The sequence below is a fragment of the Apaloderma vittatum genome, unplaced genomic scaffold (genome assembly GCF_000703405.1).
Source record: "Apaloderma vittatum isolate BGI_N311 unplaced genomic scaffold, ASM70340v1 scaffold6063, whole genome shotgun sequence".
NCBI classification, from domain to species: domain Eukaryota; kingdom Metazoa; phylum Chordata; class Aves; order Trogoniformes; family Trogonidae; genus Apaloderma; species Apaloderma vittatum.
This window is the reverse complement of record NW_009706303.1, coordinates 330-63591: the sequence shown is the minus strand read 5'-3', so window position 1 is coordinate 63591 and position 63262 is coordinate 330. Positions and strand designations below refer to the sequence as shown.

At 39.2% G+C, this 63262-nt stretch overlaps 1 protein-coding gene across 1 annotated transcript; it reads right to left on the bottom strand.

Annotated features, from left to right (window-relative positions):
- Nucleotides 1-14401: 14401 nt before the first annotated feature.
- OCA2 (oculocutaneous albinism II) lies at nt 14402-54104 on the bottom strand (the record flags this gene model as incomplete). The annotated part of the gene is made up of 8 exons (XM_009865724.1): nt 53836-54104; nt 31197-31295; nt 30427-30615; nt 26948-27005; nt 26036-26108; nt 16990-17147; nt 14923-15005; nt 14402-14555 (listed from the first exon to the last, which is right to left on the bottom strand). Coding segments are annotated over exons 1-8 (1083 nt in total), but the record flags the coding sequence as incomplete, so codon positions are not given.
- Between the last annotated feature and the right edge of the window lie 9158 nt (nt 54105-63262).

The window sequence follows — 63262 nt, the reverse complement described above, 5'->3', positions numbered from 1 at the left end:
CAAATTCTCAGGAAGAAAATATAAAAGCAAGCATCCCCTGAAAATGTGCTTTTTCCTCCAAGTGCTCATTTGTAGTTATTTAATCCACCATGTCTGGGAGATCACAGATTGTGTAAAATGACTCAGTTAAAGTACGAATGCAATTAATGAAAATCACTCTACAAAGAAGACCAAATCTAATTAATGGCATTTACTATTTATGTGTTTAAATATTATTCAGACAGAAGTCAGAATTATTTTGGAGAAAGAAATAAGACAGTCTAGAAATATTTCATTTGCTCCTAATTTCATAAGTAATATTTTGGTGATAATAAACAGTAGGATGTGGACATCTCAAGGTTCTCCTACTTGCTTATAAAGGAAAAGAAAAAAGGAAGATATCAAATTCTCAGGAAGAAAATATAAAAGCAAGTATCCCCTGAAAATGTGGAAGGTGTGGCTTTGTTTTCTGTCCTTGAGCATAAGTCTTTAATAGTAATGGTAAACGAATAAGTAATTTACTAAATCACTAGAAAAATAAATATATAAATGACTAATTTAAGAGTCAAAAGAAATATCTGTCTCCTTCTCCTATGTTTTTCTTCAAAATGCACTGGAAAGTAACAAATTCATTATGATAAAGCAGCAGATTACATCAAGGTTTTTATGTCCTAATGGTCTAGAAGTATATAGCACAGATTACAGCTCCCACAGAAATGTGCGTCATAAGCCCCTGTTTCATCTTTGATTTCCATTTTCAGAGCATTGTCACGAACACACGCGTATGGTCCTTCTCATTCTGCAAAAGTGGGAAGCATTCGATAAGATTCGATAGTTCTTGTGGCTGCCAAGGTGGTGCAGCAATGAGACCTTACAGTTCCCTCTAATAACAGTCATGAAGCAGAGGCGTCAGTTAGGGCAGGAGATCACCTTCTTAGCCGGGCAAAGTGAGGTCAAGGGTGAACTAACTAGGAATCCTCAGCCATCCTTGGACTGGAAGCTCTCTCCTCACCTCATCACCCGCCACGTTAGAGAGCTCTTTTTGCAGTTCCTGGATATTGTGAGGTTTCTGAGATTTGGTTTGCTTTAGACGTTTTTTGCCTATTTCCACATAAACATTTATGCTGTCACCATAGTACACTTAATTGCATACATCAGGATGACTGCATTTTCAATTTCCAAGAGATTGCTGTCGCCTATGGGTGAAATTTGCTTTAATTTCTGCAGAAAGATGGGGAAAAGTTATATACAAATGGAGACATCTGTCAGTTCTTTCATCCTGGTGATATCTCAAGGATATACGAATGTATATCCTGAAAAATGAACAAGGACTACTCAGGTGCAAAGCTCTATTACAAAAACATTGTCAAATATACAACTCTAATTCCAGCAAACTATCAAGAAGAAGTTATATAGCAACATAAAGCCCAAAAGCGCAATTACATTCTCTCAAAAGTTGAGATCTGGGGAGGTTTAGGAAAGAATGGTCTACTTACTAATTTTCCTTTCCCATGAAGCAAATGCCAAAAAAAAAATAATACATTTGTAAAGGTATTTTTAAAATCTTGCAAATGGAGAAATTAAGAGATGCAGGTTATAAACTGTGACACTCTTTGAACCACAGCTCCATCTAGTTCCATCTAATAAACGTTTAGAAGGCATTATATTAGGTAAAATTCCATTAGTATACTTTTGGAAAATTGTACAGATATGATCCAAAACATTTTGAAGCCTGGCAGGAGGATGAGTATCATTTCAGGATGAATCTCAGAGCTCAGATATAGAACTGAAAGAGCTCAGAAATAAATTAACACAGATGTTTAGCCCCAGGGAAGCCGAGAGATTTGGTAGACTTCTGAATGTAAAGATATTTTGAAAGATTAAGTGAGAAATCATCTTTGTTCATCTGATCCTTCTCATGTTCGAGAAAATACATACCTTTGTGCATTTTCTAGTAAGCAAAGACAGTTACACTGAAAGAACCTTGATTTATAAAAAGTTTCTCTAGCAAATAGGAACTGCCTATAAGATCACAAATTTGGGTTGGCTGCATCAGCCTGACTGACATTTTACAAGCTAGGAACAGAAGCAGAAAACAATGGTGGCCCAGAAGTTACCTCAGTAGCAGGGCGACAGAGCTCAGGTACAAGATTTGGCATAACGTATCTTCATCAAAGACACTGAAATATCTCTTGTGGGTCTTATTACGGTACCTACATTTTCCCCGCTATTTCAAAATCCATTTCCAAGCACTGATAAACTCTTGTGAGGACCACTGTTCAGCTACACAGTACACATTCCTTTGACAAAATCCTTTCATCCTGCACATTTCATAGCAGCTCTTCTTCTGCCTTATCTTTCACTTCCTCTCCAACTTGCCTCTTGTTTGCATTTCTCTTGCATATAAATAAGCGCTCTCTTGCACATAAGTACCTCCTTACATGCTCCCATCCACCCTCTCTGGCCCTTCTCATTCTGTCAAAGCCACCTGTCAAAGTGACCTCTTATTTTCTTCTCACTTTTATTTCTTCCATCCCACATTTGGATCCTTACATTTCAATGATTCAGTCAGTTTTAGCACACTATGTAAAATTCACTTCTTAGAAAAGTTCCTCACCTCATTTTCTGGAAAGTTTTTTTAAAAAAAAAACAATCAATGACCATTAAGACAAAAAAGACAGGACAGACAAGGAAGATACAAAGCTTTTAGTCTATCAGCTTGCAGGCTTGGGTTCTCCACCTCCTACCCCAAATAAAAATTTTATAAGGGAAATCTTCACCACCATCATCTTTATCTTTGTCTGAAGAGTGCCTAGCAGTGCTGACTTAATAAAACAGCAAAGGATGGTGCTTGCCTTTTACAAACGGACAGTTATCTCAATATGAACAGCTACTGGAAACAATGCAGCCTGGATTTCACTCTTAACAATGCACATTGCAGAGCTCACTGCTACAGGATAGCACTAGGCTGAGAGCTGAAAAGTCTTCAAAAAAGGGATTGGATATTTAAAAAAATATATATAACTAATGAAAACACCAAAAGCTGCCACAATGGACACTCTTAAAAACAACATCAACAATGTAGGCGTGGTGATAGCAACATCATCTGGTCATGCTACAGGTTTAGTTCAGAACGGGTAAAGATTAGGAAAAACTTCCATTAATGACTTTGTTTCACAAAAAATCGTTCTGTTGAAAGTTTGTCTTATGGATGCCTGCTGTGTGACAAACACAATGTACTGAATGTTGGCTCTCTATGAATGTTTCCATACTCTTAATTCAGGAGTCAAATTTAAGGTGGGATATGAAAGCAACCCAAACCATTTATGCCACAAGTCTTTGTGCTTGATATTATTAAAAACACACATTTCCAGAGCTATAATGTAAACTGCGTTTAGACAACCTAGACCTTCTACGAATTTAAATTTATCTATCTGAAAGTGCTTTGGAATGTTTGCACAAAGTTCACCAAATCTTTTGGTAGACTGCAACAGCATCATTATAAAAATCATTTAAGATTCCAAACACTTGAGATTGCACGGTGCTCCAGGAATAAAAAGAAATTATTTAGAAGCCAACTGAATGGTGACTTATATGTTATTTCAGAGCTTAAATTTCCCAGCTGAAATCCAGGGCATGCATATTTCCAAAATGTGCTTCTGAAGATACTTGATAAATGATACATCATACCAAACATTTTATTTCACAAGCCTCTCTCTATAAGCAATAAATGGCAGTTGAAAGATGACTGTCAGTGACTTTAATGTCAGGCTTCAAATACAGCTTTAATTCATTTCTTATCCTTTTTGTTTCCAGTGAAGCCTGATGCATTAAACTACGTATTTTACTAAGAAATTAATTTTCATTTAGTAGAGAGAAGGCACTGCTGCATTTCAACAGGAGGCAGTTATTCCCAAGCCTATATCTACATATGGATTTTATGCATTTTCCATCTACCTCTGGAGCAGATGAGACCTTCCCTATAAATCAATAGCCAAATTCCTCCTAGACTTTATAGCATCTCTTGTTCAATTCTTTCTTTTCAGGGGACAAGGCAAGAGAGAAGGGGAGTAAAATTTGCTCCACGATATTTTTTTTCTGACTTCATGTTTCATATGTACTCCTTTTTATATTTTAATACAGATTTACTGGGTTAAAAGAAGATATTTTCAGCAGTGAAAGACATTTTTCTCAAAGACAATGATTTTGCTTTTCTAAAAAATAATCAAGATGGTACTAGCCTGACTGCCTCTGGAAACACACTCCTGAGCCAGATCCCTTGACAAAGATTATCTTATAATTTGTTGTCATGTATTTGCAAGTTTTGGTTGTCTGCTTTGGTTCAGACTATTCCAACTGTTTTAGCAGAATACAGATGAAACTTCAGTTTTTCATGTTGCATGTATTTGGTCCACTTACAGGTTGGAAAATTAACATCAAAGCCTGAAACTGGTATCAGAAGCTGAAATCAAAACCGAAATTTGCAGAAAAAAACAACGGTAATTTATCTAACTAATTTAGGTAATTTTCTAAGTTTGTCAATCAAGATAACTGAAAATTTGGGCTTAAGCCTTGCATTAGTTTGAACTCTGACCTGCAACAGATCCACTTCAAAGCTGAATGGCATCAATTTCTCCATCCATGAAAATTTGTTTTATTTCTGGCAGACTGCACAATTTGGACAAAATGTAATCCAATAGACTAGAAATATGGGATATAGTCAGGTACACATGAGATCAGAGCAGCAGAAGAGGAAGGTCAATGTCATTTATTTGACTTTTTTCATGCTCACCTATGTTAAAGACACCATCTAACTTATACCAGTTAGTGAAAGCAAAGCTCCTACCCTTCATCTGGCCATGGCAGCTAATGCTTTACCTCCTCATCCTCCTCCCTTTGGTTTTCTCCCAACACAAGCTCTGCAGAAGCAGTTCTGCAGATTTTTTGGCCACAGGGCACTTTTCCCAGCACATGGGAACCCCTTACAGGGGATGTGTCTCAACATCTATTGCAAAATGAATGATAACAGGAAATTAATTGCCTTAGAATTAGTTAGCTAAGCAGTAGCAAGAAAAACCTGTAGGGATTTTAATAAAGGAAAAGGGAATTGCTTGACCTAGCTTAGCAAGTATGGCTTGTACTGATGCAGCATTCAGGGATGGACTAAAGCAGCTCTTGAGGCAAGCACATAGCGTACCGCTGCTGAAAGATGATGTGCATCAAGGATACCAAAGCAACTACAAGCTTCACAAAAATCAGTGATAGCAAGAACAGCTATTTATCTTCGTCTGCATATCAGGACACTATCTATATATATTCTATGCATGTAGACACGTGAATCATAGAATCATAGAATGGTTAAGGTTGGAAGGCACCTTCAAGATCACCTAGTTCCAACCATCCTGCTGTGGGCAGGGACACCTCTCTCCCACCAACTCAAGTTTCTCAAAGCCCCGTTCAGCCTCATGGTGAAAAGTTTCTTCCTAATATCTAATCTAGATCTACCCTCTTTCACTTTCAGGCCATTGCCCCTTGTCCTGTCACTACAAGCCCTTGTGAAAAGCCCTTCCCCAGCTTTCCTGTAGGCTCTCTTCATGTATTGGAAGGCCACTCTTAGGTCATTCTAGAGCCTTCCCTGGTCTAAGCTGAACAACCCCAGCTCCCTCAGCCTGTCTTCATAGCAGAGGTGCGTCAACCCTTGAGTCCTCTTTGTGGCCCTCCTCTGGACCTGCTCCAGCAGATCCATGTCCTTTTTGCACTGTGGACTCCGGAAGTGGACGCAGTACTCCAGCTGGGGCCTCACCAGAGCAGAGTAGAGGGGGAGAATTACCTCCCTCGACCTGCTGGTCACACTCTTTTGATGCAGCCCAGGACATGGTTTGCTTTTTGGGTCTGCAAGTGCACACTGCTGACTCGTGTTGACCCTCTCATCAGGTAACATGTCCAAGTCTTTCTCCTCAGGGCTGCTCCCAATCTGTTCTCTGCCCAGCCTGTATTTGTGCTTGGGATGGCCTCAACTCAGATGCAGCACAAAATAAGACTTTACAGTAGGTTAAATTTCTAGAAAATCTTACTATTGACCTCATTTTTATAAGTCAAAATATGTCAAAACTGCGCTACTGTACATAAGCATGCCTTGCTTAAAAGTATGCCTTGCAAGTTTTAGTACTAAAATGCATTCTTATTAATTGCACAATAAATGACTGATATAACTCTTTAAAAAATAACATTCTGTATACATTCAACAAGCTCTTTTTACAGACTAACACCCAATCCTAGAAGACTTGTTTGGTTTTCTTAAATCAAAAAATTAGATTCTATAAAGAACATCTACTCAACCTGAGATTATTCCCATATGATGAGGTTGAAATGACTGCTTGACTTGTAAAAACTTGTAAAAGTTGAGTCAGGTTTTGAAATAACCCCTCACCTCAAAATATGGCTAATGAAGACTAGCTGTAACAAGGTGTAGGATCACATGTAGTAAATATTTCTATTGGATTCATACAAAAAAAGAAGATTCTACAATATCTGTGTCATTACAGCCATAGGTGGATGTTTGTCAGCCTCTACCTGTTGAGATGGCTTTGATGTAAGAAAATTATTTTTATACACCTCCTGGAAACATGACAAGGTGAATACTTAGTAATATCTGATAGGTTGAGAGCATCTCAGAGTGAAATTTTAAAAGTCAGTGTTTTTATTTGCTATAAATTTGGGGGGGGTTGACTTAATATGAAATTGGACAGAGGCACACAGAAATGAACAAGCTGATGTTCTATAGAAGAGAGCCTTAAGTCAGGTCAGATATAATAGAAAGCAGAGCCCTGTGGAAAAAAAGGATGATGATCATTTTCATGTGCCAAGGCATGTCACTCCTCTAATATCTTAGCTACAAAGAACATTTGCTATGTGACTAAAGCAGAAAGATCTGGTCATGAGCCAGTAAAGGACTAACATTGCTACCTAGAAAATCATCAGACTGCTACTGTGGTCTGACATGACCAAAGCTGTTGTATATTAACAGGCTGGCCTGGCAACAAGTTTTCAGTCTTCCAAAACCATTTTGCAAGACACCTTTGCAAGGGTTAATCTAGTTCTCCAGCACCTGCCTCAGCAGGATTTGCTGCCTCCATACACTCCACAGGCCTAGATATCCTTTGCAATGCAAACCCTCCTTTTTGTGTCCTAAAAGCATTGTTTGTAGGTATTGCATTGCTCTCATAATATTTGTGGTTTCAGAAGATTTCCTGAGACTGGAGAAGATACTACCACCTGTTATCCTCGGTTATCTCTGCATCCGCAAGACTAATGAGATTGTGAATTTCTAGTAAAGAAATTTCAAGGAGCAAATCAAAAAAGTGAGGGACAAACCTATTCTAATTTTGCTGTGAGAAACTTTGTCAGCCACCTTTTAGTCCTGGAGTAATACAACCATAAAGAATTACAGTTATATAATTTGAATAACAGTAGGGCAAACAGCAGCACACACATTACCTTTACAGGGAGCTTTCTGCTCTAGCCAGCAGTTCCTCTTGAGAGTCTTTCACCCTTGACATCTCCTCTCTTTCTCACTCCAGTTTTCTCCCTTGGATATTTTTTCTGGTTTAGATCATGTCATTTTATCTCCCTCCAAGCCTTCCTCCTACACTCTCTCATGTTTGTTCATTCACTTTTGTTGCTGAAGGAAGATGCCATTTGAGGCCCCAAAATAAGCTGTGTGATTCTCATCCCTGTCTGTGTACATTAGAAGTGTATGTGTACTCTAACATCTTGTTAAAATTTTAAGATTTCATGGCTTTCTACTCCTCTGGTTGCCGTGGGCAGGTTGGAACAGCATCATTCAATTAAGGTAATTTAATGTTCTATTGCCTGTCTCAAATAGAAAGGAAAAAAAACAAGCCACAACACAGATAGTATGCAAGGCAGGACAACACATTTCTGCTTGACAATTTTTCAGAAATTGAACAAAATATGATTCAAAATTAGTTTTAAGAGGCAATAGAAAATAGAAAATGGAAATTTGGAAGTTAGCTTTTACACAGTATTGAAAATATGATTCCTGTTATTTTTTAAAAAAAATGGCATTCTGCAAAGAGTGGAGCTGAGGTGACAGCATCTTTTAAGGCAGACAGTCCTATTGAGCCCTTAGAATAGCAAGCAGCACCATCCAGTGGAAACTTTTTCCTATTAAGTTCTTCATTAAGGCAAATTTACGTACTACGGAAGTATCATAGCACCCAGAAGATGTTTTTCCTTAAAGCACATATTCAAAGGAGAGTTCAACTGCTACCAAGATAGATATAACAATTAGACAGTCAACAGTCAGTGTAAAATCAACATTCATACTGGATTAATAATACAAAACAATTGTTGTAACATATCAAGCTGAGATCCAGCTGAGGATTTTCCTTGCTGTTATACTGTATTCTATTTGAATATAAACTTATCCTGTCCTGGTCTTACAGCACTCTGCTTCCTTTACACTTTCTTTATTGCAGTTACAGCTGGTAAAAATGCCCGTAGTTTATCTAACTGGTGCTTGCTCTGTCCCATTGGACCCTCCCCGTCAGAGGCAGTGGCTCTGCTCTACCTAAGTGATAGAAATCCCAGCAGGTCAAGGGTACTGATCCCATGCTCAACTTGAAATCCTCTTGCACAGCTGCTTTGAAGGAATTTGAACCTTTTAAAATGCACAGAGGTCAAACCCTCCTCCTGCTCCATGTCTCTTGATGTCATCCACAATGCACATCCTCAGTTTATGTCCTGAAAGCATTATTTGTAAGGACTGCAAGACTGCCTTCATTATATTGCATATTTTCAGATGGAAAGGAAAAGGGAAAAGGGAAAAGGGAAAAGGGAAAAGGGAAAAGGGAAAAGGGAAAAGGGAAAAGGGAAAAGGAAATGAAAGGAAAGATTAGATTTTTGAATGCTAATAGTGGCTTAGGGTTATCAGGACTCCAAACCAGCCCCGTTCCACCTCAGTGTAAAACATTGCAGATAATCAAGAAAATATCGAGGCAGCCTTCTTCCTCCCCAGGTCAGGACAAGTAGTCTCTCAAAGAGGGAAAATCGGCAGAAGGGCACAGAAGTTAGCCACTGGAAGTTGGCCAGCAGGCCCAGGGGCACTGGCTTTCCTGCTCTGCCCCCATCTTGGGCTCTTCTGCTCCCTCCCACCCCAGACAGGGGGAACTCAGGGGCAGACTTTGATTCTTGCCCATGAGGTATGGCTTGGGCTCTTCACCAAAGAGGACAGATGGCTTATTCTGATAACCTGCTCCGAATTTCCTACCAATTCCTACAGCAGTGTTTTAATTCCTTTTCACAATTTTTCCCTCCTAACACAAATGAAAGCAGTAGCAGTAGGAGAAGAGCCTTTCCCACAAAGACTAGGAGAACAGCAGCTATGATTTTCTTTTTTACACATCTTTTCCAATAGAGGCTATTGATTTTCTGTTGTCCCTTTGTACCAAACATTTGGTAGGATATATGTGGAAGTTGGAACACTCAAATCCACACTCTCCTCTCTATATATTTAAAGACAGATCAATATGAGAATGGATAGGAAGTGAGAAACCATACTGTGTAAGCTGATCACTAGTTTCTGTGACTTTCCTTATTGAAAAAATTCTCCCTCAAGATTAGTCTATTGCCATCAATTAGTATTATATTTTGTATACCTGTAACTATTTCTTCTGTTTCCCCATTCTCTCTCCGAAGCGTAATTTTCCACATGCAAATAAATAGCCTCATTATTGCAAATAAGCAAAAACTGGACTGTGTGAGCATAGACAGCAGCAATAGCAAACATCTTACTTCATTCACAAAAAATACTTCCTGCAAGGAAACACTGGCTCAGCCAGCCCACAGTGCTTTGAAAATGGTCAGGCTCAACCACATAAAAGTTTTGCTGACCACAGCTAATTTCTGCTGGTTGGATGTTATTAAAAATCGCTCTGCTTTGAGCTAAGGAAATTAAGTTTAGGGGATGTTTATCCATAATTTAAGTTAGTTAATAATAGAAAAGTAATATGGAGAGAAATTGACATTCTCCATTTCCATTAAAGTAATAAAAATTGTGATTATAAGCCCACACTTCATCTTAGTAAGAAGATAAAGTTATTAAAGTCAGATCTTGCACTTGCAAGTATTTGTGGTTTAAGGAGAAATACAACAGACATGTAAATGTTATTCAAGATGTCAGATCATTAAAAAGTCATTTGAAAGATCCTGGCAAGACCTTTCTTAGGGCTACCTGCAAGACAGGATACAAAACTAAATGATAGCTCCTCTGATAAAACAAGCCCTATGGAGGCCTTTACAGAACTTCTGATATTTGCTGCTATCACTTTTCTGCCATTTGATGTGCTATCGCTATCTCTTAAAAAAAAAAAAATATGAATGTTATTCTGCCTTTTATCCTGACTAAATAAAATGTTTTATAAATTAGCTTTTAAAAGCCCATTACCTTCATATTTGTTTCTGCTAGCTTATTTAAGTATCATAAATAGCTAACACTCCATTTTAACCCACAACACAAATCAAATACACTATTAAAACAAAATATTGGGCAAGTGCACACAACAATTCACTCAAATTAATTACCTCTGTCTTTTAATAATAAATGTTTAACAACTCTAATGAATGCAGCTCCAACCTAGCTACAAATATGCAGTTAATAATTACTAATAAAAGCTTTATCAACAAATACTTTTCTAAATGTCAGTAACATTTTGTAATATTCACAGATATTTTAAGATATAGATAAGTAGATAGATTTCTTTTCAGGATAACCAGTGCATTATCTCATTCTCTGTGTACCTATACAAAAACAGACAGAAGAGGAAGAATTTAAGATGTCTTATTGTATTGTGAACAGGAAACAATGAGATTTTATCCACACTACTTTTCCTTGACTATGCTGTAGCACCAAAATCAACCATACACCACTGCTTATTGAATCTGAGTGAATGAGGTCTAAACAGCCACTTTAGTTATAGACACAGGAAAAGGATTTGGAAAGCAAAGATGACAAAAAACCAGAAAGCAGTCTTAGATGAAAGAACAGAAATGTCTGGAGCAGAAAAGTGTAAAAGTGAAATTTTCTAAGTTTTTTTTTTCAAGTTCTCAAACAAAAGAGGGAACACATATTGAGGATCAAAATCAGAAAGTCGCTTTCCTGAAGTACGTTATGAACTAAATTAGTACAGCAACATCAGTGTACAGCTCTGTACATCAGCACTTTACACCAGATGTCCCTGTAGACTCACATGAAAACATGCTCATAGCCCGTCTTACCTATGTTCCTCAGTAATCGTGAAGGGTCAGAAGGTAGAGCTGAGATCAACAAAGGTAAACCTGGCAAATTATTTTTTTTAACATACACTTATTTCAATCTCCTGTGCAGTGTAAGCTTCCAAGAACAAAGTAACATACTTCATTGTTTTCAACAAGTCTTTAAATTAGTATAGATAGGATTAGAGTAATTCAAAAATACCACAAGAAGCAGAACATTTTTTTCTTCTTTCTCCTCTTGGAGAAGGAGAGGAAAGAGAATACTGAAATGCAAAGAGGGGATTGATCGGTATTTGAAGAAAAGTCAATTTCAAAAGATTGAATGCCTTTTTACTGAAGGAAAGAATGATTAGGGGGAGAAAGAACTCACAGATTTAAAACAGAATATGCATCTAAGAGATGTCCAGCTAAACTGAGTTAGAAGAAATATAGTAAAATTTCAAGAGCAGAGCAGGATTGTGAAGTAAGAAAATATATGTATTTATGGTAAGCATTAGAAAAGAAATCATCAGAAATCAAAGAGGAAAAAGAGTCATCTTTTACTAGAAGCATATTTATATTTTATGAATATGTAACACTTAATTAGTTTCAAAAGAAACAACACTTAAAACAAATGTCTGAAGAAATAAAGTTCAACAAAGTTGAACCTGATTTCTGAAGAAGAGCATGTCTTGAGACAGTAAGGCTTTTCCACCAACAAGGACTGGTACTTGTCATACCTTGACCTCCTAGAAATTTGATGCCAGCATACAAACAAACAGCTACCTCAAAGTAGAGTTTACCCTGTGTCTTCACAGTGGTGCAAGTTTGGAGAAGAGGACAGTTTACAGTAAATGCACTTCATTTTCCCTGTGGAACCTCTTATTGCATCAGCTTTTCCTATCGCCTGTGTCTGCAGGAGGCAGAAGCTGTTCTCCTGCAAGCTCCCTGGTGACTAAGGAGCAAAGAGCAAGGGCAGAAGGAAGAGTAAGGGTTAAAAGAAGAGGACAGTGTAGCTGAGGAAGTTTTGGGCACAAGATCTTCGATTCATGTTTGGGGAAATGGGCTGTGCAGGAGGAGCAAGAGGGATAGCCTTCAGATGGCTCCCTTGAGTTGGAACAGAAGACATGCTTCCTCTGTCTGCATCGTTACAAGAAATCCTGTGAAAATATAGCTCTGAAACTTGTTTGAGTGTCCACACTGTTTGAAGTTGAACCTGTATTGCCAATGATAATGAATAAACCACAGGAAACTAATAAAGGCTGATAAAAGGTGGGAAGCAGCAACACTGAAAATGAAAATCCATGAAAGATCGCTCCTGCAGCAACACCAATTGATTTCCCTAACAGTGATAACTGCTAATGGAATAGAGAGTGCAATGTGTTGAGAAAGCAGGACTTCAGGCACTAATGTTATAAATACTGAATATAAGGTAAGCCATTATTACAAACTCTAACAATATTAATACCTATCTCTTGTAAGAGATCCATGAGGGAAGCAAAAAAAAAGTCAAGTTTTGTTTCTATTATAACCATTTCCACCTTATATGTTTATAGTTTAAAATTTACACTGGTTGTAACATTTGTCATCCCTACGGATGTTTTAGAGAAACCAGCTAACATCATAATGCAAGGGACGACTTTCTACACTTAAAATTCAAAAAAGTTTACCTCTAAGTATCTACCTCTACATTTGAATTTGCAGAAATAATTTTTCAGCCAACAACAGAAATTTTTCCTTCCCCTTTTAACAGAAAAAATAAGCTAATGAGTTGTTTTCTTCAAAACCATAGGTAAAGACATGCTTGCCTTGGCTTTGTTTTTCATCCTCCAGCCTTTATTTTCTTTTACACATGAACTGTTCCAAAGCAGCTTTCTAGGATGCAAATATGAAACCACCCTTTATATACATCAAAACCTAATGTTTTCACAGTTGCTAAAGGGTTGCATAGTTGGGAATTTTTTAAAATAAAAGCTGCATTTAAAAATATTAAAAATATTTTGGTGCTACGCTGCATGCCTACATGCATTTATAGTAAAATCTAGTCCAGCCTCCCTCCACCGTTAATACCGTATCCATTTGCTCATTTATAAAGTACAAAGAGGTAATTTTAGCTTCATAAATAAACCACCATTGCTGAATGATGAAATCTAAATGTCTAAAGCATCTGTCATGTTGTGTGTGTCTATTACTGATATTTGATTAGAAGTTGTTCAACTACCTATCTTCCCTTTAAATGAGTAACAGGATGAACATCTTAAGATATGCAAGGGATGTGGAAGAAAAATCAGCATGCTGGACAGTTTTACTGTGGAACACCTTGTAGACTTGATTTGATTCACTTCTGTTTCATACTAGTGTAAGTCAGGTTTGACTCAACTTGGAGAATTCACTGACAATGTGAATTATCACGTGAATTTAAAAAAAAAAAAATGCTCCCCCCACATCTGTTCTTTGTTTCAAGATAATCAGACAGTAAGTGTTTTCAGTTTAGAGAAGTCAGCTGGAGCCCTGTGGTGTTTCTGACTTCTTTCCCATCCTTAGTGCTGATGTAATGCATCTTCACTGGGTTTGGTACCTCAAGGTTTTCAAACGAGTATATGTCTAAAGTTCCCCATCCCTTGACGTCTTCATGTTAACTCAAACTCCATTTCCTCTTTAAATAATACAGTAAAAGAATTTCTAAACGTCACTCGTTAAAAAGTGTGCTCAGTTTAACCCTCTGTGAGTATGCTAAACTCAATAATTTCAGGTATCTTAGAGAAGAGAATAAACAAATCTTTTTTCCTTTGACCTTGTATTAAAAAATAATTAACTTAAAAACAGATTATTCACACCTTTTATAACCCAGACCTATCTTCACTCTCACAGCCAAACTATAATCTTGTTAAAATATTAAAAACACTAATAGATCCTAATAGAAAAATACACAAGATCACCGTAACATTAATATAACTTGTCAAATATCAGTTACAGTTCAGACCAACTACTTCACACATACTTATTCATACCGTCAGCACCACTGATTATACAGCAAGGGTTCATACACACATTTCAGATCAATATTAAAGCCCAAGAATAAAACTCTTCCTTGTGCTCAAGTTACAAGGTAGGGGGAAAATAAACCTAAGATACAAAGCTGGCTTACTTCCAGTATGATCAGCACGTAGACACCTACTAAGATGATGGAGGCAATTGTTACTTGTGCCTCTATATTTGCATGAAGGTATTGATGCTTCATGGAGAGAGGAACACTTCTAGGCTCCTGTAGGAAAGCTTGGATGTTTATGAACATGGTGCCTCTGGTGAAAGAAAGAAGGTTTGGTTATTTCTGAAATAAGATATCATTAGTGGATTTTATGCATTAATTCTATATTGAGTACCTATAAAACTACGTATCTGTTAAATGTTTATAACTGCGAGCCACTTTTCAAACATTTTCACTGTATTCCTCTAAATAGCATTGTTTGGAAAGTAACCCAGGTATAAACCAGCCTTCTAAATTCATTTAAAAAACAACAAGAACTTATCCTTTCCTGCCCCTCCGAAACAGGCAGTGATAGATTATTTTTAAAATATTATCTGTCTTTAAAATATTATCTATTCCTTCATAGTCAAGTCTACATAAGCTACTACTTTAACAGATCATTTCTCAGTATCTTATCCAACCTGTTTTGTATCTGAAAAGTTCTAGTTGTGATGATTTGACGATTTCTTCTGGAACTTAAGGGTAGAGACCAGTTGTACACTGCCTGCAAGAGAGTCACATTTGGCAATATTAATAAAAATGAATGAAAGGACCACAAAAATTATCAAAGGACTAGAACATATCTCCTACAAGGACAGGCTGAGAGAGTTGGGGTTATTCAGCCTGGAGAAGAGAAGGTTCTGGGCAGGCCTTATAGTGCCAAGCCAGTACCTGAAGGGGGCCCACAGGAAAGCTGGGGAAGGAGTGTTCACAAGGATGTGTAGTGACAGGGGGAGTGGCAATGGTTTTAAATTAGAGCAGGGTAGATTTAGATTAGATGTTAGAAAAAAGTTCTTTACAATGAGAGCGGTGAAACACTGGCACAGGTTGCCCAGAGAGCTAGTGGAGGCCCCATCCCTGGAAACATTCAAGACCAGGCTTGATGGGGCTCTGGGCAACCTGATCTAGTTCAAGATGTCCCTGCTCACTGCAGGGGTGTTGGATTAGATGACCTTTAATGGTTCCTTCCATCTCAACACATTCCATGATTCTATGAAAGTGGCATGTCTCTAATGTGGGGTTTTATTCCTCTTTGCTCTCTCTCCCGTCCATTTATGAGAACTTTTTATGAAGAGGACATAATGCACACCAGTCTAAATTAATTCCACCTGAAGTACATTTACAGGCACTCAGGCCAAAGCAAACTCATCCTCACTCCCAAGTGAGTGACACCTCCAGGAGGTGCTCCAGAGAGGAACTAACAAATCACATTTTGCCTTGACTGTAAGGAGCATCTAGGGTATTGAGGCTGATATATAGCAATATGGCTCACTCCCAAAGGCCCAGGAGCAATGTCATACCCCTAGATATTATGACAAGGACATGGTAGAATTGTGGTAAATTGTGTTTACTGATCTTCTAGCAGAAAGGAACAAAATTTCAGAAAAATAAACACTTTCTGAAACTTTACTCGTTACTACACATTGATATTCATGCAAGTTTAGCCAAAGACACTCTTTAAATGAATATACATATATTCTCTTTTTTAAAGAGGACAAACTTAAAAAAACTTCAAATTTTATTAACTGTAACCTAAATCCTAAGCCTGTCCTGATCCTGTATGCTACAAAGAGGAAAAAAAGAAAAAAAAAAAAAAAAACCCAGATGAATCAGCCAACTTGGAACATCTGACACAGAGAATTTAACTTGGCTGCCTATTCTTTTGGCCATGTCACATGCTGGTGTTGAGAGGAGAGATGGGCTGCCCCCCAGCAACACAAAGACAGCTTGGGGTCACTGTCAGTAGCACAAGCTACAGCAGCCTCCTCATCACCAGGGTGAGTGGGTTAAGAGAGGAATTGCCCTTATGGTGGTGTTCACCATGCTGAGGTCGTGGGACTCCTCTTTTGCTGTAGACTGTGAGATGGGGTGTAAGAGGGCATTGTGCAGCTGTGCTGTCCCCGGCAGAGGCAGGCCAGCCTGTTGCATACACAGAAAGAGAGGCAGTTGTTTGTATGTCGATGCTATTTATTAAATGATGAAGCTTATTTTTGCTTTTCAGTGACATAGGATGACAGGCTGTAAAAGATGCTCCTTCGCTGAGCTCTCTGGGAGAGAGCAGCAGGAACTTGTTACAAACAACATCAACAATGAGAAGGCCTTAAGAGAAATAAAGCCAATAAATGTGACACGTCTGAGAAAATCATTTGCAAGAAAATGTGAAAATGTAGTTCAGTGAGTGCAAAAAGGCACTTCACACTTGTCCCTGCCTTCCAAGACAACTTTTGAAATGTTGCCAATTTTAAACACATGAACTTCCATGCTAAGTGTCGGTCAAGGGATTTAAGTTCTAGAAAATTTTAATACAGGAACCTAAAGGAAGCCTTGTAAAGACAAAAGAAAATGTAACTTCACATTTATACATTTTCAAACGTTGACATTGAAATACTTCAGGGAAAATCATGACCACTTGATTCACAAAATGGTGACGGAAATACAAGTGCTAAAACATATGTCAGAGAAAGTGATAGAAATTTAAAGACCATCACCTGCTGCTGGCGTCTTCTCCTCGATCCAGCATCTTCAGTCTGGCTGATTTGTACTACAATGTATTCTTCTGTTTGCTGATCAACTACATCTGCTACAAATGGGCCTCCCATGTCTAACTTCAACAGAGCAGAGTCACGAAAATCGGTCAGATTCATAGCTGTTAATAAAGTTGTTAAGGTGTAAATTTCTCTTAAAAATTAGTATAGGTTGTACAAATCCCAGAAAAATATAGATTAGTTATATCGAAAAACACATTCTTCAGCTAAAATGCTTAAGAAACTTGAAAATTGATGTCTACTTCCTCACCAAATACAACTGTTTTGCCCATGTTTACAAGGAAACAGAAGCTACGGTTTCAGGACAAATACATCTGTCCTTTTGTAGTGACTTTTGAGACCACCAGGGCTTCCAGCTGACACTGTAGATGTACCAAAGCTTCAAACTGGCATATGGAAATACAAAAGGAGACAGAGGTAAGGCTTTTTAAGTGCTTACATTAGATGAAAAGCTGCATGACCAGCAAAGCAATCTAAACATCACAGAATTTGTACTGGGGAAAACACTGTGGTAGCTCCAACCACAGGAAAAACTAAACCAAAAACCAATGTCTTATTTATGCCAGAGGATTCACTTTACGGCCAAATTTTACTCGCAATTCTCCAGACATCTGAAAGGCATATTTTCAAGCCCCTCTCCATTGAACCAGCTCCCTCAGCTACTTTTCTTTCTCTTTTGGATATGTAGTATGAGGTGTGGTCAAACTACATTCCTATTCTAATATAATAGAGAATTTAGCCAACCATGAACCACAAATCCATTGGAAGTCTGGATCTATCAGTCCAAATACATTTAGGACTATTTAAACATAGCATTGTGATAGTCTACTTCTGGCATGGTTGAGAAAGAAGCATCCCTGTGTGTTGGGGAAGAGGGAAACCATTAGATTTTAAACATTTTACAGACTGTTTGTTACTGTAATAGAGTGATACTGTAATTGTTTTGCTCTATGACCAGATAGAAAGCTAAGACATCACAAAAAAAAAAATCCTAAGGGAAGAGAAGATACTTGATTTAATACTTATATGTTCTCTTGATTTAATCATGTGTTTGGCTATTTTAACAGTTTTAACATCTGGCATAATGTACGATATCATATACCTACTAGAAGAGTTTTCTTAGAAAGACGTCTTGTTGCCCACAGAACTGAGAGATTTTAACAGGAAAAGAAAAAACACAATATAGTTAGAGGGGACTCAGGGCAGTGCTGTGCCCTGCTTGCCAATGAGCCCCAGTAAGGTCATCCACAGTAGACTAGTCTCTATTGGGGAAGGCTTTGTGGTATTGCGTAGGGGTCCTTCATCTCTAAAAGGGTTTTGCCATCTGTCCACACTCCTGGTAGGAGAACTGGATCTAGAAAAGAGATGTCTCTTGCACTAATCCAAAAAAGGCCCTGGCAGATCTAGTGGCAGGCAAGGAGCCAGTGTAATATAAATGTAGTATAAATGTCACCATGATTAGGATGGCTAGCAGAGCAATCACTGCCAGTGTCACTCACATGCTGTTCATTAAGAATGAACCTCCCAACCACCTACTTGCTTAAAGGAATTACAAAGGAAAGGATAAAAAAATAACCTCAGATATATCAAATCAGGAGACTAACTCCAGTCAGGAGAATTTATACACACAGCCCTAAGCCAGCGTAGATAAAAATGACAAGAGTTGTCTTCAGTTTCTGAAAGTTTTAAGAATGATTTGGCATCATGGTTTTTCTGTGTCCTAAATAATACAAAATAATAGCCACAACTGGAACTATAGCTATAGATTTAACTGGAGACATTAATTATACCTTCTAAAAGGCCTGATGACCTGAAGTCGTTAACCCAACGATTTGGGACACATCTTGACAGTCTCCCTTTTTTTTTAGGAGTGTAGCCAGTAATTTATTACTTTAAAAATCTTCAGGTGCATATAATTATGGCAGCTTCCTTTTAAGCAATACTTTTAAATCATGGAATTACCTAGATGACACATTTAGGAGCTATTGTAAAGAATGCTTAAGATTAAAAGGGGGGAAAAATTAAACCTTATTTTCAAAAAGAGTCATTTCTTCCTTCTTTTTCTATAAAGATGAGGATGCTTAGGAAGTTTTTATATTCTCTTCTGTGCATTTACAAAACCATTAGAAAGAGGTCTGGCAAAACAGGTTCTCCTTTGATTGCGAGTGGGACTGAGCATCATTCACTCGTCTGCACTGAGGCTCTGAAATCCCATTAGAGTTATCTTTATCCAAACAATATTTAGAGACTGTCATAATTTCATTGTTAGGCTGCAACAGATCACAGCTGTTATGAAAGGCAGAATCAAAATAAACCAGGAGAAAATTTCAGCTATGCTTATATGAATCAAAATGCAATTTTTTATGAAGCTGCTCTTCAGAATATTTTCGTTCTGCCCTATCTTGCTTTTGTATTTCCCTTAAATTGCCAAAATGTGATTTCCTCTATATTTTAATCATTCAGGTTTGTGTAACTTTTGGCAAAAGTAGATTTTTACTTCTAACATCCTCTTTTATTTTGCAGCTTAACCATGCTAGGACTTTCTGTCTTGTCCAAACTTTTATTGTAATGTGGTTTCCAGCGTGTGCCTTTAAAGCACAAAAAAAATCTCCCTGACAAGATTTACAGCCAGAACTGATATTTTTTATTTCATTTCATCTAAGTTACCTCATTTTTATGTAGTTCCATTCTTGAAATTATATTACTGCTGTGAATTATCCTGTCAAGGGATTTGGGTTTGTCTGTTCTTTGTGCATCATTACACAGTGGCTGTCTGTATTTATGTCTGGCACAAGATTGGGTCCACTGTCCAGAGTTAAATCAAGAGCTGTTTGTCTCTGATCTAGGTTTTCTAACTAGCTGCTCCTCGAAGCATAGAATCATAGAATGGTTTAGGTTGGAAGGGATCTTAAAGTTCATCTAGTTCCAACCCCCCGTCATAGGCAGGGACACCTCCCACCAGACCAGGTTGTTCTGAGACCCATCCAGCCTGGCCTTGAACACTTCCAAGGAAGGGGCTACCTCAGCTTTTCTGGGCAACCTCTTCCAATGTCTCACCACTTTCACAGAAAAGATTTTCTTCCTAATATTTAATCTAAATCTAATCTAAAAGGTATTGAAAGATGTGCAAGAGTCACCTCCTCACTTTACTTTTTTGTAGCTGATGTAGACAACATTGTGGAATGGGATGCAGTGGCTAAACGTTTAAAGTGGTCTTCATTCTCTGCAGTTCATACATCTGCAACTGACATGGTTAATCCATTACAATCAGTGAAAAGAGGGTGCATTCAACATGGAATTCATTGCTTCATTTTAGGCCACCACCATGTAAGGTGAGAGAAATCAGTCATGAGAAACATCATTTCTCTCTGTTAACTATGAAGACAGCCTAGGATGACTAATTCAGGTGTAGCTGAGATGAGTCACTCCCTAAATACTGAGTTCCTGCTCTATTCTCCATCATACCTTTAACTCAGTATGTGCAGAGATAGCTGAGGAGCCATGATTGACAGAGATTCTCTGTTATAGTTGCATGCAGATGGATGGTTTAATTCTTTCTTTAACATCTACTTGTATCACGTACTCTGCCTACAGTAAAACATACCTTGGGAATACTGTATCTATTGATTGTTTTTCACCAAGTTTCTTCATATACTGCTGAAGCTAATTTATCTACAGGTCACTGATGCTGGTTTCTCTAGGATATTACCATTTTAAACAAGGCATTTTTGGGTGGTCTTAGTATCTATTTTCACATGTTGTCCTTAACTAGGGTTATTTCTGCTTCACTCTTTGCATTTTCCTCTTTAGATGTCCTATCTCTGATTGTAGCTTATGAGGTTGCTTTTACATCATCCTTTCACAATGTGCCAGGTTCCACGACATACTTTTCTATACCTATTGGTTTTCCCATTGGAAGCATGCCCCACACCTTTGTTTTTCCCTTTTTTGGAGTGTCAACAATCTGGTTCCATTTTTGTCTACATTGGATTCATCTTTTCTCTCTGTACTACATCAGTTCTAGGAGTTTTGTGAGTCCTTAATAAACTGTCTTTTCTATAGCTTGTTCTCAATGACGCCTTGAGATTCTGCTTCTTTGCCAGCCTCTACACGTGGTCCTGGTCTTCATCCATCTACTTAGCAGCTTGAACATCGCCTGCAGGCCAAAATGCTTAGTACATTTCCAACAGAATCAACAAACAGAAATTATTTTTAAATGTGTTTTGCAAGGAAAAATTATGGAGGAGTGTCTGTCAGCAGAGAATTAGAGTTACAAAATGAATTTTAAAGAAAGTCAAAGAGGATAAAGAACTAAAGGGATTAGAAAGATTATTTTATTTATTAAGTTAATATTTGTTCTCTGGGAGAAGAAGCTATTTTTCAGACCTCCATGGAAACCAAAAATCTACTAAATTTTGACTATATTCTTTGTCTCTTTGTCTTTATTTCTTTATATACGTCTGGTTAAGAGAGTGGGAAAGGTGACTTTCAGGGTCACAAATGGTCACAGCATGATTATGAGTTTTCTTGGTGACCTTTTTTTACTTCATGGTTAACATAGCTGCACCAATCTCGTCAAATTTCAGCAAGGAATCTGATAATAAGGTGAGATATCTACCCTATGATGTAAATTTCAACATATTATTGCTACTGAGAAAAATCTACTTTCTGAATTTGAGATCTTAATCTTGGACTGGATGTGATGACATCTCTCAGAGCTACTGAGGAGGGAGGTAAGTTAGTGAAAATGGCCACTGACTAGTCAGTTTGATATCTCTGGTTTTGTCCAATTTGGACTGACCAGGGACCTGTAGAACCATGACTTGACATTATGTTTTGTTTTGCACATATGTATTTTCATTAAATTTTGTTTTGCATGTAGAGCAAGAGAGTCATAAAACCTTCACACTGGGTGCTGTGCCAACATACACCTTGCAAAATGTTAGCCTTTGCTCCAAAACTTTTACTGAGGAGATATCAAAGGTTTAAAGCAAACGAACAGATCAGGACTGAAAGGCTTTAAAATATATTTATAAAAATTCAGGGTCCTTGGCCAGACTCATGAAGAAATCACAATCCACTCCCCAGTTATTATCAGGTTTCAGGTCCAAGAGAAGGAAGTTCTGACAATCAGTCTGAAAAAAGAAAATTAAATTGCCTCACCTAGACCGATGTATCTATAACAGGAGCTAGCAGGAGCACAGAGGTTGAAAAGGAAGCAAACAAGATTGTTTCTGAAATACTTTTAAGGGATAGAGTAAAGATGGAAATTCACAGCTCAGTGAAGTAGGTATGAGACTCATCGCACAAAAAATGTGCTGGAAGAAGATTTGCCTTTTCTTGTTAAAACAAATTATTTCTACTATTGAGAAGTGTAGAAACAGCAATAATTTTATCAGGTACAGTGAAAGAAAGCACTACCAGGGAGACAGTCACTTCTTTAAAAGACAGTGAGGTACAGTTTGATCGAGTAATTCCTTCACAGCATCCAGGAACCCCCACAACTTTTGGATTTTGTAAAGCTTAGTTCAAATCAATGAGTTAGTGCACAGTTCTTCTCCAGCTGTCTGATCCACATTGTTGGATTCAAAAATAGAATTCTGCTTAGGTCAAGGCAGAAGTTTGTAGAAACAAAGGAAAAAAAACATGAAATATATTTAGCATTTCAGAAGATTCCTTGAGTCTAAAAACCTGTGTAAACTGTGGAGAAGAACAAGGCTATTTCTCATTCACTCTTTAGTCAACCAGTTAACAGAACGAAGTTACCTAAAGGTTTGAATGGCCAACGGTTAGAGAAAATAAAAATCGTCATGTCTTAGATTAGGTACATGTTCCTAAACTAAGAAACACTGGAATTTATTCAGATTCTATATCTTTTATTCTATTTTTGTAATCTTTTTCCAAAGGCACATCATCTTACTAATTATTGATGCTCCCCACTTTACATACAGCCTTTGAGCAAAAGATCTGAAAATGTGTCACACATTTACATCAGCTGGTGTATTGAATCTTCCTTCCTGCAGAGAAGGGTCCTCATGCCAGGCTTCAGTATAAACTTATTTCTTTTTGGTGTTAGAGAGGTTAGAGAGTGTTAGATTGTTAGAATTTATAAGCCAGTAAATACCAACTGTTGTCAAAAAGGAACCATATTACCGCTATTTTGAAAAGCTATACTAAATTCATTGAATTTGTATCTGATTACAATAGGGACATCCATACTAAAAATCAACCAACCAACCAGACCTTATAGACTCACAAAGGTTCTATTAATTTACAAGAGGCAAGGTGCTGTTTTCAGAAACTGCAGCCGGCACACTCCCATGCTACATGCCAGGCTTGTACCCGTGGTGATGGGTAGAGCAAGAGGAGATACAAGTGGGCTAATAAAAAAGGAGAGAATGGGAAGAAAAACAGCTAGAGTAAATTCAAACAAGATATAACAGACACATAAACAACTGGGAACTAGATCAAGTGGTAAAGTGCTAAAGAGATGTCATATGAAAAGTAGGTCACTCCCACAACAGCTGATGCAGACCTATCCCAGCATCAGAAACAGAAAGTCTTGTCTCTGAACAAGCTTGAGATCTAATGGGCATGGCAGAAAACACACGAATACATGACACCAGGATGGCAAAGGATAAGGTCCAAAGGAGATCACTCAATTCAGGTTTTAAAATTATTTCAAACTTAGTTTTGATTTTTCTAGCGTATGCAGACACATTGTATGCATGAGCACACATCAGTAACACACACATCAACGTGCATGGGCATTTCTGGAAAGTAATAGAAATCAAAGGAAGGAATTTTAAAAACCAAATACATAGTGGTTAGTACCCAATTAACACTTGTTAATAGCTTTTGAGGCATAAGCAAGAGGTAAAGAGTATGCATTTGCATAATTTAGTATCATATCAGCTTAGAGACTCATTTTCCCCCCAAAGCAGTCTCATATAATAATGTCTAATGATTTTGTGACAAGGACTACTGCAGCACACCTGCCAGCCAACCATGAAATTCTTGTAGACGTTCAGAGAGTAGTGGCCAATGCCCACAGGGAACATTGTAGTCTGTCAGCCAACGTAAATCCTTTCTTCAACACTGCTGTGTGAATGGTTAATGTTATCCCAGCCTAGCCAAAAAGGTGAATATTTTCTTCACTATGCAACGAAGTGGAGGAGAACCACATGAGCTTACTTCTGTGCAAATGAAGACTGACAGAAACGATGAAATGACATTCAGAATTGCTTGTGACTTTTCCAAACATCACTAAGAAACGTAATCTTTCTCCTTTGACCCTTCTGCTTGAATTACCACATCATCTCAAAAATGAAGCACAGATTTGCTAGATTGCTTTTCCCTCACATATTTTTCCCCAGCTCAGTGACCTCAGCTAGGGGACAGAATATCCAGTTTTCAACACACTTGACACAAACTAAGAAGCCTCGTCTCCGGGTTTCTCAAGTAAGAAAGGGAAATGCTATATTTTGACTGACAGCTCTTTGGCTCAAAGCATCCTGATGTGATAGGTAAAATGTGAAATACAGGAACACCTGTTTGTACTCAAATCCCAGTACCATCAACACTTCCCTGAAAGAAACAAAAGGAATAACTGGTTGCAAAGTCAATGTGTACAATGCAGCAGCTATGGTTCCAACCCAAAATCTGTGGAGAGAGAGGAAATCCTCAAACTATGCTATGACAGTTGTCTAAAACTTGAACTTAAAGCCTTGCTGGCAGTATGACCTCATTTGGAAGACTGGGTCATGACTGGTGCTGTTCAACTCCACACATATATAGGAGCTTTCAAAGAGAGTTTCAAGGAAGATAAAAACACTGATTTGAACAGGATATTGATGGGAGTTTACAGTTGAAGTTGTCACAGGTCCTACTAAATGTTCACTTGCTTTCTTCCAAAACACAATCTCAACTTTTATAAATAAAGTGCCTTCAACACTAACCTCTTCTTCCTTGTTTACCCTACTAATTATTGAGTTATAATGTGACATTATTGGTGAAGTGAGGTTACTAATAAACAAAACTATTTAAAAAGGACTCTTCCTGTTCAAAGCTCTGGAATTGCTCAGGTAAATAGCAAAAAATCAGCGTTTCAGAAACTAAATCCTACCACACCTTTTCAAAACAAGACACCTCCCAGGAGCTTGTGAAATATATCTACATGTGAATCATCTTTTAACATTAGTGAAATAGGAGCCAAGTAGATTGTGAATCAGACTGATTAAACTAGAAATATAGCAGGAACAAGAAATGTAGTTTATTTGCAAAAGTTTTTGTTTGTTCACTAACTGAAAAGTTCACCAACTCAAAGACTTCACATTCAAGGCTACATTCACTTGCGATGATTCATTTTTATTTTGCGTTATTCTATCTCTTGTTCTTTTGAAGAGTTTCTTGGCAATCTGTGGGCTTAAATTCACTACTGAGCAATTTGGCGTGGAAAATTTTAAAGGAATCTGCACCTTCACTGAAAAAGATCTACAAATTCACACATATGGCTGGGCTAAGGTGTTCTGGAAACATAACCACAAATTATCTAGTTTTCAGCTTTCGAAGGAGTTCACTGGACAACATCAGGATCCCAGTATACACTACACGTGTTACAGATGACAGTATGTATCTGATCTGGGGTGCAGCCGCTGCAGCCAGGTGCACGTCCTAACCATGGTCCCAGCTATTTGCCGGGCCTCGATCCCACTGGGTCCGTAACCCATTTCCACACTCTTGGCTTCATGCAGAGGCTGGATACAAGGACTGAATGGGCACCACAAGGCACCCCGAGGTAGGTGCCACTCAGTATGACTTGGATAGGGAAGACAGCTGTGGTCTGTGTCAAAGGACAAGCCTAATTGTAGCTCAGGCTCTGAGGACACCCAGACCTCTCAGGGTATAAGACAGAAAACACCCACCCATTCAACTAATTTATCAAGGAAACTTCAGTTCAGGTGTTGAGTTTTTTTCAATGAAAGGATACAGAAGCTTTCCTGAGGTGATATAGCCAACATCTGCCAGGGCACACCTTGATCTGGATAAATGCCAAATAAAATCTAGGGCAAGGATAAAAAACAAACATTCTTTAATAACACAAAAACTGAAAACACCTGCTCAGCCTACCTCAAATACTTAAACAAGGCTCTTTCAAACTGTACATTAAATTGTAAGAATTGCTTTCAGTATTTTAAGGTATGTTTCCAGCACAGTTGAAAAGCAGCCCTGGGATACTTAGCAAGGATGAGTAATATTCTGTCCGTAAATATACTGCCAAAGCAATATATTCAATGTATTTTATCCAAGTGTCTCCTAGGACAAAGTTGTAATAAGGATCTGTATGGAAAGCACATCTGGGGAAATACAGTGTCATCTAGTGGCCCCACTAGCTGAAAGGGTAAGCTCACAACTTTTTGAAATGTTTCTCAAGTCTTGCAGACTAAGATTCTGCTGCTTGTGAAGATTTTGGCAGAGGAAGGCAGCACTCTGGCATCTCCAATAGGGAACTGCCTATCCCCTCATCATCATCTGATTTTTACACTGCGGAGAACTGCCATTGCTAGTGCATCCTCCCCAACATGGTTTCTCCAAGGAGCATTCCTCAGGTGTTAGCCAGCATCTAAAGCCACATCCTAAATTCAACAATTGTAAAGGACACAAAAATTTAAGCTGCCTCCTCAAACTCAGCTGCTTGCCCTGCCACACGTTCCAGAGCGGTGGTGCCTAGTGCGCCAAGCAGTGGTCTGATTAGGCAGGAAGCCCTGCACAGCGTTATTTTGCCATCTTGTCCCCATCCTAAAGACAATTTTTTTATTAGCCGAGACCAAATATCGCACTTCATTTTGAACTAAATCTAAGGAAATAGGAGCCAGGCAAGGACTGTAAATTCAATACTTACAGAGCAGACAACTACAAAGATAAAAAGGCCTGAAACTTTTAGGAATTTTAGACAGCATCTGAAATACAAGAAACAAGTATTTACTATACGGCTAGTTTAAAGTAATTTTTTTCTGTTCTTTTAATCGCTCTGAGATTTCAGAAGCATCTTGGTAAGCATTTATAAGTGATAATATATCATGTCAAGACTATGGACACCACAACGCTGGGTGGGCAGGAGCATGGGAAATCTCAGTGCCCATAAGGGCTCCTGCCCCAAGTCTGCTGCCAGCTGGGTCTCATTCCACAGGAAAGAGGTTCTTCCTCTTGGGAAAGCCAAGGGAAGGCAGCAGCATGAGCAGGTGCTCGGACCTGGAGCCACTTCTCTGCTGCTACTGCAGGTTCCCAACAGACCCAGAGCCCCATCAGCTCAAGCTGGCAAAGGAGCACTGCCGCCCCAGCAGACAGTACAGCTTGTGAGGCAGTTTAAAGACAAGAACAAGCTTCAAGAACATCCTGGTTTTAGTAATGTCTCTTTAAACCAAATACTCTTTATGAGTATCTCTAGCAAAACTAGATATTTTCTCCATAGGTCATCTGTGCCCTTTGAAGGAATGCCCCGTTGTGGAAATGTGATGCCTTCAAATCTTCTGAAGTGTCAGAGCTTATTGCTGAGTGGGTTAAGTGAGAATAACTTAAATTAAAACATGGATGTTGAAAACGCATGATCTTGAGTAAGAAATCTTAAGATTTAGCACTTTTAAATTACCATTTTTAATCTTACCATAAAAGTCAATTCTTAACTAATTAGTTTCTGGCTGCCCAGCAGTATGTTATACAGATGTCTTAATTTACAGAACTCCTTTCGGTGATTTGTCCTGATTACATCTTTTCATTAATTGAAGCCAATAACAGTCTTATTTCACTTTTTCAAAAGTAAATATTCAATATTGCTGTTCTGACAGAATGACAAATTTAAGGTTTGATTTAAGCCTGATGACAAGCAAGAAGAAAAACATTTCAAGTTACTAGGATAATTAGTTGAGAAAGAAACAGTGTAACAAATAGCTGCGTTGACAGATGCTATAGAAAAAAAAATGTTAAAACAGAGTAGCCTGAAGAGAGTCAGAAATAATTTTTAATCACAGTGGAAATAAGTCCCTAAATCAAGTTCATTGACTGGAAGCAGCATAAGGGACTGAAGACTCATTTTTGGAAAACATGATTTTCTAAAGATCCCTTCCTCTCTAGAATTCTCCAGAGAGGCAGGAAAGAATCCAGCAGCTAATAAAAATGCATTGCCACAAACTGGTACAAAGGGGCTACCATATCCCATGAAGTACAAGTGGTAGCAAATTTATACAAACTTTACACAACATAAAGATCTAGAGAAGGCAAAGAAGAGGAGAAGTCAGTTAGGAGGTTTCTTCCAGAAACATCAAGTAGCCCCTCTCTACCGAAAAAAGTTGCAGAGAAGGGGAAGAAAATAATAAAGGCTTGAAAAGAGAGGAATGACAACAAAGCTATTATCAGCACCTCAAAACTGATAACTTCTTTTGGTATTACGTGATTTATGGAAAATACCTAGTGCCATCTTAGTCACATATCCTCTATCTTGTTTGTTTATTCTGACCATCTCTAAAATACAGTTCTATTCTGGTATTTTTGAAAATATATTTGTTATGAATTAGTAAAGCCCAGTCTAGATTGGTTTAGTTTTAATTATATTTTCTGTTTGCAATTTGAAATTATCATTTCTAATAATAATAACTTTAATTATTATTGAAACAAGAAGCAGCAATAACTTGACTTTTAAGGCGTAAGAAAAACTAAAAAGCATTAATTAAGCTTTTACAAATTCATAACCACTTGACTGTAAATAACAGAAACTCATCTAAAGGAGCTGGCAAGATACAATAAAAAAGCTTTTTGACATGATTATTTTATACAATGTAGAATTGAAAAGGCTCTTTTCCTCCCGTCTGTTTGTTTTCATGACATTTTGTATTAGGGAAGCAGTGCTTTTAACAGCTTACAGTTGAGAAATGATCAGCCTTTGACTGGCCCGGGGTTTGCAATCTGTCTCTTCCGACAGCTCTAATCTGGCACAGGGATGCAAGTACAAACCCTGTGCCAAATCCTGTGCAGATGTCTGCCTCCAGCGCAATCCTGTTTGACTTCGGTTGGAAACATATGAAGTATCAGTCTATGGAGGATTTCACCCCTTGCTCTAAACAAAATGATTTTCTGGCTGATCTGCACGTGGTGTCGGGCAGTTTAGCTCCATTTATTACCTCAGCAGACTCATGCTGATTAACAACAGCCAAGGAGCTGGCCCCATATGTACAACCTGCGCTAGAGAAATGGAAATATTTCACAGGAAATTCTGCCATGAAAACATACTATTCCCCAGATTACAACGCTATGCTGTACTGGAAACAATGGGATCTACTCTCCCTCTTGATGCCTTTGTTCCGTCAAATACCAGGGGAAGCTCCCACGAGCGTGAAGCAAGCATGCCAATCTTCTTCATATCTGCTCGTATTGCACTAATTGCAGCCATTGAAATTTTCCTGCTCCATTTGTTGGGCAGCAGTGCAGGAGAGTGGCACTCCACACAATACCATATGCCCAATGAAAGGACGAAAACAATGGTGAGGTGATGAGCTAAGACAACACACAGACTGGGAAAGGATGCACGGACATCTCGTTGGAAAAGCTCCGCGGATCAACATGGAGATGCGGGCATGCCGTGCTGGGCTCCATGCACATCTGCAGAGCTATTTGCAGAGGGCAAACCAAACTAGGAGGAAGAGTGGAAACTCCAGAAGGGGCAGAGAGACTTAGCATCCAAGATTAAAGGGTTTGTTAGTTAAATCTCAGGCAAAAAATATCCTGAGAAAATTTGATCTTAAGCTGTTATCATATTGGTACCTTTTAATGTACTAACAGATTCAATTTCCTCCATGCCTAAATGAAGTAAAAGACTACTTGGAAGTAAAGAGTGAAATACATTAATGTACTTAAAGACAGAAAAATGCTCAGTCAAATTTTGCATTGTGTAAATGTGAAAAGCTGCTATAATAATTTCAGAAGGACTGTGTTAGATAAATACTTGAACTAAGATGTATTTCATAAAAGCAATAAAACACTGGTGAATAAAGCTGTAGAATCAGCTAAGGGGCTTTTAAGAAATTATTTCAAAGAAATGTTAAAAGCAACATAGAAGATATTTAATTACAAATTTAGAATAGGTGCTATGATCAATGTTTGTAAAAACAAAGGGCTATTGATCATTAGGTAGAGACTGCAATCAATTTCGCCAAGCTCTATTTAGAAAACATCAGTGGCAAGATACTGCCTAGATATGGGGCATTATTTCATTCTTTTGCAGAAAATAAGAAATTCTCTGAACATCTATACTTAAAAAGTAATCCCCGCAGAAAATAAATTAAAAAATAACGAATGGAAAAATAAATAAACTTATGTTTGAATTCAGACCTCATCTTTGATAAATTGAACTTGACATGAAGGTTGTCCAAGATTTCGTATTTCTCAGAAGAAGCAGATCTGGAAAAACTCGTGATTTCACCTCCCAGTTGAAACCTTTGCTCAAATTCTGCAGAGCTGTTGTCCCATGAATCATCATCTGTGGTAAAATCTGGATTATGAAGAGCGATGCACTGCAACCTGTCACACATTTCCAGTAAACATAATAAAATAAAACAGTGGTTTATTTCAACAGGTAGTAGATTGAACTGACCTTACATATCCTTAGACTCACTGCGAAAGGTTTTAATGGAAAAATGCTTGGAAAGAGATTTATTTAGTACAGACTGAGCTCCCCTTGGTGACACAACTGTGTAGACTGGAGAGTAAGAACAGAGACCCCTTGACCAGCTCTCTGATGCGCCAGGCAGATGGACCTCAGGATTTAGTGTTTAAACCTTCTAAAAAGACCCTTTGTATGGCTCTTCTGTGTTTTTCAGTGCACCTGATATAACACCAAGGAAATCAGAGTACATAACCTGCAGTCGCCTATTCCTAGGGCTCTCTAATCACCCCAGCCTCAGACCTTATATATTTCCTTTCCCCATTTCAGCCCTTTCTTTCCACTCAAGGTCCTCCAGAGTAATTCTCTGCTCACAACCCCTGTCATTCACTTTATTTCCCAGCAGGTTTGGTGTCAGGATATAAGAAAGCGCCATGCACAGTTAAATGGAAGAGCGCTTAGGGAAAAAAATATTTTGAGTAAAATGAAAGTAACTTACCCATTTTCCTCTGGGGAAACCTTCAGTAATGGTGTCTTCTCTGTAAAGCCAGTGTTTTTTGACCTTGAGCTGAATAATTTGGAAAAGTTGAAGTGATATCTTTGGAGATAAAAAAAAAAAAAACAAAAAAAAACCAAAAAAGTAAGTCTGCAATGCAATGATTCACTACAGTTCCACAGAACATTTTGCTACAAATGCATCTAACTAGTTAAATATTCTTTAAGAATGGTGTTCACCAAAATTGAAGTTTTCATTAAGTTTGAACTACTCATAGTAGTTACTTCCTTACAGCCATGGAAGACTCTACTACATAAAATAAGAGAAATCTGTCTAAAAACATCTAAAATCATCAATTAAATACCCTCTGAATGCCAAGAAAGAAAAGACACCTAACTCATACTCACATGCTTCTATTTTGGACACCTAAATTTACAGTGGAACCACTGCAATGGGATATCAGTGAATCAAAATTCTTAAGGTAAATAATTACATATAGTCATGTAAGTTCACAGCAATACACTTCATAAAGCAGAAAATCAAAGGATAATTTCTGTCCTGTAAATGTAATCTGAGACATAAATCACCAGAAATCTACTAATCTCTACCACAAGCTCAGCACTCTTTGCATTGGGGAAGAAAGCTTTATCTGAAGAACAAGTACTTCGTTCCTGCAGTGCAATTCCTTCCAAATAGTTTCTGTCAAGTCTTGATCCTGTTGCTGCAGATAATTAACAGAGAGTAAGCTACTTCTTGTCATATTGAACCTCAGCATTGCTAAGAAGGCTTTTGTTAAAATATAGATCCCAAGTCTTAAGAAACAGCTGAAAAAAATCAAGCACAATCACAGGGGTCTTGCTTTGGGGCAGGCTTCTGGGAGAAATTAAATAATTGAGCAATTTTAGAACACTCTCCAAGACCCAGCACTTTGAGAGACGTTTTCTATCAAAACCACCATTACTGAGACACATTCAGTTTTATTCCATTCAAAACTGAAGCCACTCACTACCAGAAAGTCCTGAAGAAATCTGCTAGCCATGCCGATCTCATTACTTCCTCAGACATTTAGTGGAAAACTAAAATGTCTTCTACTATTGCTGGACCATGAGGGGAAAGAAATTATAAAATCATACACAACAAAATAAATTTACAAAGGTCACTGGTAATTCAATCTTCCAAACATAACATCAGTCCAAAAAGAAGGATCTGTGTATTTAACTTTATAACACAATGGAAGACAGTGGAATTTCTTACAATTTCTAGAAGTATGTGTGAATTCAGACTTCGTAAAATTAAAACTACCATGCTTTGGCTTGATTGTTTAGTGGTGTTATCATTTAGAAGCCATGCTAGGTGTGGAGCAATTGCATATGGTTATTTCAGCATTCAGTGGCTACAACACTCCCCTGTAAGCACTGTATTTGCAGTCTCAACAGAAGAGAATGAGAGAGTAAGAGAGACATAATTATCCAGTACCTGGGTGGAACGTTAGGCAGATTACAATTCAGGTCTTACACTGCACTGACACTTCACCTGTGAAGAGATGGTAGCGTACTCTGAAACTATCAGAGTGCTCCCTTTTTTAAATAGGAGAATATCATTCACAGAAAAAGTGTAAGTGGAGAAACTCTGGTATTTTGAAGAAAGCGCTGTTTTAATCTCATCAGGACCTTAGATATAAAAGATTACCTATGACTTTTACAAAACAGAAACCATACGGACAGCAAAAACACCATTAGGACTTTAAATCTGTACTCACTAAACATTACTGATACTCTCCTGGCTAATCCTGGCATCCCACTACATTAGAAGTTTGTATCGAAAAGTAAAAATTGTAATAAAAATTCTCATGGTAGACCTTGAACATGTACATTCAGAAATTTAACTCATGGAAAGGCTGATAAGCTGTTTCTGCATTTAAACACAATGATATCAGTCATTCCAAAAAAAAAAAAAGGCTCCAAATAACATATACTATATGCTGTTCTGATCTAACCTCGCATTATATGCATCATTAACCTTTCTCCACTTATTTTTCTTTTTTCATCTTAGGACACGTGTAAAATCTGAAATTAGTAACCAGAAGCCTTTCTACAAGAATTTTCAATTTCTTCTAATTGTTAGCAGTTGATTCCAAGCTGTCTTGTCTTATACATGTATCCCTACACATGCCAACAATCTTGCACTCCAGTAGGACTTTATCACTACTGCAAGTGACCAGTATGCAAAGAGTGCTGAAGGGCAAAGCAACAACAGCAATGGGAACCAGAAAGAGAGGATAAAGGTTTGGTGGAAGAACCTGAGGTGAAGGATCCAGAAGGCTAGTTAAAGATATTTCACTTCCTTTTTGCATATTTGTTAACCCCACATGCTGGTATAGGTCTTGCCACTTGGAACTGTAGAGCTTCACAGATTGCCAAGAATGGCCAGTACAGTAAAACACAAAAACTTCTTCAGATAAAGAGAAAACAATTAGTACATGACAACATCAATTTGCAGAGAGTAAAAACACATGGACAAGAATAAGCAGCAGGCAACAGTCAGGCTTGACAAAACAAAAATAATTAGAGAAAAATCAGAAGAGCCTAAACTCCCCCGTGATGTGATTATTCTAATTAGAGAATGAGAGTAAGACAAACAATCAAGCTAATTAGGGCATAAAAGAATCTTGAAGGCTGAAAGCTCTAGAAAGAAAAAGTTGAAACCACATCCTGAAAAAATAGCATAGGTTATAAAAATGAAAATCATTCCTGAATTGGGAGCCTGATGTAAGCTCGTCTGTGCCTCTCATACTTCTGCAGAGACACTGTTGGTGCAATTTGCTCATCCACTTTGTCAAAAGATAACAGAGACCATCTGTGAGCAAAATCTAGGAAGGCCCAAACACCAAACGCACCCTCCTATTCAAGAAGGAAGTCTGTCATGTTCAAAAACCCTCTTAGCATCATTCTTGGTGTTCCTCAGCCCTGCAAGCAGCTGGCAATTGTGATACTGTGTAAATAAGGGGAAGAAGTGCGACCCATTTCAAAACCAAGGGTCAATATACACTTCAAATGTTTCTTCACAATCAAAAGAGCTAGAAATTTCAGTTATACCTACGTGCTAGAACAGAGTATTTCTACTGAGCAATTCAGCAGTTCACCAAGGAGCTGATCACCTAGCCAACTCATTAGCGCATTGTGGATAGTCTCCTTCTTAAGATAAGACTGTTCTGAATTTATACTCTGTGCAAGTAAGGAGCTGGTAAGCTGAACACCAGTTGTGTCCACTTTTCTTCTCTCTTGGTTCAGACTCAAAAGTAATTAGCATTCTATACATCAAATATGAAAAGAAACATGAAATAATTGCATTTACAAATATATAAATTTATGTGTAGATAGACCTTCAGATAAAAAATTAACATTCCCATTTTGTTTTCATTCAAAAGTGGTGAGAGAAAACTAAAACCAAAAGCTATGGGTAAAAAAAAAAGTATTTGACAAGGACTTCTTCAACGAGTTGCAAAGCATGGCTCGTGGAAAGATCCATGAAGAACTGAGACCAGAAAAAGAAGCAAATGCCTTGCTTCCTGTACAACCACATATATGAGCACATTCATTCTCACATTTTCTATAGCTGGGCATTTTTTTTCTAATTAAGAGAAATCTTTCAAACAGAAGATTGTGTTCTTAACCACCTGGCTACTGCTGTGACAGTCTTATATATCAATTTTGGCTTTCTCTGCAGGAGCATAGGTTTGCTCCGAGGAAGCCTGCCTTCTGAGCTGGTTACTTGCAGTCGAGGTCATACTTTCCCATCACTAATGTTTCAAGCAATTACAGTTTCCCACTGTCTCCACAGTAACCCAGACAAGGAACCATCATTGCAGGAGGGCTGTCCACATCCCAGATGATACTGCAGGTTCTTCCAAGTCATGGAGGTGTCCACAGACGAAGCTCCAGTTGCCTGACAGCAGCTGGAGAAGGATCTCACTCACAGCATTAAAAAACACAAGGGTCCAAAAGCAAGTCCTGGGCATCCATGAGGAAGATTCCACAACCTGTCGCTTTGCCACTGCTCCCATTACTTGCAGGTGACAACTTTCAAAGACTTCAGGGCACCTTGGATGAAGTTCAAAGAGAGAACTCGATTCCTGCCATTAAACACCAGACCTGCCCCGACCATCTTTTAAGGTGTTTCCTAATGTGTTATGTCAATTTAAACAGAAGGAAAAGAAGACTTTGTGGTAGAAAATGTAAGCAACCTTTCAATTCCAAATACACTACAGCAGAGGACACCCAAAGAAGTAAACATCCTACAAGAACCTGAGAAAGGAAAAGGCAATACTCTTCCTAGCTAGCTGGTAAATATTTAAAATGATCACTAGGTTTGGCTGGAATCTACCATTTATCGTTGTATTAAAAAGATTAATCTTGCCACATGATGCATTAAGTTTTCATTCCCTGTAATAAAAACCATGCATTTTAAACATCAGCTAATACAATGCTTCATCTGCCATACATTACGTCGTGCATGCAACTACCAGTAAAAGAGTTATTTCTATGACAACACAAAGCAATAATTCTCACTTTTACTGAAAGGATCTGGTCAGAATTGAAGAAGAGGTGAATATGGAAACATAGGTATTATGCAAAAACATCAGCAGTTCTGAACATAATTAATTGGAAAATTCACTGTTTAAAAAATTAAAAGTAGAATCCCTTCAGGAAAAAAAAAAGGGTAGTGTGTGTCCCTGAATCAGTAATCACTAAAACCATTTTAAATGTGAGGTTATCTCTTAAACAAAAGTCCATGAATACTACTGAGCCAAGAGATTATAACAAATACTATGTGAATTTAAGCAAATTTTCCTAGAGGAGAAAAAGGACAGAGTAAGAATATGAGAGATAATTAATCATACAGGAGACTAGTAACAACAGTAAGACTTCAATTTATCATTTCTATATTCTTACAGGCTAAAGTCTAATTTCAGAAGCATCATCTTCTGAATAGAAAACTTTTATACAAATCATATGTACTGAACTAATTACTCTTATCATGACTATAAAAAAGCACAGTGAAGAAATAAATTGAAAAACAGAGAGGGTTTTATAAATAAATAAAAAATTAAAAAAAAAAAAACAAACCACAAACAAAACCCCATATCGGTTTTTAGTTTTGACCATACTTGAAATACTTTCTTCCACAAGATATAGTATTTGTCAGTTTCTGATAAAGTCCACTTTCAGACAATGGCTACATGGTACAAACTGTGATGACCAACATGATAGCATTACGCTTTTAATCTTTTACTGTGTCCTTAGTGGCTGTATACATACATCTGTCAACATTATGATATACGTGTGCCCACTCAACCTTATGATATATAACTGCCCACACAGAGACAAAACCCTCCATCACGTCTTCTCCTCAGTGGGAGCATGTCATGGGGAAATTGTTATAACTACCCATCTCAGATGAAGTATGGTCAGCTGCTGCACTAAGAGTCAAGGGAAGGATCAAAAGACTCCAGAGCTCACATCTCTAAACAGGCTCCAGACGTCTTCTGATGACGCTTTATGTATCTTCAACTAAATCAGCAAATAACCTCTAGACCCCTTAAAAGCATGCAACATTAAGATGTCACAGAAATTTAACAATGAAAGCATTACTTAATACAGATTCATTTTCTCTTTGACTTTCCTAATTTTCTGTTCAACAGGACTGTACAGGATTCCCCAGAGGACTGGGGTGTTGACACTACCTGGCAGCAAGACATTGTAAGAGGCACAGCCAACTGGCAGGTCTTGGATTGAGAACCGTCTCCCATGCCAAGACTCCAGGTAAATATAAAACATGCTTAAGAAAGATGTAGTGAAATGTGTGCCAAGCTTTTCCAAGACAAAAATGATTCCCTATACAAGACGCACATAAGGGGCCTGCCTCATTCACTTCACATCAAGGAGTGAACATATCCTGCAAGAGCATGTGGTAGTGGCCTCTCCTTCTTCATTTGTGCAATATTCTAGTATTTTAAGGGCAATTTTAAATTTAGAAATAGCTTGGAAAATACGTTCTTCCCGTGTTTCTTTTTTTAAAAATCAGATCAGGTTTTGTAGGCTTATTGTACTTCCCTGAAAAATTACACTTTCAGATACGTCCCAGGGTTTGGTATCTCCTTTTCCTGAAGCATCTTTGCCTGTCTCTGTCAAGGGAAGTCTCTATTAAGACACTGAGATGTGGTTAACAGACTAGGTCCTCATTGCAGTGGGTGAAGCTAGAAGAAAGCGCTTAATCCTTGCACTGCCCTGAAGCTCCTCCAGCTCTGCCTAAGAAGACTGAGCTGTTCTTCACACAATTTCCATTGCTGCGTCAGGGCACCATGAAGTCTGGCTGCCCTGTGGGAGGGAGCCAGGAGCAGAGGGTGGCCGTGAGTCTGGTAAGACCATGACTTCACGAACCAATGCCTTATCCCACAGCATCCAGCGAGGGCGCAGGGACGGGTCAGAGACAAGGAATCAGTCCAGCCCAGCCCTTCATGACTATCCAGAAGGGCCGTCGCAATGGGGCAGGCCATCTGAAGGACTGAGAAGTTGGCTGAAAAGGCATCGCTGCTGTTTCCTGCTCTCCATTTTCTGCTTCAGCAAAGAAATTTGGAAAGCTACACGAGAGAGCATGCAAAAACTGCAAACAATCTGGAGAAAATACATTTTGGGAGAGGGTGCTGCCAAAATGGTTTTGCTGTTGGCAACTGCCAGCAAGCTGCAAATTTGAAATAGGCAGCAGGAGCTGGTATTGGTAGTGGTCCAAATTCCAAAACTCTAGTTTCTCTATGGATTACACAGATAACCTGTTAAAAGTTATTATTCTCAAATGCTGCAGGGCGTACTGAAAAATGAGTATGTTGTAGGAAAGCAATTTATTAGCAACACTTTAAGCATGGCTGCACTTGTAATAGTCAGCATATTCTGCAAGCTTGAATTTTAAATGCCAGCATTTCTCTTTGGCATTCACGATGGCCTTTTAGCTTAACCAGCTCAGATGCTAACAGAATTTATGACAAATAAAGGGAGGTTCGCACTCTTTTTTGTAGTCTGTAAGGATATTCTAAGAATCTCAGAAGTTAAGGAAGAGGTCAGAACAACTTAAGGTTTTAACTTTATATCTGACTAGACTCTCTTAAAGATTCCCGCTCGGTCCCCATGTGTTGCCTGGTCTAGTCGAGAGGTGGCGTCCCTGCCCATGACAGGGAAGTTGGACTAGATGATCTCTAAGGTCCCTTCCAGCCCTGGCCATTCTATGATTCTATGCAATATGGAGTACATGGATGATGGAAACATGAACAGAAGGATAGGTCTGAGAAACAACTGGATGATGTGTTAGGAAGGGACTGTTCACAAGGGTGTGTAGCAACAGGACAAGGGGCAATGGTTTTACAATAGAGCAGGGTAGATTTAGATCAGGTGTTAGAAAATAGTTCTTTACAATGAGGGTGGTGAAACACTGGAACAAGTTGCCTAGAGAGGTGGTGGTGGCTCCATTCCTGGAGAAATGATGGGGCTCTGAGTTAAAGCTATCCCTGTTCACTGTAAAGGGATTGGACTAGATGACCTTTAAAGGTCCCTTCCAGCCCAACACATTCTAAATTCTATGTGACCATCTCCAGGTTATTCTTCAGGCATTGCAGTGATCTGATGTTGTAGTCTCAAAGGTTTCAGGGAATATATATTCAAGTATGAAGATTCCATTTCAGACTAGTTGAATTTAAAAAGTTTTAAGAAAAAGAAGCACTTTTAAAAGACCACTGATCACTTCCCACATGAACACTATCTACATAATGGTAAAACAGGATTATTTTGATACAATTTTCCCTAATTCAACCAATTTACTGGCAAACTGTCACATGTAATTGTGACATTCCTTGTGACATTATTTGTAATATATTGTTATGCCAGACACCCCAGTTTGGGAGATTGAAAAGAGTAATTAATGAGCTATACTTAAAGAGGAAATCATGAGGGATCTATTTTTCTTCTTTCTTAAGCATTTATTTAAAAATTGTTGTTCCATATGTTCCATCCCAAGAATTTGGAGACAACTTTATTTATGCCTGCAACTTTTAGACATAAAAAAGTAACCTTCATAGAATCATAGAACAGTTTTGGCTGGAAGAGACCTTCAAGATCGTTGAGTCCAACCTTTTCCTAACCCTATAAGCACACAAACCATGTCCTTCAATGCTACATCTACCCTTCCTTTGAACACCTCCAGGGATGGTGACTCAACCACCTCCTTGGACAAAAAAAAAAAAAAAAACTTTCTCACTAAAAACAAAGTAAATCCATTGCTTAGATTTAAAAAAAAAAAAGGCACAGATGTACAGAAAAACTCATTAACAACATGAAAAAAATGTGACTAACTTCTGTGCCTTGAGATATGTTAGAGAAATGAGGTGAAGGCAAGCATGCCTTAAAAAATTCAAGTTGTCATCAAATTAACAATTTTTTTTTAAAATGGTGGTTGGATCCCAGCTATTGTAATCTTGATGGAATTTGTGTTTTATCCTTTGGTCACAATAAAATGAAACAAGGCACGTTCAACAACCCTCATATCTTGTAAGTAGTCATGTTCTCATAAGATACTGTAATTTAACTAGGACAACGTATGTTGTCTTCATGTAATGATTTCAGTGGACTGGACCCAGTAAAATGCTAAAATTTGCTCCAAAGCTGAAGCATGAGAAACAGTGCTCTTAGAGAAGAAAGAGCAGAAAAATTTTAAGATAAATAATTTGTAGGGGGAGATATAACTATCATATGTTTAAATAACATTGTTAAGTTGATAATATAATGGGTATTTTGTCACTGTAATGGGAATACTTCTAATTTTTTTTATTTTTCATTATTTTAGCTATAATGGGGATACTAAGAATTAATTTTCATTTTCTGGCTGAGCATTAGACACTGAGGTTATTTATATAAATTTTGCCCTCTAAAAGTCTTGTCTTTTAGACAAGACAGCTAGTCACCAGCAAGTGAGAGACTTCTTCACATCTTTTCCATCCTTCACATCACTCATGTTGACTATACAAGGAACCTGGCAAACTAACTTTGAGATAATACGAAGGCTTCTTCACTAAATAATGTACAAGCCTCACAAAAACAATGTCCATATTACAGTGTACCAAAAAAACCACTTTCACATACTTTTAATATGTTCTTAGATGAAAACTCTTTTTTGTACAGGAGACTTTTCACAAAAAAAAATTATTCAGTGCTGATTAGGGATACAGAGAACTATAGACAAGTCCTTCCAAACATGATTTTCTCATAACTTCCTAACAAGTAACTTCCATGCAGAGTAAACCCACATCACTGGTCATCACATTCTACCTCGAGTTATATCAGAGATAAAAATTTTTAAAGCACTGAAAATCCTGGAGGAATAAATTAAAGAAACTAAACAAAATAAAAAGGCAGAAGACACTAACGCAATATTTGCTCTTACATTTAGAAACTCTTCAGGGAAATCATCCAAAAAAAAAATGCAGTTCTGTCACCACATGTGGTGTTATTCCCTGCAATAGCCCTTCACCAAGATCCACTGTAATATGTTACCATATGCAGTCTGCAAGCCTCAGGAAACTCATTCCATAGTGTTGGATTCTGTTCTGCTACCACACATCTCTTCCTGCCTTGAAAGGCCTCAGATAACTATAAGTACAAGAAGGAGCTATCTAATTTACATTAACAAGCAGCTTTCAAACACAACATATGAGTCCATAAACACATTCAGCTGAGATTCTCAAAGAAAAGGGGGAAAAAAACAGGAAAAAAAACCCAGAAAAACAAGCATTATAAATAACATGTTCCAAGGAAAATAAGAAAATTTCCTTGTCTCAGGCAGAGTAACATGGAAATTATATCAAGCAAGTCTTCCCTTAAGTGTGGAATCAAAGAATAATGATCCCATTTCAACTTCCCTGCCTCTTGATTTAAGCTTTAATCCTTCTGCAGGTAAGAACATACTCCTGTGCACTGAAAAAAAAAATACAATAATTTCTCTTAGGGTTCAGAAGGAAGTTCCTTTTTCTACATGACAGATGGTTTTGTTCCAGCAACACGATTTAACTACACATCATACTTCCTGATCGCAATGATGCACATCTTCCCTCCCAGTCACACATATGCCAGACTCTCAGCCACTGAGTTCCCCTTGAGCCTATACAGAGTAACACTTTGGGTACTCCATAGTGCCACAGAGGTAATTTCCTTCCATCATGTTCTTGAAATAACATATTCTTGATGAAAAATTACATTATATTTGTTATATATATTCTAAAAATTAGCAGCGTCCCAAAGATAAATAAATCCTGGACACTGTTCACCAATAAAAAAGATTCTGCTCAGTAGCAGCAGGGACAATAACACTTCACATACACACGAAAATTTCTGGCCATCCAGACACGAGGTTACATATATAAAATCTCATTCTGTGCTCCCAAAGAAAAAGAAAAGGTGTCAGTGCTGCTGACTTTAAAAAAATATTCTTTAGCAAGAGAATATCTGCAGAAAAGAGGAAACCCCATGCTGACATGGCTGCCCATTGTCATCAGCTTCTTCCTGTCTTCTTCCCTTTATTAAGGTAGAATGATTCAAGCTGTTACATAAAGACACAAATGAGGAAAGAAAAAAAAAAAAGGAAGGGGGAAAAAAAAAGAAAAGAAAACCACGAAAACAGGGGTTCCTTACAAATGAACCCTATTTAAGAAGTAAGGCTGATATGTCTGTCTCTAAGAGCAGAAGAATTGAGACTCGTCCCACCCTGGCAAGTACGTTCTGGAGTGCAGCTAATTCAGACAGTGGTTAAAGACAGAAGAAAGTTTACAAGGATTTTGTTTCTTCCAACAGATGCAACGCCTGAATAATCTATCAATTCTTAATCAAAAACATTTGCTAGCATTTTTAAAAGTGTGAATTAAATCAGGCTTTTCATTTAAAAAAAAAAAGAAAAAATAAGCAGAGCTTGTCCTTTGCTATGTGTTGAACTAGACAGTTAAGTAGATATCAGATTATAAACTTAAATGGATCAAACAGGTTTAGTTGTTTTGAATCAACAGCACCTCCAAGTAAGAGAAGCCTGAAACGCAGAACAGATGCCTGAACATAGGATATAGTACTAACAAAACACAGATTCTCATGTATATCTTTTGAATAAAACAACTCCAGAAACTGTTGCCAAGATAAACAACCACTGTGCTAACAAATGTCTTTTTAACACAGTCTGCACAGGCTGCCTGCAAAAAAAAAGAAATTATCTGTGGTGTGACAGAGCAGGAAACTGAACGATACCGTAGCCATATGGAAATGCAAAGGAAAAAGGCAAATTGATACTCTAAGCAATGGAGAGATATACTAGGTAACAAAAAAAGAGAAAAAAAGAGAAACATCAAAATGCCCATACTATTCTTTAGAAGTTAATGTAGGGGTAGCTCCTCTGCACCTCAAGAATCAACATGGAATCATGGTTATTCCTCTGCATAAAAATAACAACTTTAAAAAACAAATAATGGAATCAAATATGGAATGTGTGTTGTGGCACTTAGAAGTCGGTTACAATTGCAAAGAAATGTTGTAAAAACAAAACCGAAATATTTTTGAGCAGCGGAAGTCCATAGCACTTTGTCACAGAGAAAAAAAATTATTTTGTGCTATTTTAAGGTTATGCAACAGAAAAGTTAATCATAATAGTGGAAGAACTAAAGCTACAGGAATTATCTCCTCCATAAGCATTAGGAAAAAGCATGGGCTGGAGAGAAAAAATACCATGACACATGCAGAGCTAAAAGAACAGATTTTAATGTGAGACAAAAGCATATAGACATATTAATTTTGAAAAAGGTGATTGATTAAGAAAGTAAGAATGGACTCCATTAGTATTTGTTCTTCATTGTAAGAACTATGATTAAAGTCTCAACTTCGCAGTGTTATTCCAGTTTATATATTAATATATTCTGGTCAAATGCTGTGACATCAAAAGGACAAGGTATGCTCCTGCTCAGAACTTCCTTGTTAATGAAAACTCAATGTGATGTAGACCATGGTACCAAGAACACCTTGACCCTGAAGAAATACATATGCAGCAGAGGTAGGATCCTCATCATTCCTTCTGCATACAAGTAAATAAAATTTGTTACATATAAGGAATCTAGTGTCAATCCTTAATTTTGATGATCTCAAAGCATTACATGTATGACCTAAAACTCCTCAGATTCATATGGTGTTTAACAAGTATGAAGAGCCAGCTTTCTCTTTTCTCCATCCTGCCTGCTCGATTCTAAGAAGTTCATTGGATTGACATATCAAGAACATTAGATGATCACTCCTACTCTATACTGTACATAAATTGGTATATTTGTTAACTGCTTTTGGAGTTCTTGGAAAGCATGACAGGTCTAATGACATCAGCAGAGATCCTTCAATTTTTGTTGACAGACCTATAGGTTCAAAACTGTGATTAGAACGATACTCATGCATACATATCCTCATGACAAAATATCGTTCTTTTCTGCCAAGGATAGTCTATATTTTGCCAAAACAGGCTAGCTGAAATATTTCTGGCCCTATAATCCCCTTCAGTACTGTCTTATAACTATGAAAAGGTTTGTAATGGGTGCTTGTTGACATTTTATTTGTGTTTAAAAACAACAGTTTTCCACATGTTGATGTTCAAAATTTTCACTCTGAAACATCAATGTTCAGTTCTGGCTCACCTTATTTTTGGGCACAGGCTACAATATGCAAAGCAGACATGAACCAAAACCAAGGACTAAAATGCAAGAATTCCATCGTGCCTTATGAGTAGAGTATTTGCTCTTGGCTTGTGCTGGACAGCACTGGGAGACACAATGTACAGCACAGAGAGCACCTTAGCAAAGAAGCCATGTGCTGCCAATAGATGCAACAAAATCATACATGTACCTAATATTATGACATAGCCCTGCTGGATCATCTTACACAATTAAAGACATATCAGAGAAAACAGAAATACATTCCTTGTTACCCCCCATTCTGGTTTTACTCTTCCTTTTATCAGACAGATTCACTAAATTCAGGTTCATGCTTTTCACTGTAAGAGGTTTACATCATGAACCAGCTGTCAATAAACTCCTAAAGAGGATTGTAGCTCACATGTCATTGATGTGGCTGACGAGGTAGAGCTGCTCTTATCACTCCTAGAAAGATTAGAGACAAAAGAATATCTGAAGCTGCTTTTATTTTATTTTCTCAGCAGCAGAGAAGTTACGACCACAAGAGTGGGTGAAAAAATCACTGTGAGATATTTACCTACCCTATTCAAGGAAGTGTTGTATTAATACAGGACTAGACTTTTTACAATAAGTTCCTCAATAGCATAGTGCTTCATCCTCAGCAAGTGCAATGTCCTGCCAGACATACCAGTTCAATGTACCTGCCAGCACGGCTGTCGGAGAGAAATGCTTTCGTACTCCACAGTCACCAGTGTCACTTCAAGCAAGGGAGTCCTTACAGAAACTCTGCTCAAGGATACGAGGGAGTGAATGGCAGATGGACTGTGTTTACTGTCCTTACTGACTAGCACAGAAAAGAGAGTAGCTCAGAAAGTGTGAGCTAAACCTTCAGCCTTTCACAGCTGTCTCTGAAGGATGCTAATTCACAGACAGCACTGATTCAGAATCTTCCACTGCACTTCTGAAAACCGTAAGTTGATGTAACTGCCAATCTGTTTTCTATTTCTCCTTGCCCAAAAGAAATCATATAAAAATGTGCAAAGGAAAAAAAAACCACAAAACACGAGTGCATTACTTCTGAAGCTACCCAGTTCTGACAGGCTTGGCTCCAGCTCACTGTGCTGTCCTTGACTTAGCTTTGACCTGCTGTGGCCAGAGCTCTGACTGCTGCTCTCTGACTTCTGCTGCTCCATTAGCATAATTATTACGGGTTGCCCCTGCAGGCCCATTAGTAGCTATCAAACAGAGAATTGCTTGCTTGGTCACTGTCTGTAAGCATTTTGGTGACTCATTTATCAGCTTTTGCTGTATTTCAGAGAGAAAATCACTTGAGCTCCTTATGAATAGCAGGTTTTTATAAAAGCCATATGATTTGCCAGACTACAGACTGTGACCCTAATTTTTACTTTTTTTAATTCACTGGCTAATTTCTTCCATTTGCATTAATCTATTTTTCCATCAAATACATTCAATTTAACACAAACTTCAGTGCCTGAATGTATGACCACCACGCTCCTGGAAATTTTTGCTGTGGCTGAGTGAGGAATGATTTCCAGTGCTTCTAATACAGTAGGACAAACAATTCTGATGCTTATTAATTCTCCAAGAGAGACATTTGAAGAGACTGAAAGACATCTCTATCAGTAACAGAACTAAGTTCTAAAACATCTACTCTTAACAGTAAGCTGGGGGGGTTGGGAAGAGGAGGGAAAGGTATCTTTCTGTACCCCTTGCAGGGAAGGATCGTTTTATTTTTTTGAGGCATCATGCCCTGCCATGCTTTTATCTTGTTAATGTGTCTTGGTTTTGTTTGGAAGATCAAGCTGTAAGCAGTCAGTAGTGCAAGGCTTTCAGAGTAAGCAAGGAATGCCATTAACTCAGCTGCCTCACTTCAAGGTTTGTGACTGACAGTTTTGTACTCTTTTGATAACTGCAGTTTTGAATACAGTTAGGATATTTTATGATAATTCAGGAATGATTGCATCAAAGTCTGGCTTAAACAATGGCATTAAGTTGCTTTTATCACTCCGTGGCTCATTACACCCTGCTCTCACTCCATATTTCACATTTATTTCAGCTTCACACAGTGTCACCTCTGTAGCTGCATGGAAGGGTTTCCATTCATCCTTCTCACTATCCCTCCCGTCTCTGCATTTTATTGATCTCCCTCCTTCCAGATGCTTCTCCTTCTATCAGTGTCTCTGAGTCCTCACTCCTTCCTCCATGCTTGGCAGCAGCTCACTAGCAACCTGGGCAGAGGCTGAAGCAATGCTTATGGGCAAATATTTAGCATGAACTAAGTTGCCTGAGCTCTCACCTGACTACCCTGACTAGCAGGAAAGACAGTAACCTCTTCTCTTCCTTCAAGCCTTTATGTTTTCACAGAAGAAGCAAGAGGAAGAGATTAACAGAATGCTGATCATCAAGAAACTGACTTAGAAAATATAATACCTGAGTTACAGTTGCAGTTTCAATTAATGGATCATTATTTATTTAGACTGATAAATTGAAAGAGAAAAAGAATAAATGAGTGCCTTGGAATCTGGTACACTTACTCAAGAGCTAGGAAGTGTATGTTTACCATCCCTCAGAGTAGAGTAGACACTGTGCCTCCCACAGGACATTTACAGTAAGGGACTCCCATTGGCATCACTTCTTTTTTGATTGGACTGTAAAACCAAGCCGCCCTTTTCCTGGGCCCTGTCGTCCTATGTTCTGCAATGTTCTTGGGTTCCCGCCCTACCTCAGGCTCACTGAGGTTCAATCTGTAAAGCTAAATGGTCCAAACTGTACTGTTAAACCACAGATTCCTCTCCATGACTCATTTTCTCAGTTATTTTTGATTGCACTTCCAGGTTTTGTCTTGTTTTATCCCTCAACCGCAGGGCCTCAGCACATGGAAAATTTGCCATGTTATCATGAAGACTATTTACTGTCCAAAAACAGTACCACAGTGGCTGCCTATCTGCATGTCACAGAATCATAGAATAGTTTATGTTGGAAAAAGACCTTTAAGATCATAGAGTCCAATCATGACCAAGTCAAATCATGTGCACCTGATGCAGCAATACACGTAAGGACCATGGACCTCCAATGCTTTATTTTCCTTCTCCCCCATCACTCAATCATTCTTCCCCACATTTGCATATCTACATGGCAGAAAATCGAGGACAGAACTGAATTCTTATTAATTAGCATAATTTGACCACCTGCTAGTGCAAACTGCTGATTGCCACAAACTGTTTCATATGCCAGAGCGGCCACCTGCACATAGGCACATCAGCCAGGAACAAAGCACGTACAAGTGTTCCAAAGGAAAAGCTCAACAGGATACCGAGTGACTGAGATTTTTTGCTTCATCTTACATGGATTTACTCCTCATGTCAGCTATTTAAGCTCCATGCACGCCCTCCTGCTCAACTGTGACTACCCCTGTGCAATATATTTCTTTTCAAAGTCTGGCTGCCTGGTTGGCTTAACCCTTCAACCTTGTAATGTAAAAAAATCACTGCTAACATTAAAAGCCTTCTCCCATTTAAACAGAGGTTTACATGAGGAAACAGCTGTCCATCCCCAAAGAGGATTGAAGCTTGTATGTTACTGGCATCTTTCCACGATTGGCTTAAGAGGGCTAACGAAGATGAACCCCACACAACCATATTATTAACCATTACGAAGAGAGCAGCTGCTTGCAAAATTCAACAGTTTTGTGCAATGTCACGGGGACTCAAATGAAATATTTGATCTTTGGAGGTTGGAATACTGCAAATGTTTTACAAGAGCTGAGTTCAGTTCAAGCCTGACAGTTGGAAAAGTGTGAAGAAGTTAATTAGTAACCCCTAATTCTTCCAACAGAGCACTTAGAATCAAAAGTTAATAGTAGTGGATTCTGTTCACCAAAATGTCCTGTCAGAATCAAAAAAGCATTTGAGTGGCTATATGGGAGTGATATGGTTTTAGTCTTTCAATGACAGAACAGAAACTGGGGTACATGACCAATATGAGATATGGTGAATAATACAAGAAATAAGCATGGAGACAATGAATAGTACACAGCAATAGAGAAATTAAATAACTGTTTCTGTATGTTTCATTAACAGCAAAAAATAAAGTTAAAATTAGTCTTTTGCTGAACACACCTCTTTTACTCTAGTGAAGCCAAAAAAATCTATGGTTTAAGTTATGCCATACAACCACATTTCTGTCTTCCTTCCATTACCATTCCAAGATGTTTTTTTTCCAGTAAATGGGGAAGAGAGTTAGAAGGGGGCAGCAGAACTTTCCAATAACTTACTAATTTGCCTATTGTGCACAAATTTGTCTTTCTGTTCTACTTCTTACCATTCAAGCTAAAGGTTTGCTAGAGCTGCTCATTGCTTCTTTTGAGTTTTTCAGGTTTTAAATGGTGTTTTGTGATATAGTAGGGGCAACAGCAAGGAGCTGTAACCTGGGCTAAGGGAGTCTCAGCAGTTCCATGCCCCTGCAATTTTCTCCTGACTACCTGTGTTGCAGCCTCCGTGTTAACAAGAAGTGCTTTAGAGACATGAACCAAATTAAATCAATGAACTAAATTAAATCAATTAGTGACACTATGACTTTAAAATCTTTTTAATAATATTTGTTCACTGCATTGTCATGGAATTTAAAGATCCTCACGTAGAATTAAAACTCAGAAACATTTACTACAGATAAGAAATGGAAATAGAAAGCTAGAAGCATCACCATTCAGGCAGCAAGCAAGATCACCAGAAGCTACATGAGAATGATGAATGTGGCAGTTTGCTGTGAAGTTATCTGTCTGTCTTGGACTCATCTCTAGTGTTTGTATGATTGTCATGAAAAATCAGAACGGTTCCTACACAAACATGCAATTATGATGTGAAAATGACCACTTTCCCTGTTTTGACTGTTGGACAGAAGATCACATTTTATTCTAATAGCCAAAGATTAGTCTTAGGACACACAAAAATGTGGTTTGTATGTTTTTGAGGTTTTTTTTCCCTCAGTCTTTTTTCCCCAGTCTGAAGAAGCTTTTAAACTGTCACATAAATTTTACTTATTTAGACAGCAACCATGTCTTCTTGACATCAAATTTTAAGTCTCATAAATATCCTTTAAAAGGAGTAACACATCAACATAATTAAAAATCAAAATTGAGATTTATAATCCCTCACTGCTGAAGGCATAACTTCACTTTCATATTGACTTTTCACTGTACAATAGCTTATCCTCTCCCAGCTTCTCCAACTAACAGGAAATGCAACTGCAATCTTTCCATGGTACTGCTGCAAACTGAGGATTCAAAGGACATTTTTAACTCCCTTCTCATTGCAAACCAATCTCCCCACCAATCCTGGGACCACAGATTTAAGGCAGAGTTGAATTTGGTTGAATGTTTTTACTTTTTCTTACATAAGTGAGCATTACATAAGTGAAACTGAGAGACAGGAGAAATGCTGAGATAAATAGTTTTGCTTGATGAAACAAATTCAAGCAGATTCCAAAAAAGAGATTATATTTTGTTATCCCACAGATGAATCTTCTTAATGAGGCACAAAGATTAAAGAAAAAAACTTCCAAGGACTATCATATTATAGACTAGAAAATTCCAGGGCCACATTCATCCAAATATAACTTCAGTGGATTAATGCTAGAGCCTGGTTTCATCACCTTGCTTTTACAGTCTAATTTCTGAATGCACAACTGCCAACCTTTTTTTTTTCTTGCACTAAGAAAATAATATCATTTAGCCACCTAAAGGAGGTACAACCAGCAATTACACCAAAGAAAGGGACCAAAAAGTAATACGAAATAAACGTCACGGAGTCTAATTACTCCATCACTCCTCTCTTCCACCACTTTTATACTGCGACAAATACCCTTCTTTTTCCAGTAATATACCTTTAAATAGCAACACAAGTAAATAGTTCCATGGGATTCCTATTCGTCTCATTTCCATAGATGGCCTTCAAGGCTCACTAACTTCCAAGTCAAAAACAACTAACTTCACCCCTTCTCTGTGAATCACAAAGGAGGATTTCAGATTTGGTTGATATAAAGACATGCCATTAAGCTTTTGCCATGGAAGTAGCACTGATGAGGAGACCAAGGCAACCAAAAGTCCTTTTTTGTGGCCACCTCCCATACATTCAGAGACATGATGGAAGGAAGAAGCCTGTGCTTTTGGAGATGTCAAGGCTGAGCTGAAGAGCACAGCTTACAAAGAGCATTGCTAAAGGGCAGCACGAAGTCTTCCTTCCAGGTAAGAGGCTTAGAAAGGTGGCTTGGGCCAAGTGCCAAAAGCCATTTTCAGGTAACTCTAATGTAAAAGCAGCCTGTTCACTGTTTAAAGGCTGAAGAGAATGAGATCAGTGCAAATCAAAATCCTCACTTCACTGCTGTTCCACAGTACTTTAAAAACCTGTATTTTTGATAGATCAAAGTATGCCACAGTTCAGTGTGAACATATATCTAGGCCAAGTGCATTCGCACTGAACATCACTGAAGCTCATTCATAGCCCACTTCAGAGAGGCACTGCCTGCATTTCCCACAGCGAGCAGGAGTGAAGGAAGCATGTCATTCACAAGAAGGCAAACAGGTTGATTTCAGGAGGAAGGATGTTCTGGAAAGACAAAGTCATTGGAGTGACTGCTGTAGATGGTCCAGACCTCCTCACACATAATCTAAGCCAAAGCCCAGGGAACCTAAGGTAATGCAATAAAAGCTGGAGTCAGAAGGTGCTGTTCTGCAATACACAAAGCGAAGGAGAAGGCATTTTGACAGTCAGGCAGCCCCAGACAATACACACACTGACCATAAGACACCTGCAGGATTGTGCTGCATTCATAGAATCAGAGAATCATTCAGGCTGGAAAAGACCCTTAGGATCATTGAGTCCAACCATTAACCCTACTCTATAAAGTTCACCCCTGAGCCACACCCTCAAACACCACATCTAAACGACCTTTAAACACATCCAGCGATGGCGACTCAACAACGTCCCTGGGCAGCCTATTCCAATGTCTGACTACTCTTTCTGTGAAAATTTTTCTCCTGATGTCCAGAAATGGAACATTGAAATGAGAATGTTCAGTCCAGAATTGGGTGGACATCTATATTGTTGGGAAAAGGGCCCTGTTTAACTCAAGAACACTTTCTTAGAGGTAATTTTAGTGATTGAGATAAACCCCCTCTTCTGCTAAATAGATTATTTGGAAAGTCTTGTCTCAGTGTACATTTGAACAATTTAGAGAACCTGGGAATCTTATCTCTGAAAGATAATTCAGCAATTTAAGTTAAGTAGATCCATTAAAACAAACCATATAGCCATGCCAATTTAGTGAACCTCTTTATTAAACAAACAAAAAAAAAAAAGCATTTGGTGTCCTTTTAATCATTAGTAGTTTTCTTTGCAAGCAAAAGAACAATTTACATTAAAAGCTAATTCAGATTATAATGAAACTAATCAAACAACTCGTGAGTATGCAAAGGTTTATTCATATTTATATTTGCATTCTGTTGAGTAGTCCCAATAATTTAAGGGTCATTACTCATACTGGAGGGGTTACAACAATCACATCAGTATTTTAACTGCACCTAACGTATTTTGGCTAAAATACATGCCAAGAGGAGCCAGATAAGATTCATCTCCACCCAAAAAAAAAATCAGTATTGGAGGAGCAAGAGAGGTAAATATCAATAATTTCAGAAGATCTTTTCCTAAGCCCTAATATACTGGTGTAGAAGATGACATATACATTTGTCGCTAAGGGTGCACAAGGATGACTCTTTAAAAGTCCATCTGTTCCTAAATCACTCATGTTGACTAAAGTTTACTCAACGGGAAAAATGTATTATCAAAAGACCTTGCAGGAATGTGTGCTCCCCTGTGATTTAGTATTTTCCATCTCTAGCACCTGTGACTATGATTTCCAGACTGTGGTTCATAGGTTCACGGGAAGTTGCCTATCATCGGTACCCAAATTTATATCACCCACTGGAAAACAGCAGGAAGAAGTTTAGACAGAAGGGTAGGAGCTAGTTCATAGGAACTCAGTCACGTGGTTTTTTCCTATACCAGGGTAGTTAGCAGGACAGTAAACAGAACTGGTAAGCACACCTATAGCAAGACATATATGAGAGTTTGCAAAAGTAAAACTGTCTCTCCAGATGCACCCAGTCATTCCCTTCCCCTGCCTTCCTCCCATCCTCACATATGCAGTGTACTTACTGTGTTCTTTCAAAACAAGACAATATTAACTCACTCCCACCACATGGTGAACTGAAGAAGCTTTACAAGATTTGATTCTGTCAGTAAAACTCTAAGTCAACACGACAAATCCTCAAATACTCCAAAAATCATTTCTAAAGGTTTTATATGGCTTTGTGTGGTCAAACTGTCAATTTGTTTGGTCTTTTTATATTTGGAAAACCTAGATGTAATGATTTCTAGTTCTCACTCTGGTGGAAATACTTTCAGATCCATACAAAATCTTGACTTGGTTTGCTGTAGCCTTACAGGATACACTTATGCTATGGGTACGTAAGGGATGCAACAAAGCTCGTGCAGCTAGCCTGCATTTCCCTTGCCCAGATGAGGGAAATTACAAAAATGCCCTGAACTTTCTTTCCTCCCAGTATAAGTAGATTTCCTTCTGAGGTGTAAAGGCATGGGACAGACCTCAGCCCTGCTCAGCAGTGCAGGGATGTGACCATCCTGCCCAGAACTGCAGGGAGCAACCAGAACTGCAACTCCCACCTGACACAAACAGTAGTGGAGAACCACATGAAGAGGAGGGAGGAAAGGAGAGAGAGAGAGAGAAATAAAGAGAAAATAGCATTCTTTGGATGAGAAGCCTAGCTGGCTAAAGATAAGATGCAGAATTCTGATCTGTATTACACTTCTGGTCCTTTTTAATAGCATAATTACATAAACTGTACTTGCATACTGATTTCATTTTAATTAGTTTTAAAAAAAAATCTGATTCAAACATTAAACTTCTTTGAGATTTACCCTGTCTTTTCCTAATCTATAGCAGTTCAAGGACAGTCTCCAGCATCAGGTTCTGGAAATTGTGCTGGGACTCTACTTCACCACTGCAGTGTAAGCAACCTCAGAGCAGACACCCCCAAGCAGCATTTCAAGGCATGTGTTCTGCAGGAACTCAGATTAGGTACAGCATCACTCTCACTTTAGGCTCTGTCAAGACACCCCTATAGATTCTCAAAACTACACGACAAGGTTGACAGTCCACTCCAACCACTTTCGAAATACTGTGTGAACAGGCAAGGTTTAAAAAGCCAATCGCAATATTTTGGGGCCTACAATACATTACTGAACATTTACAAATAGAACCTCTTGATCGGTTGCAAGAGGAAAGACAAGCATCCCACCCCCAAACCTGTGCCTTTCCTCATGCAGGAGAGGATACACAAGGAGTACACATTCTTTGTACGTTTGACACATTGTGTGACATTTGTCACAGCTGCATCATTAGTGCCATTTTAGTGTTCGCAGTCTTAGCCGTAGTGATTTAGTTTACAGCCTTACAAAGCATTTTTCTGAAAGAGGTGAGGGGTGGGACATGAAAATTGCTTTATCTCTGTGGTTTTTGTGACACCAGGTAGGGATGAAAAGCCGTGTGTCTGGTCTTGAAAACACAGCAAGACTGGCCCACGGCTGCTTTTAAAGCCGTGATTAGTGCAGAAATCTGGTGATCCATGACCACTCCATAGCAATTAAGACTGCTCTGATGTCTCATTAAGTTTCCTGTTCTCTGTGTGGGTGGAAGAAACAATATTCACTTAATGAAAACACATATCTGTCCTGTAAGGAAATCAAAAATTAATCTGGGTTGGGGAAAAAGAAGTATTCTGTTTGTCCTTATTCTTACCTTCCCTGCATAGGGACTGGAGTGAAATCCCTCCCCAGAGCAATGCAGCCATCCTTCCTTATTGCTGGTTTTTCACACAGGATCTGTGGCTCTCCAAGACTTGCTACCATGCCATGATACTCTTGTAACAGCTGCAGCTCATTGCAACTTCTGGTCACTGATTTGGCTGCCACCTTTGCAGACAAACTGGTTTGATGTAAAGGTGTCTGACTCAGCTCCATCTCTTGTTGCCTAGAAATTGTACTGTCATCTTTGTTATCCAAGTACATCTGTCCCTGGGGGGTGTTCTCCTAAAGAAAGCGAAAACAAATATATTAGGACTAAATTGAATTGGCTTAATGTTTACTTCAGTACAAGCGTGTTAAAAATGCCAAGCAGAAGATTTTTTTGTGCATCTTTGGATATTTCTGTTGTTGATTTATTTCCACCAGGAATAATTCCAGTGTTTTAAGCGTCTTTGCAATTTCAAAATTAGCCATTATAAGAAGCACTGAAATATATAAAGAGATGGATCATCTACTTTTTCCAGGTCTGACATGATTTCCTCTCACAAATTTCCCAGGAACTCGCATGGTCTATCCTACAGAATAAGCCAAAATTCTCTCCACCTCAAAGGCACAGGAGAGGCTGGTGCGGAACATTTTCCCGGCTTACAACAGCGCTGCTTCACCACCATGACACAGATTTTCTCTGGTGGCTGTGGCAGCCCCACCAAAGCCACCACTCTCCTCCCAGCCCTCAGTCTCCCTCGGGAAGCCCTGTCATGCTGAAGCTCTGCCGCAGCTGATGGCCCCTCATTAAGCAGAGCAGGTACTCCAGTTTTATGAAGACAACATGCCGTTTCAGCAGTTGCCAGAGGCATTTATGAAATGTGAATCAAACCTTGATGAAAATTAGGTTCTATTATATGATTATTAATGGTGATTATAATAAAACTTAGAGCATAATAGTCAAAAAGCTTTTATGCTCTCATCATTAAAATTCAGCATGAAAAGTTATAAAAAAAACCCACCACTTCAGAAACCCACAAAGTGTACAAATCAGATAAAAAGACCAAGTTAAAGATCAGCCTGTCTTAAATGCATGCTGTGGTGTCTAATCACGGGAATATTTCAGTGTGAAGTGCCAAAGCCACTGCAGAGGACAGCAAGAGCTGGGGAAATGGGCCCGTCAGCCTCCGACGTCCCTGCAGCAGGGGAGAGCAGCCTTGTCAGAGCACATACCTGCTCCTCCCTGCAGAGATCTCAGCACAGGACACGCAGGTAGACCTGCAGGGCTGTGGGGCAGAAATAGCACAGTAAAGGGGAATAGGCTCTGCTTCGGTCCCAGCAGAAGAAACCTCTAGAAACTGAAATAACAGAAAGCTAATGATTTTGTACAGCTTTGAGTTCTCATGGGCTTGCAGGCTAAAAGGGGAGGCTCTCCCCCCCTCCCCCAAAAAAGACTGAACATATAAATGTCACCACAAATGTACATCTTGGCTGCAAGCAAAGGCAGGCTTGCTAGCCAAATCTAAATCAGAATTTCCCCAGGTGTCATTTGCTTCCCCAGTCCTGCATTTATTTTTCTTTCTAATCTCAAAGCCCTTAGTTCTCATATCCTAATCTTCTGAACATGAGCCAGCAGTGTGTCTAGGTGGCCAAGAAGGCCAATGGCATCCCAGCCTTTATTAGGAATAGTGTGGCCAACAGGACCAGGGAAGTGATTGTGCCCCTGTACTCGGCACTGGTGAGGCCGCACCTCGAGTGTTGTGTGCAGTTCTGGGCTCCACAGTACAGGAAGGACATCGAGGTGCTGGAGAAGGTACAGAGAAGGGCAATTAGAATGATTAGGGGACTAGGGTGTAAATCTAATGAAGAGAGGCTTAGGGAGCTGGGGCTGTTCAGCCTGGAGAAGAGGCAGCTGTAGTGAGATGGGTGTTGGCCTCTTCTCCCTAGTGAATACCAATAGGAAAAGAGGGAACGCGTTCAAGTTGCACCGGGGAAGTTTAGATTGGATATTAGGAAAAATTTCTTCATTGAAAGGGTGGTGAAGCATTGGAATGGGTTGCCAAAGGAGGTGGTGGAGTCACCATCCCTGGACATGTTTAAAACTGGCTGGATGTGGCACTGCAAGAGAAGGTTTAGTGTTGTAGTGGTGCAGGGCTGTAGGTTGGACTTGATGATCTTAAGGTCCTTTCCAACCTTTATGGTTCTATGATTCTACGATTCCTTATCTGCCTTTACAAGTAGATTGACAAACTTGACTCTTCCAACCTTTACACAGTAGCTGCAGTGCTATGTTCAGTCCTGGTCCCCACAATTCAAAAAAAGACGTGGACAAACTGGAGGGAGTCCAAAGGAGAACCACAAACATGATCAAGGGGCTGGAGAATATGCCTTATCAGAAAGCACTGAGGGAGTTAGATCTTCTCTCTCTAGAGAAGAGAAGGCTCAAGAGGCACTTCATTGCAGCATTTCATTACTTAAAGGGCAGCTAGAAAGAGGACAGGCTCTTTCTCCAGAAGGAGCCACATGGAGAAGAAAAGTGACAATGGGTACAGCTTGCACCAGAACAAGTTTCATCTTGATATAAAAAAGACATTTTTGCAGTGAGAATCACTGGAACAACATCCCCAGAGATGCAGTAGAGTCCCCATTGCTGGAGGTTTTCAAGACATGAGTGGACAGAGTGTCAGACAATCTCATCTAAGCCCCCTTTCCCATGAAAGGTTGAACTACATGGTGTTTCAAGGTCCCTCCCAAACTGAGCTGCTCTATAAGCCTATGATTAACATCCTGGAAAACATCAGCATAAATAAGCATTTGCTTACTTGTTCTTTCCCAGTTTCCTTGAAAGGGAGAAAAAAGAAAAGGAGGATAGGGAGAGTGTGATGAACTACTGAAAGAAAAAGATGGCAACTATTGGCTTCATAGGGCTCCCATTTTTACACACGCTTGGTGTCCTGGCTTGACCTGAACCAGAACCAATTCTGTTCAGTGATTTTACCTTCAGGTCTTCTAAAAGACTGCACTTTCTGTAGTTAGCAACATGGTTTTGCAGATAGTGTCTGCTACTAGGAGTGATAATACTTGATGTTTATAATTACTACCGGGGACTGACATGCAGAAAGGCTCTTGCTTATATTTTCACCTACAGAAACCATGGTCACTGTTGGATCTTGTGTGTCACATTGAGAGTGCCAGGAAATAAAACAGTTTCAAGTAAGTAGAAAAGGCACTCCTCCAAGGAGGAACGGACAGTACAGGTGACCCAAGCCTGACCAACGAAATATTCCATTCCATGGATGTGTCACAGTTTGAGCCTGTCCCACTTGGAACAACACAACCACTTGATCACCCCATTCCCTTCCCTTTAGGGATGGAAAGGGAGAAAACTCAACATAAAAGGTCAAGGACTGAGATTAGGACAGGGAAGGTTCAGTCACGACTTATGCTCACGGGAAAAGAACAGAGTAGACTTGGGGAGAAAAATATAACTTCAATTTATCACCACCAACTATCAGCTAGATCAGAGTACAATAGTGAGAGAAATACATGCAAACAGATATTAAATGCACTTTCCACCCACACCCCTCCTTTCTTCCCAGCTACCTTCTCCCTCGCATTGGTGCAGGGGATGAGGTTGCAGTCTGTCCATTACAGACTGTCCGTGTTCTTCCTTCCTCGTCCAAAAGAGGACTTGTACAGTCTTCTCCTACAACCATTTGATGCCCGCCTCAGGGTGGACAATCCTCCTCCTCCTCCATGCAAGTCCTTCCCACTAGTGTGGGATCCACCCATGGGAAGCAGCATCCTCTGCTCCAGCATGGGTTCTCCTCGGAGTCACAGATCGCTTTGGGTGCATCCTCTGCTCCTGTGTGGTGTCTCTCTCCTCTGGCCTGAGATCCTTCATGGGCCACACCCTGAACACCTTCACCGCTGTTGACCTCCTTCATTGGCAGGACCTCAGCCTGCCAGCTCACTCACTCCAGGCCTCTGGGGAACACTCTGCTCCAGTGCTCTTCTCCCCACCCTCTTCACCAACCACGTGGTTGCACTCCTCTCACCTCCTCCTCCTTTTCAAAACAAAGCAACTCCCCCAAACAAAAACAGAGACAAAGAGAGTGTTACCTAACAGCTTTCCCTCTTAAATACATTGATCCAGAGGCACCGACTGGCCTGGCTCTGGCCAGAGGGAGGTCCAACTTTTACCTGGGCTGGGGGAGGCTCTGGAAGTTTCACAAGGAGCCATCCCCATAGCCCTCCCCCCTCTACCAAAAACCTCTGTCAGACTCAAACCCATTATACTCAGTATAAAGCTGAGAGATCACAGGGGTTAAACCCTCTTATTCAGTGGCCAGCATCTGAGGAGGACTTCATCTGTTCTTCTGTCTTCGATCCCTATCTGTCAGGTCCTGAACATAACTCCCAAATCCCGATCCCGAATCTTCTATTTCTCATCTGCTGCTGAGTCCAGTCTGGAACTCCCCTGGTGCCTGCCTGCTCTGCCACATCAGTGGTGATTGCTATCAGAGTTGGGAGTGAGGAGGGAGGATTGGGTTCAATATTGATTTTGTATATATTTGTATATATCTTACGACTTCATTATTTTCTTATGAGTACTATTATTTTTTCATTAAAGCTGTTCTAGTTTTCTTTTTCAGTCTGTAAACCTCTCTTGCCTTATTCCCTTTTTCCTTTCCCTTTTGGAGAGGGTGAGGGGTTAATAGAGAGCATCTGCCATTCATTTAGTGGGTGGTCCAGACCTAACACTTGACAGCTGCTATATATCAAGAAACACTGAAGACATTTCAATTTTCAATCAATAATACCTCTCCCCTGGATATTTCCATAAAGGTACAAGCGTTTGCACCACCTATTGTAAGGAGCAGAAGCATAGATGATGTAATACCCAATGCAACACCAGTTCACTGAACTGGTCCAGGGCTTCTCCGTTGCCTGGAAAACACTGAATTTTGTTAATTCAAAATGAAATTCTGAATGAGAGCCCTTGAAAGCCAGGCTTGCCACTCCTGCATGGCAGGATCTGAGGCTGCAGGTATTGGGAGGGTGAATGCATGCCATATAGTGGTCACCAACACTTTCTTGGCACCACTGGTAGCCTGTTAATCTACTGGAGAGACAGTTTTGCCTGTTCTAAAATCTCAAACTGCCTTCCTTCCTCATAAATAACTTTGAAATGCAAATACTTCCATCTCCAAATGAAAAAGATGATTGCTCGTCTTCAATCTCACTTTATATGTTTACATACCGGTCTTATTAAGACACTCTGTAAATCGTAATTGAGATATCTGTCCACTTATTCTGCTTTTCATAACATTTGCTTTGTCTGTGTGCCTGCTGTGAAAATACACAGATTTTTAGATTACGCCAGTCTGTGGAAACGAGCAGTAAACCTAGAGCAACTCAGGCTGTACTAGTTTTCAAAAGATGAGAACCTGAATACAACGTATAAAATTGGTCCTATCTCACCTCAAAAGTGGGAATTTTTTATCTTGAGGTAAGGACTAAATTAGTCAAAGCCTTAACATGAAAGACATTTATTTTCAGAATTAAAAGCAGTTAAAAAATAAAAGAATGCCAAGGGCAAGAAGCTTAAGAGAAAAACTAATGCCTAGATAAAATATTATAAACAACATTATTGCACATTCATAAAAGCTTTGCAAAAAAATAAAACAGCATCATTTTGCCACAAGAGACAGGTTTGATTGTGATTACCTACGTAGCTAAAACATTGCTAAGGCAACTATCACCATGGTATCTATGCTTCTAAGACATCGGTACATTTACCATTCAAGAAATTCTCGAATGATCACATTTCTCTCTAGTTACAGAACTTTCCTTCACTTCTGTTCCTTCTTCCTTCATCAGCAATGAGACATAGATGAGATCTTATCACATTAAGGTGAGATTTTAGCCAATGGAAGTCCATTTGATCTCATCTCTGTGGCGCCATGCACCAGCCACAGCTAGAAATTGATCCAGCAGCCAATTGTCTGGAGTTTGACTGTAAAAGGGCTAATACAGTATTTAAGCCACGTTTCGTATCCCTTTCCCTCCCTTTTATCCCACTCCAAGCAGCTGAACATCCACTTTTAAAATACTAGTGCAAAATTCATTTTTTCTTCAACTCTTCAGGTGCTAATAGGATCAACGGGGCACGTTATTTTATTTAAGAGGCTTTGTGTAGCCTGCTTTTTGATTCAAAACAAAATGCTGGAGGCAAATGATATAGCTGATAATATATCACCATTTAAAACATTACTTTCCTAGGTACCAATAAACACAGCACAGCATTTTTGCAACCAAAATCCAAACAGAATTTAATCTTAGGGGCCATGAGGCAATGAAATACCTCATCTGCTCCAGCTCATATCCAGAAATAGTATGTTTCCTGTCTTGCACATCTTATTATCTATCAAAGCCTTTCTCCCACCAAGACTGGAAAAAAAAAAAACCAAAACCATTACTTCTGCACTAAATCATCTTCCCATTATTAGGCAGAAGCCCAAATTCTGAAAAATAACAGGCTGAAGAGGGATGGTGCAGTGCTGCTGAGCAGAGTGTGCCCACACACTTGCCTTTACCCAGGGTAAGGAGAACATGACTCTTGAAGTAACATTCATGTTCAGCCCTCAGAGCTTGCATCTGCCAGGGACTTTGTCTACCAAGGAAACATCAAGCCAAATTTTGCCTGCCTAGGAAGTCTCTCTATAGCATCTGAGACTAAATAAGCTTGTCTCCTGCTTCAGCTCCTCTCTCAATGCGCCACTGTGCCAAGAGCACTGCAAAGGCCATGGGTACAAGATGCTGTGAGGAACCTCTCCCAGCCTGTGCAAGGCAGATGTGCCACCGAGGCCCCTTTCTGTATATGCATCTCTCTTCAGATACACATCTCCCGACAGCTTCACCACAAGTCAGACATGCGATGCTGTACTGGCCTCTTGTGGCAAAGAAACCTTAAAATGGTCTTAGAAGCAGCGAGGAGAGTCATTACGCTGAGCCTATGGCTCAGAGAAACAGAGCAGGGCTTCATCACTACATCTCAGAAATCATCCCACCTCACACTAGTCCTTGCATTGCCCATGCCACACATACCCCTGACCCTGCCATCGTGAGGACAGTGGAGAACCATTCCCGGGAGTGCTAGATGAAAATTGAGCTGAAAACCTGTCCCTAGAGCCACAATCTAAAACCAAGAAACCACATGTACACACATCCTCCCACACTACCACTGCCAAAACACACTTATTTATTTTGAGTAAAGGAAGGATATTGTCGTGTCTACTGTTGCAATGTGCAAGTAAGAATTCTCAGTATTTCTTAACTGGTACGTTATCTGTTATAAATAGAAAGTGTTTCTAGCTGTGTGAAGAAGGTAAGACTGGTTTGGACATACAGGGTCAAACAAACCACTTTGACATTCAGAATTACACAGTGTAGCTGTTTTCAACAAAAACCCTACCTACCCTACATATAGGATCTTCATTACCCCATAGGGTGGTGTTAGGGATTGTGCAGAATAATGCTGCGCAGAACATCCCTCCCTTGCATGACGGAGTGGGAAGACAACAGAGCATGAGGTGCGGAGTGGGGCTGCACGGCAGATTACAGCAGATAGTCACTATTGATTCTTCCATGATTTTGGGGCCGTCATTTCTTGCCACCCATCAATGGCAAGAGGAGCGATGAAGATAAACCAATCATACAAATAAGACTCACTCTGACTCGTGTTCAAGATGTGTAAGATTCCCTGCTTACATTCCCTGGGAATTCTTGTCCCAAGGCTGCAGGGAGGTCTATTTGGCAGGGGGAAGCAGGGTGACGGGCCATAAGACGCTTTTTCTTCATTGGCCCGCCCAAGAAATTACTTTAAATTATTCCCATGAGAGTTGTTCCCAGGTGATGGCTCCCAGATACAACAAACTATTAAAGTCCAGATACCTCATATTCTCTCTCATCAGGTTGTAAAGTGTTTAAAATGCTTCAATTACAAACTGACAGAGCTTCACAGCTTTCGGTAAGTTTCTGCCTTTCCTTAGCCAAGACGAGGGTGTCTGTCTGAGAGCAATGTGCTTTCCTAAATCCATGTACTCAGTGGCCAGATCTGTTGCAGGTGGTGCAGCATGGAGCTGCTTACAGTGGCCTGGTGTCAGTCTGGGATGGGTACTTGTATCCAGGAAAGTGAGGAAAGCCTTAAGCTACAGCACCTTGCAGGAATTTAGCAGAAGCCCCTAAACCTCAGGACAAGACAGTCTCTTCCTGCCGCTTTAGTGGTTTCCTGCAGCCAAGAGGCAGCCCATGCTGGAGCAAAGCTCTTACAGACATTCTGGCTCAGAAAGAGCTCTGACATCTTTCTGTTCAGACCTTAGTGCTTCGATCCTGCTGCTCAGACCTTGCTGCCCTGATCCTGCTGCTCACATCCAGCAGCTCACACCTTACCACTGTGTTAAGGCAGCAGCCCCTGGTACGCATAGAAGATCTTGACTTCTCTAGGGCCTGGACTGCTTGTCTTCCCCACTGCTGGCAGAGCTCAACAGAGCTGATGGGGATCCAGCACTGTAGCTTTTTCTGAGGACTCCGGGCTTAACAGGACAGAGAGGAAACCTTGCTGTGTTTGGAGTCACAAAGTGGTCTCTATAAATGGTGAAGTCCCCAGTCTCCTGTATGCTCAGCTGATGCTGCTGCAGTCCAGCAGCTGCTGTGCCTGGAGAGGGACTGGTGGTCATCAGACACCCACAGTGCTCAGGACAGGTATGGGAGCGGAGGCCTGGCAGGATGGAGGTGCCTCACTGCTCTGAAGTGATGGCTGGGCTAGAAAGTCCTTGGTGGGGAAAAGACTAGGTAAACTGGGCTGGAGAGTCAGAATAAACAAGTGGGAGGTCTGCACCAGGGGAGCAGTGAGGGACGCTGTGAGGGATTTGGGCATGGCTGGTGACAAGATGCATGGTGGAAGTTCCAGGGCTGGTTGTGATGATGATGATGGTTGCAATGGAGAAGGCTTCCCAGGGGACAAGCTGTTGTACAGACACGATTCAAACAGCTTAGGAAAGGAGACCATTTGTGGGCCACAGGACAAAAGAAAAGTAACGTGGATAAACCACTTGCAGGACAGTAAACAGAAGAAAAAAACTCCCCCTTGAGTTATTTTCCCTTTTAAAGTGCAGCCCCATGGATGGCTGCTTGAATGCCACTAACTCTCTGGGCAGAAAACCATAGCACACGAGCAAACCCAAACAGCCCAGGCTGGGCCTTCTTGCAGAAAGTAAAATTATTTAACGACATCTCAAGAAATTACAAAACCCTCAGGCTGCACTAAGCAGCTAAGAAGCGAATATGGCAAGGAAGCGTGACAGAGCAGAGGGAACAGGGAGAGAAAACAGCGTTGGCACAATGCATCAGCGCTGTTTGAAACCATCCTGCCA